Source organism: Ochlerotatus camptorhynchus, unplaced genomic scaffold (assembly GCF_037179485.1).
Source record: "Ochlerotatus camptorhynchus isolate MF236.1 unplaced genomic scaffold, CSIRO-AGI_Acam_v1.1 ptg000357l, whole genome shotgun sequence".
NCBI classification, from domain to species: domain Eukaryota; kingdom Metazoa; phylum Arthropoda; class Insecta; order Diptera; family Culicidae; genus Ochlerotatus; species Ochlerotatus camptorhynchus.
In genome coordinates this window covers 5,518,480-5,579,427 of record NW_027040845.1, presented here as the reverse complement: position 1 = coordinate 5,579,427, position 60,948 = coordinate 5,518,480, and the positions used below count along the sequence as shown (strand labels likewise).

The window sequence follows — 60,948 nt, the reverse complement described above, 5'->3', positions numbered from 1 at the left end:
CGTGCTGCATTCTTCTCCTCTACTAACAGTTTGCATTCGCCGTCAAACCAGTCATTTCTTCGGTCCGGGATTGCAGTACCTATTGCCACTGCAGCAGTACTACCTATGGCTGAACGGATGTCCCTCCAGCCATCTTCAAGAGAAGCTGCGCCAAGCTGCTCTTCCGTGGGTAGTGCAACTTCCAGCTGCTGCGCGTAGTCCTGGGCAACTCCGGCGTCCCGTAGTGCTCAATGTTGGGTCGCGGCGTTCGACTTCGACGTGTGTTATGCACCGTCGAGAGTTTTGAGCGCATGCATACTGGAACTAGGTGCAACGGAAAGTTGACTGCTCGATATAAGTAATAATATAAATAGCCGATCCTTCCTGTATAGTAAGCGAGGAATGTGGTACACTCCAACAGACACAGCTGCATACGACTTGTTGACGGGAGGAAACACCAGCTACCGGTTTCGACAAGCAAACATGAAGCTGCCGAGCGTGGAAACAATTAAGAGGCACATTGGAAAACACACAACAGAAACGCAGGAAGGAACGGTCATGGTGCAGTCCCTCCTGACGTATTTGAATGCCCATCGATACCCGTTGATTGTGGCATTGAGTGAAGACGGAACTGCGGTGTCACCAAATGCAGAGTACGACCAACGGTCTGATTCGCTGCGAGGTTTGGTAGCACCATTTGACGCTCGTGGAATGCCGATGAAGTATTTTTTTTCAAGGCAACTTCATTGCGTAAAATGGTCGATGACCTGCAAACGTACCATGTCGGTGAATATATTTATGTCGTAATGGCTTTGCCAATGGCTGTTGGTTCCTCACCCATCTGCATATTATACATGTGTAGTGACAACCGATTTACATATGCAGATGTGAGCTCCCGGTGGTCTTTTGTAGAAGCCAAGTTGAAAAAAGCTGGAATCTCGGTGGTCAGTATCTCATCGGATGGTGACCCTCGACTGCTGAAGGCAATGAAGGAAAGGTCAGCAGTACCTAGCTCTTTTTCTAGCAAAGTGTATGGGCCATATTTTGATGCTGATATCACCAGTGGACCAGTGTGCATCCAGGATACGGTGCACCTGGTGAACAAACTACGCCATGCTTTGCTGGACCCGAAGCGGCATATGCGTTTAGGTAAAAAGTTTAATGCATATGAAAAGTTATAGAATATGTATGACATCACATCACCATTAATTGTAGGGCAATTCGTCGTGTTGGTTGCCGTAGTGAACGAAATGGTTCAGCAAGGGTGCAAAAGGGTTCATAAATTGAATCTCTCTGATTTGAACCCAAATGACAAGATGAAGTTTGATTCCTCGCTGAAGCTGATGGCATCGGATTTAATCCAACATTTAAAGGAAACCGTTGTTGGAAGTAGAGGGACCGCCATCTATTTGGAGATGATGAAGAACGTATACGTTTCTTTTACCGATGAGGATATGGTGCCAGTCGACCGGGTTGTTTCGGTGTGGTATGTACCTATTTCTCTCGTTCACATATTCATGCAAACGCAAACCCTTACTTTTACACTTCCCGCAGGACTTCGTTACTGCTATTGCGCGCCTGGCGTTGGCAGAGCATGAAAGAAACTCAATCATTCCAGCACTGTCCAACCACCAACGCCTACATTTTACTGGAGCTCATTGCTCATGACCTAATACAGTTCATTGTGAATATGCGCGACAGTCCGGAGCACTTCATCGTCAACCACCTGTCTAGTTAACCATGCGAGAGTGCGTTCCGGGAACTTCGGTCCATGACCTCCGTTAACCATACGGCTGTTAACTTCACTGTGAAAGAAGTTGAAGAGAGAATGAGGAAAGTTAATATGAAGCTACTCGTCTCTCATAGGAACAAATCTCAGCTGACGTTCCCTACAAAGAAAACAAGATGCCAAAGCTGCCAACCAACCTTGAGATATTATCCGCAATCCAGCAAGCCGAAGAGAAAGCCAGAGAATGGTTAATTTCGATGGGATGTAGCGAGGAAACCATTGATTTTTCCAACAGCATCAATGGAAAGCAAATAATCCCAAAGTTTGAATTTGTGGCACTTCACTCTTTTAACGATTCCGATTATGCTGATGAAGCCGACAACACTGAAAGCTCAAGATTGAAAAACATTAAAAAACATTCAGCAGTATGCTTTTAATATTACATTTTAGATAACCTTGAACACAAATGTTACTGCACGTCTGTGCATATGTGTAGACCTGCGGAAACGAACGCGGAGTTTACTACGGTCGAAAATGTGGATGACGCATTCAGCAGAGAAGAAGCCGCAGAGCTGATGAGTCACCACGTTCCTGACGGCACTCCTTACACCTTCCCCCTACAACTATATGGGACATTGCTCAATATAAGAAAATCTTACGTCCTGTGGTTGCTGTCATCAGGTCAACTCAAACGATCTAGTGATAGGCTACAGTGGTTTCGGCAATTAAGATCAAATGATCCAACACCTCAGGCACAGAGTTCACCATTGGAGCAGGTGTCAATTGGAGATTGGGTCGTGCTTGCTGAGAAAGTGTTATGCCACGTCACAAATTTCATATACCAAACAGGTAGGCTTCAGTTATTGTGTTTGAATTCTGTGTAAATAATTTAAGATACATTTACACCAAAAAATACGAAGTTGCCCGGTGACAACCGTTCCGCTGAAATGTCCAGTAGGTGTCATGAAAAGGGGCATATGGCTGTTGGGGAATTTTTATGCTATCCAATCTACCGGTGCGGTCAATTTATGTAATTCCCAAATAGACAAGCAAGACATCGACAATAATTATGTCACGCACGTTATGGCTCCAGATAGCAATGGGTGTTTAGCGCAGGAAACCATAAGCTATCTGGATACGGTCAGTTTTTAATATCTTTCGTTTAGTTTATGATTTTGATTTGTTCAATGGTCTTCATTGATAATTTAACCGTTTAATACCATTATAAAAATTTATATATTTACAAAGAATCAAAACACACCCACGCAAAATAACAATGCCAATCTATAAAAGAGGTTTTTTTTATCAGATGCTGGTGTTAGATTGCGTGGATGTGTTTCTGTTCTCGAGAAATTTGTGTTTAAAGTAATTTTTTACGTTTTTTTGTTCCGATTATTTCTTTTTTTATTGTCGGTCTAGAATTACTTCCGAGATTCCCGCATAGTGACATTAATCACTGCTTCTGAAAAGGCAGTAATATAACTTACCTATAACAATCGGGAACGGTCTTGGACAATCGGGATGGGATAAGAAATATATTAAATCTTCTTCTTCTTCGTTACTTTATTTAACGTCGGTCTCTGTTCCGCAATCTAGTGCCAATCACCGACGGACATCGATTGTCATCCATTGACGGCAATCGAATGTTCAGGAAGGCAGCTTCCACACCTGCGTAGGATATTGCACCCATTCAACACACATGGGCCGGGACCAACGGCTTTACTTCCCTTCCGAAGGAAGACGTGACCAGAGATTTTTATGCCTCAGAAAAATCCCACCGACCTCGGCTGGGATTGAAACCAGACCCATTGGGTTGTTGGAAAGCAGTCACGCTTACCACTACACCACCGGCGCCGGCACAATACATTAAATCATCGGCAATAAACAACTACGATCACAGGGGTATCTGTCATTTTCAGCGTTGTGGGAATCATGGTTGCCAGTAAACATTGTATGTTGCACTTGACGTTTTGACAGCTTGTTTGACACAGAAACACCCTGAAAAACCCAAAAACACACAAGAAACACAATCAGCACAGTGACAAGGTGGCAGGGTGAGTTACCCCCTGCGGTTCTCTATACCCAAGTTATTAACGGAAGAGAAAGTCGATGAAGGCAATCGATCAATGTTAATTAGGACCTAATGTATTGTTCAGCTTATAAATCATTAATATTACGTGATATTAACGATTTTATGTATAAAATACGCCCTTTTCAAATGTTAATTATTTAGCATGGGGCTAATGTAGGAAAAAAAACAAATCGGCATTTGGAAGGCCAAAAGTTTGTCGGCTTAGCAGGCGGATACTGTATTTAAAAACACCAATCCGGCGATTGTCTCCTTTTCCGTTTCATCGACTTATCCAGAACGCCAACCCGCGGTACGCGTCAAATTTTTCAAGCGGCGGCCTCACCCAAGTTCCCTTTTCATTCCCTTTTTTTCGATCTTTCACCGTGAAGGTGCGGAGCAACTGTCAAAACACGCATCAGCCATCATCGCAGCGCAGCAGAGTGAAAACGAAAAAATTTCATTCGCCAGAGCAGAGAAGAGGTGTAGCAGTGCGAGTGCCACGAAATTATAACAAATTAAGAACAGTTCCATCGAATCCGATTGGAGGAAATAGTAATTACGGTGCTGAGTGTGCTGCTGCTGCTGCCCCAGTGGCCAGTGAAGTTTTGTTCCGTGTCGTCGAAATTTAGGCCACTAGTGGAAGTGTAGCGAAGTGCCGTCGTCGTCGTCGATGGTGAAGAAGTGAAGTTTTTTTTTTCTTCATTCGAAGGAGGATTCCCGAAGACACAGGAAAGGGAACGAAAAAGTCAGATAAGCTGCTACTTCAGGCATCAGGCTGGAGGCGAGTCGCAGCAGGAGGAGGGCAGGCAGAAAAAAATGTTGACAGAATGGCCCACGCAACCAGTTTACTGAGTTCCGGAATCTCGCGCCGCAATCCGGAGGACGAGTACGAGCTGATCCACAAGATTGGCTCCGGAACGTACGGGGATGTGTACAAGGTAAGGAAGGGGAAGGGTGGTGGGGGTGGGAAGGGGGTTTTCCTTTCTTCCCGTGTCTTTGTTTGGCATTCCTGCTCCTGCCTGGAAGAGGTGGTGGCCTCGGCCTCTGTTCGGGAGAATTCTCTCGGGTAGTGCCTGGCGATGATAATTTTAGAAGCAACATAAACATAGCCGAACACTCCGCTTAATCCCCGGGGAGTTTGCGTTCGGGATAGGAAGATTTGGCCGCTGGGCGAAAGAACGAGCCGAGTGGTACAATTTTAATTAGCAGCAGCTTTTAGAGGCAGGCAATATGTTTGTACTTTGTGTGGAAGAGCTGCTAGGTGTAGGTAAATAATAGCACGGGGCCTGCGGAGCGGAGTATAAACATTAAATTACTGTCGAATGGGTGGAAAAGTAGTGTGTGACTGCGTGCGTCGTGAGAGTGGCGACTGGCGATAGGCGCACTATATAAGTAATAATAGTAATAATGCGATTTGCGAAAGTGCATCTGTGTCACTCTGCCTGCTCGCACAATGCCTTCTATTGAGGCCCCTGCCTAGCGGCCGGTCGATGGCTTTCATAGGAGCAGCGAGCAGAAGCAGATATAAATTTGGCATTGATTCATATTTCTTCCTTTGGCAGCCGCTTCTTCCGTGTGCAGAGCACCACCGTTCAACCGTCCACCGCCTTATATCACATGACTGATAAGCGAAAGGGAATTTGTATTTGCTTTGCTTTGAGTACACCGAAAAAATATTTACCCGTCGACTAGAAGGTACCTTCCTTCGTTTGTAATGTTGTAAATTTGCGGCCGGTTTTGAGCTGCTATAAGTAACATGTAATGATAATGATGCCCACGAAGTTATGCCTGCGCTAGTCTGGTATAGTTGCTGTTGCATTCCACAGTCTACACTCGTTGGGGTGGACTGCAGCACGCGAGAGGTAATTTGAAATCAATTATTTTCGATTTTACCATACCATCATTTATAATACCTCTACGGTGGTACTCTGTTTCTACCAATTGTAATGTGTAGGCGTAGTGTTGTTCGTATTGGAGGAGCGAAACGGGGAAGACGTTGATGGGTTGCATTTGTGTGTAGAATGCGAGGTTTGCTCGGATTGCATATAGAGGGAAGCCGAAACAGGAGAATGTCCGTTATGCGGAAAATGCTACTGGTTTTTTATTATTATTTATGTTTGATAGCCTATGATACTGGGGAGCACGAGCGACAATGGTGTAATTTGCACCGATTCGCTAATCAATGCGACAATATGTTAAATTAGTACCACATCTGATGGCGTTGTTTGTGTCAGATTTTGTTTTTTTTTTTCTTTCTGACACGTGGGTTTTTCGATACTTTACGGGGTTTTGTGTTTGCAGAGGCTTATGTAAAAGTTTTGCCATGGGTAGACCTGCCGACAAGCAGTCTATCTCCGATGCTAGAAGTTTCCATTTTCAACTTGGTATATTTTTCTAGCGTTCTCTTGTCGCAATCAAAATCATCATGGAAATCTTGCTTTGGTCAACATAAAACCAAGGCGACCAGTAATTTGATCTATTGTAGTACATCCCGCGTCCTTAGTTTAGTACATGGCGTATTATTCCATAACTATTGAGAAATTATGAAGTATTCGGTTTTGATACAATTGTCATTCTTGCCTTCATCGCAAGGAATCGATTCTATTTGTTCATAAAAAAAAAATATCATAAGGATTGGTTTTCGGAAGATTTGCTGCCGACCAGCGCTTCCAGAAATGCTCCTTCCTCAGCTGGATGTGTTGCCAACGATTCAGTCGGCCAACTTTCACTTCGGAGTATGACGGTTCAGGAATACTCAAGGCCGATCTTCCAATAAGGAAGTGCGATGGAGTCAGTACTTCGATGTCATTTGGATCGTCTGAAACTGGAATTAGCGGTCTGCTGTTCAAGATGGCTTCACATGTCATCTCCTCAAACGTTAGCCGGGTCTCACCGATGACACGCTTCAAATGGTGCTTAGCTGATTTTACCCCATACCACCAAAGTGGGGGCTGCGCGAAGGGATACAGTGCCATTGAATTCCCTTCGAAGTACAGAAATCGTTGAGTTTTCGTTGATGGGCTTGACAAGATGCGCAACTCTGCCAGCTCATGATTTGCACCGACGAAAGTCGTCCCATTGTCGGAATACATGTTGGTTACCATACCACGTCTGCTAATGAAGCGCTGCAGCGTAGCGATAAAATTCTCGGCCGTTAAGTTGGATGCCACTTCAATATGAATTGTCCAAGGTGGCCAAACAAATAAACACAACAATATAGGCCTTGTATTCAGTTTTCTTTCTACTCGGACCAGCTTCCTTGAGATACACTGGACCAGCATAGTCGACTCCAGTATTTGAAAACACAGGCGACGGTGTAATTCGATAGTTCGGTAGGTTGCCCATGAATTGATTCACTGGCTTTGGGTTATGGCGAAAGCAGACATAGCACTTGGAGACGATCCTCTTTATCAGCAGCTTTGCGTTTATAGGCCAGTATCGTTCACGCACGATAGACAGCAAGCCTCGCTGCCCGACATGAAAATGTTCCTCGTGTAACTGACGGACAATGATTTGAGTCACATGGTGTTTCTCCGGTAGCAAGATTTGGTGTCTACCATCATAAGGTATTGACGAATACTTGAGACGACCGCCAACCCTAATGAGTCCGTCAGTGTCAATGAATGGAGCAAGACCTTGGTACTGCTTCAACTTCTTCTTTTTATCCTTCAGTGCGTCGAAAAGTTCCTGAAATTCTTCCTTCTGTACGAGCTTCACGATTACTTGTGTTGCCTCAGCGATTTCTTGTGCTTGTAAGTCGAACGTATTACAAACCTTCGTGCGTATGTTCTTGATGAACCGCAATGCATACGCCCACGCTCTTTGCAGCCGTCGAAAAATGCTCACCTTATTCAAATCGATGTACAGCAGCTACAACAGTCGTTGACTTGAGTTCTGGAAGTTCGTTGTCGTCCAAACAAATCCTGCCTTCATCGTGTGCTGGATTCTGCAGCCACAATGAAGGTGCACCTTTAAACCACTGCTCCATCGTGAGTAGTTCTGCTGGTAGTACCCCACGCGAGATTATGTCCGCAGGGTTGTCTTGAGATCTCACATAGCACCATTCGTAATCGTGGGTCAGTTCATGTACCGTTGCGACACGATTTGCACCAAACTGGTTCAAAGCACGTCGAAGTCGAACGCCGCGACCCAACATTGAGCAACTACTGGACGCCGGAGTTGCCCAGGACTACGCGCAGCAGCTGGAAGTTGCACTACCCACGGAAGAGCAGCTTGGCGCAGCTTGTCTTGAAGATGGCTGGAAGGACATCCGTTCAGCCATAGGTAGTACTGCTGCAGCGGCACTAGGTACTGCAATCCCGGACCGAAGAAATGACTGGTTTGACGGCGAATGCAAACTGTTAGTAGAGGAGAAGCATGCAGCACGGGCGAGAATGCTGTAACACCGCACGAGATTGAATGTGGAGCGATACAGACAAGCGCGGAACAGACAAAACTCGGTTTTCCGAAGGAAGACCGAGATCGCGAGGCGATGGAAAATCTGTACCGCGTAAACGACACACGGAAGTTCTACGAGAAGCTAAATAGTTCGCGCAAAGGCTACGTGCCGCAAGCCGATATGTGCAAGGACTTGGACGGTAACCTTCTCACGAACGAGTGTGAGGTGATTGAGAGGTGGAAGCAGTACTATGACGAGCACCTCAACGGTGAAGCAGCAGAAAACGAAGGTGGCACGGCAACAGACCTTGGAGCACGCGCAGAAGACGACAGGCTACCGGCCCCTGATCTTCAAGAAGTTGAGGAGGAGATCGGTCGGCTGAAGAACAACAAAGCAACTGGTGTAGATCAACTACCAAGTGAGCTATTAAAATACGGTGGTGAAGCACTGGCTAGAGCGCTGCACTGGGTAATTGACAAGATTTGGGAGGAGGAGATATTACCAGAGGAGTGGATGAAAGGTGTCGTATGCCCAATCTACAAAAAGGGCCACAAGTTGGGTTGCTGCAACTACCGCGCGATCACACTGCTGAGCGCCGCCTACAAGGTACTCTCCCAAATTCTATGCCGCCGCCTGTCACCATTTGCAAGAGAGTTCGTGGGGCAATACCAGGCGGGATTCATGGGTGCCCGCGCTACCACGGACCAAATTTTCGCGATTCGGCAGGTTCTGTAGAAATGCCGCGAATACAACGTGCCCACACATCATTTGTTCATCGATTTCAAATCCGCATACGACACAATCGATCGAGATCAGCTATGGCAGATTATGCACGAGTACGGATTTCCGGATAAACTGACGCGATTGGTCAAGGCGACGATGGATCGAGTGATGTGCGTTGTTCGAGTATCGGGGACACTCTCGAGTCCCTTTGAATCTCGAAGGGGGCTACGGCAAGGTGATGGACTTTCGTGTCTGCTGTTCAACATCGCGTTAGAAGGTGTGATCAGAAGAGCTGGGATAGACACGAGTGGCACGATATTCAGGAAGTCCATCCAGCTCCTTGGCTTCGCCGATGACATTGCCATTATGGCACGGAACTTTGAGATGATGGCGGAAACGTACATCAGACTGAAGACTGAAGCTAGACGGATTGGATTTGCCATCAACGCATCAAAAACAAAATACATGAAAGGAAGAGGTTCTAGGGAAGACAATGTAGCCTCCCACCCCGAGTTCAGATTGACGGTGACGAAATCGAGGTGGTCAATGAGTTCGTGTATTTGGGCTCACTGGTGACCGCCGAAAATGATACCATCAGAGAAATTCAAAGACGCATTATGGCTGAGAATCGTGCCTACTTTGGACTCCGGAGGACGCTCCGGTCGAATAAAATTCGCCGCCGCACGAAGTTGACTGTCTACCAGACGCTGATTAGACCGGTGGTCCTCTACGGCCACGAGACCTGGACTATGCTCGTGGAGGACTAACGCGCCCTTGGTGTTTTCGAACGGAAGGTGTTGCGTACCATCTACGGTGGAGTGCAGATGAACCACGAATTGCACCAGCTGCTGGGAGAACCATCCATCGTCCACATTGCAAAAATTGGGCGACTACGGTGGGCTGGGCACGTCGTAAGAATGCCGCACGACGACCCAGTGAAAATGGTTCTAGAAAGCGACCCAACAGGAACAAGAAGAAGAGGCGCGCAGCGGGCAAGGTGGATCGACCAAGTAGAAGGTGACCTGCGGACCCTTCGCAGACTACGAGGCTGGCGAACTGTGGCCATGGATCGAGTAGTGTGGAGACGACTTCTTCGGACAGCAGAGAACAACAAGGCCTTAGCCTGATTGGTAAGGTAAGTAAGTGGTTCAAAGCAAGCGGTGATTTTTTCATCCAGCTCAAACATACTTGCTAATCCGTGTGAAGTATCACATTCGAAAAAGAAATTTTCATTGCATCTACAGTTTTTCCACCAGACGCGCTAGAAGCAAAGTTCCACACAGTTCGAGGCGAGGAATAGTCGTTGGTTTTAAAGGAGCCACTCTCGACTTGCTACAAACCGGCTCAACATTTACCATTCTATCGGGGGAGATGCACCTCGTGTACCAGACTGCCCCGCAAGCACGCTTGGAAGCATCCGAAAATCCGTGAAGTTCTATTGCTACTGCGTCGCTTGAGATTACACACCGCTTCTATTGTAGTTTGTTGACAGATGGCAACTACTCCCGGAAAATTGTCCGGCAAATCTTCGTCCCATCCTAGCTTGATTCGCTACAAATCTTGCATCAGCAATTTTGCCCCAGTAAGAAAGTCGTCGATATAGCTGTTATCTTCAATGACTCTGGCTGCGAGGGGCAGCTCAGATGCTTCATCCTTCGCCAATGGCATCAATGTGCGTGTTGCCAGCTATGGTGCACTGGAACAACCGTACATTACAGTTGTCAACTCGAATGTTCCGACTTCGTTATTTGAATTCAGCCAGAAGTGCGTTGATACTTCCTATCATCTTTGTGGACTTACACCTGACGATACATCTTCGGAACGTCTGCTGTTATTGCCACAGGAAAGCAGCAAAATCGGAGGAGAATTGTGATAAGGTCGTTTTGCACTGTTGGTCCTGTCTCTAAAGCATCATTCAGCGAGAGACCTGACGTGGTCTTTGCCGAAGCGTCAAACACTATACGGATTTTTGTCGTCCAGCTTGACTCCTTGTAAACGGTGTGATGAGGTAGGAAGTAGCAATCATTGGGATTGTCATGGACCTCAACCATGGACCGAGGGCCAAATATTCTGTCATGAATTTAGTGTATCGGTTCTTCTTGTTTTCGTTGACGAACGATCGTAGTAGACGATTGAAACGTGTCCGTGCGGTTTCCAAGGAATTGCCAAGTTGACCCTTGTTTTCGTTGAATGGCAGTCTGACAGTGTATCGACCTGTTTCCTCACGGGAAAATGTTCGCTCGTAATGTTTCTCTACGGCTTGTTCTGCTGGTGTGTATGGTAAGGCTTCCTGGCATGTTTCCAACTCCCAGAACTTCACGAGGGTGCGATTGAGTTGTTCGTTGGTGATGTTTAATTGGCAAACTCTACGATTCGGACCGCCTTGATCCGCCTTGACGGGATCGCTGACAATCCATCCAAGACGTGTTTCAACCAACATGGGTGTTCCGCCTGCAAGCTTCATACGGCCGCCCTTCAGTAATTCGAAAAATAGTTCAGCGCCGATGATCATTTGGATTTCGTCGGGAACGTGGAACGATGTATCCGCCAAAAGTAGGCTTGCGGGAATGGTCCAGGAACGTACCTTCATGAGTGGCAGATTGGTGGTGATCGTCGGTACCACCAAAAAGTCTAGAAAGGCGTTGAACGAATTAACGCGAGAGCTGATCTTTGCACAAAGCTTATACTTAACTTGCGTTTCAGCGTTATTGACCCCGCTGATTGGGATGTTGACGTTTTCCATGACGATGTTCAATTTTCTCGCAATAGCTTCACAGATTAAGTTCGAATCAGATCCTGAGTCCAACAAGGCACGGCCTACCACAGTTTTATTTCCGGAGTCACACACAAGCACTTCTGCGGTCGAAAGGAGCACATGTTGTTTCAGCATGAACGAATTTCCACAGTTGATCACGATGATCTTCTGCAACGGCGGGAACTGAAACAGTTGATTGGCTTGCCTGTGTCTTGTGAGCTGTGGGCTTATCTTCATACAGTAGAGTATGATGTTTTCGCTTGCATGTTTTGCACGTCCTTTCAGAATTGCACTCACCCTTACAATGGCCGCGTCGTAGGCAATTGAAGCAAAGACCGACTTGCTTCACTTTGATGAACCGTTCATTGACAGTGAGTCCTTGGAACATGTCACACTTGTAGATTAGGTGATCACCACTGCAGCAGAAACATGCATCCTTGGCCTGGTTGGATGTTTGTATGAAATTCCTCCCTTGAGTAGCTTTCTGTTCCGGTTTACTTTTCAGCTTCGTTGGAGCGGGAGGTCGTGGTTCATTGTAGCCTTTCATTTTCTGCAGTATGCGACCTCGCTCGCGTAAGAAATCAACCATATCAGCATACGTAGGCAGCTCATCCCCTGGGAGCTGGGATTCCCACAGTTTCCTTGTTTCTTTATCCAGCTGTTTGGAAATTACATTGACCAGTATCATTTCCGAAAGTGCTCTCACAGGTAGCTCTCGATTCTTCAAAGCGTCAATATTTTTGGTACAGGTATCGAGTAGGTTCCGCAATTCACTCGTCATCTTGGGGAGGTTGAGTAGAGCATCTATGTGAGTGCCAATTATGAGTCGCTCGTCTTCATAGGTGTCTTCTAGCATCTTCCATGCCGAATCGTAATCGTTGTTGTTGATTACGTCTTGGTCAATCTTACCAGCAGCGTTTCCAACAAGGCAATTCTTCAAGTGGTAAAGTTGAATCGCCGGAGACTCATCAGGGTACCTGTTCATTATAGTATTGAACATATACTTAAAAGAGTACCAATTCTCAAGACTGCCGTCGAATGTTGGCAGCGGTACCTGTAGATGAGGTGTCGAATTCTTCACTACCACTGGTTGCTGCGGCACGAAAACAGGCACCAACGCATTCATTTTTCTTCGCTGTTTGTCTTCTTCTGCTACATTCTACTTTTCGATTTCCGTTTGAACTTGCACAAGCAGCTCGTTGTACAGTTCCTCGTTTCGGAAGTATTCTCTTCTAAACTCGTCACGTTGATCCCTCGAAACGAGTTCACAAATCTCCAGATATGACTTCTGCAGATCGTCGTTGCACCGGCGAAGAGTCTCGAGTTGCAATTTGAGCCAGTGAATACTGATGTTTTCCTGATCCAACCGCTCTTGAATCCGGATCATCTTTTCCTTCGCCAAATCACGCTGGTCAATTTTTTTTTTTTTTTTTTGGCTTTATTTTAGAGATTTTTAGCCTGAGGCTAGTTCATCTCTTGCTGGTCAATCAACCTATCCAGGTTCTTCGCCATATCTTTCTGCTTCTGTTCCTGTTCCTGCTGTTGCACTGATACGTAACTTGTTGATTGCACACCGAGCAAAGCGTCGACCAGATTTCTCGGTGTTATGTTTCTTGCCGGATGTGGAGTTTCCTCACTCATGAGCACAACTCTTCACTACACTATTTCACGAATACTTCCGAACGTTCGAGAAAGTTCTTTGCTGTTCTTTTTTCACTCGGATTTCGTATATCAAACACGATCGATCATGTTTCGCGCACACACACTACTGCACGACGCGTCGTTTGGCAACTTTCTGAAGTTTGGCAATCAGCGGTCCGATGACCCTACCCTTGTAGACGATGGATTTATCATCTGCGAACAGAGGCAACGATTCACCATAAGGGAGAGCCGGCATATCGGAGGTGAACAGGTTAATAATCAGTGCCAGATGATTGTAGAATCTGGAACTCAAGTGTTTGAGTTCCAGATTCAGGATGTTGTCGAAACCTGGGGCCTTCATGTTTTTAGATGATTTGATATAGGCCAACAGTTGGTCAGCCGTAATCTTGGATTCCTCGGAAAAAGTATTGGGAATCTGATGGAGGTTGGTTGCGTTTTCGATGGAACGCAGGCACCGGTCAACGTCTTCGGGCGTCTCCGGAAGGACACCGTAGTCGGTTGACTCCAATCGGTTAACGGATGAGCCCATTCCGGCCACTAGTGGATAGTGGTCCGAACTCAGCTCCTGGTGGGTCACAGCTCGTGGTTCATCCTTCGCCTTCATACACCGTTCTCACATACGATACCCCGCCATAGAAGGTCCTAAGCACTCGTCGTTCGAAAACACCCAGTGCTTGCAGTTCCTCCTCGAGCATCGTCCACGTCTCGTGCCCGTAGAGAACTACTGGTCTTATCAGCGTCTTGTACATGGTACATTTAGTACGGAGATGAAGTTTACCCGACCTCAGGGTCTTGTGGAGTCCGTAGTAAGCACGACTTCCGGCAATAATACGCCGACGAATTTCTCTGCTGCAGTTGTTTTCCGACGTCACCAATGATCCGAGGTACACAAATTCATCCACCACCTGGAACTCATCTCCGTCGATTGTCACGCTTCTGCCTATGCGAGCCCTATCCCACTCGGTTCCTCCAGCTAACAGATACTTTGTCTTCGACGTATTCACCTTTAATCCAACCTTCTCTGCTTCACGTTTCAGCCTGGTGTACTGCTCCGCCACGGCCCGAAACGTTCTTCCGACAATGTCCACGTCGTCAGCGAAGCAGATGAACTGGCTGGACTTATTGAAGATCGTGCCCCGCATGTTAAAGCCCGCACGTTTCATAACACCTTTTAGCGCAATGTTGAACAGGAGACAGGAAAGACCATCGCCTTGTCGAAGTCCTTTGCGAGTTTCAAACGAGTCCGATAACGCACCCGATATCTTCACGCAGCACTGTACACCATCCATCGTAGCCCTGATCAGTCTGGTCAGCTTCCCGGGAAAACCGTTCTCGTTCATAATCCTCCATAGCTCTTCACGGTCAATAGTATCATAAGCGGCCTTGAAATCGATGAATAGGTGGTGCGTAGAGACTTGATATTCACGACACTTTTGAAGGATCTGCCACCACGCAAAGATTTGATCCGTTGTCGATCGCCCGTCAACCGGCTTGATAACTTCGCACAAATCTGCTTGCTAGCGGCGATAAACGGCGAAAGATGATCTGGGAAAGCACTTTGTAGGCCGCGTTAAGAATAGTGATCGCTCGATAGTTCTCACATTCTAGTTTGTCGCCTTTTTTTATATACTGGGCATATTACTCCCTCTTTCCACTCCTCCGGTAGCTGTTCTGTATCCCAGATCCTGACTATCAGTCGATGCAGACAAGTGGCCAACTTATCCGGGCCCATTTTGATAAGTTCCGCTCCGCTACCATCTTTCCCAGCTGCTTTGTTGTTCTTAAGCTGTCGGATAGCATCCTTAACTTCACGTATCGTGGAAGCTGGCATGTCCCCCTCATCCTCTGTACCGACGAAGCCATTCCTCCTGCCGCCTTGGTCCTCTGCCTCTGCGCCGTTCAGATGTTCATCGTAGTGCTGCTTCCACCTTTCAATCACCTCACGTTCGTCCGTTAAGATACCCCCTTCCTTATACCGACACATTTCGGCTCGCGGCACAAAGCCTTGGCGGGATTCGTTGAGTTTCTTGTAGAACTTGCGTGTTTCTTGAGAACGATACAGCTGCTCCATTTCTTCGCACTCCAGCTCTTCCAGGCGGCGCTTCTTATACCGGAAAAGATGGGTTTGCGTCTTCGCTTCTGTTTATATCGCTCCACATTATGACGGGTTCCTTGCTGCAGCATCGCCGCCCGCGCTGCGTTCTTCTCGTCCAAAACCGTCTGACACTCTACGTCGAACCAATCGTTCCGTCGATTTCGCTCCACGAACCCAACGGCGCCTTCAGCGGTGCTGTTAATGGCTGCATTCACGTTGCTCCAGCAGTCCTCAAGAGGGGCTTCGGTGAGCTCTCCCTCATACGGCAACGCTGCGTCGAGGCATTGCACGTACTCAGTTGTGACTTCGGGCAGCTTCAGTCGCTTCAGATTGTACCGTGGCGGGCGTCGGTACCGAATGTTGTTGGCAACGGGAGTTTTTGGCGCACCTTGACCATTAGAAGGTAGTGGTTCGAATCAATATTTGCACCGCGATAATGTCCGAGAAGTGCCTTCCGTCGATCAAAACGTGGTCGATTTGCGATTCTGTCTGCTGCGGTGATCTCCAGGTGTACCGATAAGGGAGACTATGCTGGAAGTAGGTACTACGTATGGCCATGCTCTTGGAGGTGGCGTAATCGATGAGTCTAAGGCCGTTAGCGTTCGTTAGCTGGTGAGCGCTGAACTTTCCTATAACCGGTCTGAATTCCTCCTTCTGGCCGACCTGAGCGTTAAGATCTCCGATGACGATTTTGACGTCATGGCTTCGATTGGTCACTATATATAACGGTTAACGGTCGTTACTGGGTGTTGGATAGAGCCGGGATTGCTGAAATACAAGTTACCCCATTCAAGAAGTGATTACGAGCTCAAACGAAGGTTTCGTGATTACCAAAATTAACGGAATCTTCATATGCAGTTGCTACGCACTCCGTAGATAGAGCTGGATGGACTTACCGAAGAGCTGATCGGACGAAGACCGGTAGTCACCGAAGGATACTTCAATGCTTAGGCAGTGGAGTGGGAAAGCAGATGTTCCAACGCAAGAGGGCACAGTCTGCTGAAAGCTCTGGACAAAGCTGGAAGTTAGACTGTCCAACGAAGGCACTTTTAGCAGGAATCACTGGAAATCAATTATCGAAGTAACTTTTTGAAGTCCGTCGCTGGTGGCAATCATGAATTGGAGAGTGTGCGAAGGATATACCCATAGTGAGCATCAGTTGACGGAATACTTTGGCAGTACGGAGGACGAGAACTTTTGACAGGAAGTGGAAGACTAAGACTTTCGACAAGGATCTTTTCGTTGAAGCACTCCGTATGGAGAGGTGTCCCGCGGATCTGAACGCGGACGAGCTGACAGAAACGTTAGTGAGAGCATGTATCACGACGATGCCGAGGAAACTGGAGCTATATAATAGACGGCGTCCAGCTTACTGGTGGAACAAGGCACTTAGCACCCTCCGCGCTAGTTGTCTCAGAGCCAGAAGACGTGTTCATAGAGCAAGAACAGAAGCAGACAGAGAGGAACGTAGAGGAGTGTTCCGAGTGGCTAGGGCCGCACTTAAACGATAGATAAAGCAAAGCAAGTCAAACTGATTTAAGGAGCTGTTTCGAGACGCTGATGCCAACACCTCGGGCGACGCATACCGAGTCGTGATGGCGAAGATCAGAGGTCCAACGATGTCTGCTGAAATGTGCCCAGAGAAGCAGAAAGTCATCGTAGAAGGACTTTTCCCGAAGCATGACCCAACGACTTGGCCACCTACACCGTACGGAGAGGGAGAGGGAGATAACGTCGAAGTCACCACCGATGAACTCGTAGCAGTGGCGAGAGAATTGAAGGTGAAGAACGCTCCCGGGTCCAGGCGATCCAGGCGTCCACGGACATGTTCAGCATAGTGCTGCAGAAATGCGTGGACGAGGGTCACTTCCCTGACAGGTGGAAGATACAGAAGTTAGTGTTGCTGCCGAAACCAGGAAAACCGTCGAGGGATCCAGCATCGCATAGGCCTCTATGTCTGCTGGATACACTCGGAAAACTCTTGGAGAGGATCATCCTAGACAGGCTGACGAAATGCACGGAGAGTGAGCACGGATTGTCGCAGAGGCACTTCGGATTCCGGAAGGGGAGATCGACGGTGGATGCAATTCGGACAGTGGTCGAGAGAGCCGAGAAGGCGTCCAAACAGAAGTGGAGAGGAGATCGATATTGCGCCATGATACTGCTGCTTTTACGATGATTTATCTGCGAATGTATTAATTATATTCTCAGGATTCTTCTGCCCTTGGAATTGACCTCAGGTTTCCCAAAGTATTACCCTTAAGTTACCTTGGAACTCACATCAGAATTTCAAGGAACTGCTTCTCTGTATTATCTTGGAATTCTTCTCAAAAGCCCTTGAGAGAATCTCTTGGAATTCTCTTCGGAATTATTTTGAAACTCTCCTTCGAATTCATATGGAACTGTTTTGAGAATTTTCCCTTGAAATTCTTCTCGGAATTCTCTTGGAAGTTTCCTTCGAATCTCCCTGGAAATATGCTTAAAATTCCAATTTGGATTCTAGTTTTTAGATTCCAAGCGGAAATTCCCTCAAAATCTTAAGAAGTCAAGCTGAACAATGCATTAGGTCCTAAGTAACATTGCCAGATTCTCTTCGTCGAGTTCCTCTCTTTGCATCCTCACGGTCATGTTAAGATATTCCCAATTATTTTCAGCGCACAGATCGATGAAAGAAGCTATTATTTAGCTTCTAATACGACACGACACACGACAAGAAACGGTTCTGAACCCAAATTATTAACGAAAGAGAAAGTCGATGAATAGAATCGATCAATGTTATCTAGGACCTAATGCATTGTTCAGTTTGAAGTCTCCTAGGGATTCCCATGAAACCATTGTCTTCAAACTATTTAGCTTGGAATTCAGCAAATACTGGCTGAAAATAAATAGTGTAGTTTCAATGTTACAGAGTTGTTTACATTAAGAACTATGAACATCTTGTCTTTAAAGACCCAATTATAATAATTGGGTCATTAAAGACAATGTCAGAATTGTAGTCCTACCGTCATTAAGTTTATGGGAGGGTTAATTCACTTTGAATTCTTTTTCGAATTTCCTTAGAAGGCTCCCCTTTTACATTTAATTTGCACTATAAATCCCAGGAATTCTGTTCACAATCCCCGTAACAGTCTCTTCAGAACTGCTTACTGAAATACTTCTTAAAATTATTAAGTCGAATCCACTTGGAATTTTCCCAGAATTATCCCACCTAATGCTCTTCAAAACTCATTTGATATTTCAATAGCTAGTGAAGTCGTATTGCTAAAATCGGGAAGGCATCGAGAGAGCAAATCTAATGACCTTAAGTCGACACTGTGTTGATTGTCACTGCCACCAAGCTCAGTATTATACGTTAAACTTATCATGGTCTTCTAGTAACGTTCAGAATCATCACACATATTTATTACCGTATGCCACAAACCCCTTGAACGTTGCATAAAATCTCATCACATGCCATGTTTCATGCTTCAAACAGATGCGTTTGTTTCTACTACCTAATTGACTAATCGCACTCTCTGATTTCACTTCCAGGCCAAGAAACTCCAATCCAACGAACTAGCGGCCATCAAGGTGATCAAGCTCGAGCCGGGCGATGACATCCAAATTATCCAGCAGGAGATTGTGATGATGCGCGACTGTCGCCATCCGAACATCATCTCGTACTATGGGTCGTACCTGCGGCACGATAAGCTGTGGATCTGCATGGAGTACTGCGGCGGTGGCAGCCTGCAAGACATCTACCAGGTTACCGGACCGCTGACGGAGCTGCAGATTGCGTACATGTGCCGGGAAACGCTGCTGGGGCTGTCCTATCTGCATTCGATGGGTAAAATCCATCGGGACATCAAGGGAGCGAACATCCTGCTGACGGAGAAGGGTGACGTGAAGCTGGCGGATTTCGGCGTCTCGGCTCAGATAACGGCGACCATCAACAAGCGGAGGAGTTTTATTGGTGAGTTTCGGTTTTGCTTTTGTTTCAACAAGGCAATGAATCATAAGGCGGGCGGAGGTGCGCGTTCCGCTTGATCAATGTGGGTGATTTAATTAGCGGGTGCAATTAACGAGTCTGCCTTTACGTTCGAGGTAGTTCTTTGTTTGTTTTGCTGTCCGAACTAGTTGGTGGTTTACTAATTTTGATGAAATTCTCCTCAGGGACACCGTACTGGATGGCCCCCGAGGTGGCAGCTGTGGAGCGAAAAGGTGGCTACAACCACCTCTGTGATATCTGGGCCTGCGGCATTACTGCTATTGGTAACATTTCATTGATCGATCAAGGACAAGTGCAAGTGATTAAAAAACAAAATGTTTCGATTTAGAACTGGCCGAACTGCAGCCGCCGATGTTCGATCTGCACCCGATGCGGGCACTGTTCCTAATGTCCAAGAGTGGCTTCAAGCCGCCCACGCTCAAGGACAAGGAACGGTGGTGCACGAACTTTCACTCCTTCCTGAAGGTGGCCCTGACGAAGAATCCCAAGAAACGACCAACGGCCGAACGGTTACTGCAGCATGCCTTCTTCCAGTCGGAGATGTCCGTACGGTTGGCAATGGAGCTGCTGCAAAAGTACCATAGTCCTCCTCAGAGCTACTTCTACCACGACGTCGAGGAAGAAGGGGTAGGTTTTGGTGTTTCGATGGATTTTCGTGATGGTTGTTTTACTATCGTTTTACCGTTTCAGGCTGTTGCAATTGGACCACAAAGAATTACGAGCAAGATCCATTCTCCTAGTCCGGTGTACATGTGTAGTAAGTTGTGGTTGATTGCGATAATGATTACGGTTCGGGGAAAGACAAATTTGATTCTAACTTTACTTTCGCAGAACCGTTGGAGAATGATCGATCATCTAGTCCTGAAACTCTACCTAGTGATATGTAAGTGCGTGGCAATACCACCGATATCCATAATGCTTTTGTTTTAAACGTTGTCTTTTTACCGATAATCGATATTCACTAGAATTGCCGTCGAGATGTTTCTATCTAATTTTTTTTCATACTTATTTAAATGGCAGTAATATTACTAAAAAAACAAGATGACAATTTAACCGAATCCCGGTTTCACACACATGTTACGCGCTGTTGCACCGCGAATGAAGTAGTACCCAAGTGAATTCGAATCCCTAACTTACCCAAACACATAAATACTTTGATGGAAATTCACACATTGCCTGCCATGAACACTCACAACATAAACACAGCTTCTCATTGACACACTCTGACACATGCAAGTAGACAATTACTCACAAATATGGCAGTTCTGAAAGCGAAAACGTAAAGATTGCAACCTTCTCCAATCATAGCAGTAAGCATCAAAAGGCTATACCTACACATTCCTGCTAAAGTCCCCCAAATCAAACACACGTCGCTAATCCATTTCGAATCCGTTGCATTGTTCGTTCTCTCTCTCTCTCTCTTTCTTTTTCTAGGAGTCTATTGCATTATATAGACGAGGAGTTGAAGTTAAGGTAAACCATTCTCCAATCAACCACCACAGCCACCGCCATTAAAACAAAAAAAAAAACTTCATTCTTAAAGCAATTCTTCCTCCACCATATCTCCTCCCGCGCATAAGTTTGTGTCTTCTTTCACCAACTTAAAAAAAAAAACAAATGAAACACCCTATCTTTTGATCCAATGCATTTTTTTTTACATATTCTGATCACTGCAAGGAAGGATGCAAAACCAAACACGTCCCCACACTCACATTGAATGTCCAATACTAATCCGAATAACACACCCACACACACACACACACACCCTTCTGACGAATTGGTGCATATTTCTAACACCGTTTGAACTCCGTGTCACTTATTACTCATCCACTCACATCAACTCACAACAGCCATTTTTTTTTCGAATCGTCCGTCGCCGTCGCTGTCGTCAGTCCGTGTAATAACCACTAATCGCTAGTTTAAACTAAATTGCTAGAAAGCGTGATCACACTGGGCCATGAAGGAGGTAGGGTCTTCAGGGGGGCCGAAAGGACATCACAATCAACCACGATTTTTTGTCGACCATTTTTTGCGCGTTCCAGTCTTTAATCCATGCTTCGACTGAAATCTACCCAGACTAGCAAAGTTTATTTTATTTTTGTATTGTGATGCTGCCCCATCTGACATAAAAGTAATTTAAAAAAAAATCTATCGATTGTTTAATAAAATCTATCATTTTTGAGATGAACAACTGAACTGCCACTGTATCGTGGTTCATTACTTCTGATATGATAATTAAGCTAACATTTTCAAGTTTATTGTCTTTCTTAGAATAAACTTCAAATAAATGTATTGTTGCTTGAGAATTATTCCAGTGATATCCTTGAGCAGCGTTTTGGATAATAAATGAATAATTTTCTGGAAAATCATAAATTGCTAGAATTTTCCCTTCCTTTAATGATTCTTTTTGATTTCTTAGAAAAGATGACTGTTGTTTGTAAATAAAGTCATGAGTTATAAGTTTGTTAATTTTATCAACGAGATATGGAAAAATTCATCAACAGGCTTGATAATCGTTTCCAAATTACAACGATCAGTATTCAGCCACTGTTGAAACACAACATCTTGTTTGTCATTTGATTCTAATAGCAAAGTAAGTTCCTCTTCAATATGTTCATTGGAAGCACACTTTTTGCAAGCATGGAAGAAGCAATCAGTTATTCTAGTTGAAATATTACAAAGCATATTTTCTATTATTGCATCTTGTGACATTTAGTCAAAGTCTACACATCCAGAAAATTTCATTGAAATCTGAGAGGGTGTTGCCAGCTTCGATTCGATTTGGCGCGAAATGCGCCCATAGGCAAGGAGGAAACAATGGCTGCGGTCGAATGGATTCCCTACTAGGCTTTTTTTTGTCTCAGCACGTAAAATTACTACTTTTTACAAGCAACTGGCCAATATTACAAGCAACTGGCGAAAGGACTTTTGGTAATACATTCGAATCCTTACGAAATCTCCGTTGGGGACAGGAACGCCAAAACTTGAATTTCCTTATAATATTCGTACAAAGCTCCACTAGAAGAATTAAATTTCCAAAGTGAGTCCAGATCTCATTTATCCTCACTATTAACAAAACGTCTCTTCTGTGACACCCGTGGAGATGCATAGTAGGGTGGGACAAAATTCAAATTCCAGTTCCATTATGATTTCCGGGGGCCTTCTGGGTCCTAGAATAACTGTGTTAAATTTCAGGTCGGTCGGTGGAACTATATTTTAGCGCCAGCGGTTTTAATTTTACATAGGATTTTCTATGGGAAAACTTACTTTTTCAAATAAAAATCTAAATCCTCTAAAAATAAACCAACCCAACTTTTCCCTAAGAAATTTTACAAGGAAACTTTTCTTAGAAGACCGCAAAACGATCCGACGCTTGTGGAAAAAGTTATTTAGCCATTACTGATTGCTAACCAAACGAACTGCTCATTATTCTTTTTTTCTAGCGTGGGGGTTCACTCAGCATGGAGGAATGCCGATATCATGCGCAAAGAATCTTCGATTTTGATGAAACTTTACACAGGTTTCCGGTAAAGTACAACAATTATGTTTCACAGGGGTCATTTGGAAACAAGCGTGATTTTTCACAAGCGTGTATTTGCTTTGGCGCACAATTTATTCAAACCTTATCAGGCGATGTGCTGCTGCTCAGACTTCAATATTTCATCGGCTTCATTTTTCGGTGGTACTCCACAACTTGCAGTAGGTATTCATGTTGTTTGGGATTCTTGGTTACCGAGTTGTTGAGGTCGGAAACAAGCTTTACGGCCCTTTCCGCGACATCATTCACAACCCCAAGAGCTTGAACTCGCTTTCGGTTGGTAACAGTGAATACATATTCATGAACAAGATAAATAAACAAAAAATAACTTTGATCTTGATGATTTGTTATATTTACTTACCTCTCAGATAATCTTGTTCAGGGTTTTCACCGAGAAAATCGGTGGAGATGTTCATTACAGTAAAAAACTCACTTGAAGCCTCAGTAATAAAGTCCGAAAGAGTCGAATGGTACCTGATGTTAGTTGCTCTGACGGGAACTTTATCCTCGCTGAGTTTGCGTTGTTTTCCGGATTTTTCGATCGATTTTTTTGGCTCATTTAAAGCTGGTAGTTTCTTTACTCTTTCGTCTTTAATAAAGAAATCAATCAATCAGAGTCTATTTCTACTTTTGAATCGAAAAAAGCAAGGGCCGCGTTCCATTCTGATAAGTACCATAGATGATTTTGAAAGGCTTTCATGGCAATCAAAGCGTAATGTTGATCGTGAAAGTTGTGGAGATCTGCTCAAAATTCCAGATCCACTCGAGGGGCCGAAACAGAACTACTTAGACGACACCAATATCGAATGAAGCATTGTGATAGAAATAGAGCCAAAGTTGTGGTATGCTTCCAAAGAGACTGATAATCGAAGTTTTCGCTGCACATCCACGATTTCAAAATGATGATTTTTCGCCACCGATCCACCTCGCACGGCTAAAGCTACCTGATTTGTGGAATCTTAATCCTTTTGGAGGAACTCCACCTAAAAACATTACGACCAATTCGAGGAGCTCTTCGTAATCTGATTGTTGATGTTTATTCAACAGCTGGTCGTTACAAAACGCGATGATTCCGTCTCTCCATGGTTCAGTTAAGGTCCTCAGCTCCGGAATTTTCGGTTGCTCCGATTTTGGTTGAATTCTTTTTTGAATTCATTGACAGAATCGAGATTGTTCGACTTCGACTTATCGCCATATATTTCGTGTTGTAAAACGTGTTTGAATACAATTTCGGCGATGTGATGGCGGCATGCCAATGGTAGCAACACGGCAAATGAGAACGACCCAAATTTGAGTTTAGTTCACTCATAATCGCCAAAAGTGCAGAAACTCAGCGATGAGTAAAATTTGTCTCATGTTTTTCCAGGATTTTTCAGGGAAAAATTTCCGAATTTGAGAAAAGTAAAGATTGGATTCACTACTCCGAGACTGAATAAAATTTTCATCAATTTCCTCATTTTCCGGCAGATTTTTTAGGTTTTTCACAGGAAACCATACGACAAATTTACTCATCGCTGAGTTTCTGCACTTTTGGCGATTATGAGTGAACTAAACTCAAATTTTGGTCGTTCTCATTCGCCGTGAAGTCTCTTTTCAGTAGAACTGGAAGACAGGTTATAAAACCATTTTTTACGCCAGATTTAACACTAGTTGTATCAAAGCTCATTCCAGCTATTCTTTCCTGCAGACCCCACTCGTTGATTGTCTCCATTATCGCAGCTGATTCAGCATCCGCCGTTCCACTTGATAGGCAAGGTACCGAAAGAAGTTTAGACACCTCTGCTCCAGTAACAAGATTGCGAAGCCGATCAACGCGCTTTCCGTTGATGTCAGGCAGAATCTTTCCATCCCAGTGTACTAGCAAAGGTACATCAGGATCAAAGCTTCGATTCAGCTGGAAAATTTTCAATCAGAGAGTGACATATTTTCATAAACATTGTTTCGATTTTGAACACAAAAAGTGCTTCAAAATTATTGAAAGTGACGGCGGTTCTTTTCTATTTAACAGCGCAGCAGCGAGTTCAAGCCCTTGGGGTTGTGAATGATGTCGCGAAAAGGGCCGTAAAGCTTGTTTCCGACCTCAACAACTCGGTAACCAAGAATCCCAAACAACATGAATACCTACTGCAAGTTGTGGAGTACCACCGAAAAATGAAGCCGATGAAATATTGAAGTCTGAGCAGCAGCACATCGCCTGATAAGGTTTGAATAAATTGTGCGCCAAAGCAAATACACGCTTGTGAAAAATCACGCTTGTTTCCAAATGACCCCTGTGAAACATAATTGTTGTACTTTACCGGAAACCTGTGTAAAGTTTCATCAAAATCGAAGATTCTTTGCGCATGATATCGGCATTCCTCCATGCTGAGTGAACCCCCACGCTAGAAAAAAAGAATAATGAGCAGTTCGTTTGGTTAGCAATCAGTAATGGCTAAATAACTTTTTCCACAAGCGTCGGATCGTTTTGCGGTCTTCTAAGAAAAGTTTCCTTGTAAAATTTCTTAGGGAAAAGTTGGGTTGGTTTATTTTTAGAGGATTTAGATTTTTATTTGAAAAAGTAAGTTTTCCCATAGAAAATCCTATGTAAAATTAAAACCGCTGGCGCTAAAATATAGTTCCACCGACCGACCTGAAATTTAACACAGTTATTCTAGGACCCAGAAGGACCCCGTAAATCATACTGGAACAAGAATTTTTTTTTGCATATATCCCTGTCCAAGCCTAATGCATAGGTGTATTCGGTCTCTAGTAACAACGCGCGCATCTCACAACAGCAAAGCGAAATTTTTCCTCCATCTTAGATAGAGTCGCCCCCCTCAGGGCTTGAAGAGGGAACGCATTCTGCCTGTGACTGCATGAACTTGTACATTTTCCGCATTCATCATTCGCAGTGATCGGCATTCACTGAACCTGATGAAAAAACAGTCGCACTGAATGGGATCTAAAAAAAGTCAGATTTCCTTTCTACGCTGCATTGTGCTTTGTGCAGTTGCTTTGCAGATGCCGATTTTTAAATTCATTCCTTCTGCTTTGGTCAAGTTGATCGCCAACTGCGGGAGCTGTAAATTCAGACGGATTACCTATCGGCTACCGCACGGAAGCATTTCGCACACACATTATTTTCCTTTCCAGTGTGAAATAGCAGCGCTTGGAATATATACGTATGATACGATTCATCTCGATGATATCTTTTTTTATACATCGGCAGTCATATTAAGCGGGTTAAGCGTTGGAAAACAGCGATCCGCGACGCGGATTTCGCGTAAATGAAGGACTCCCGCACGATTAGGCAAACAATAAAACTTGTCAAATACCACCCAATATGAGTATTTTTGGAACCGGTGTGACATGTAGATGCAGGAAATGGAAGTTTGACGCCATTTAGGAATCCAAGATGGCGACCTATGTTTGCTATAAAACTGTGAAAACTCGTCAAATATTATGCAATATGGGTATTTCCGGAACTGGTGCGGAATGTAGATGCCAGAAATGTATGTTCGACGCCATTTTGGAATTCAAGATGGTGACTTCCGATATTCTAGAATACTGTGAATGCTGGATAAATACCGTAGAATATGGATATTTCCGGAACCGGTACGGAATGTAGATTCCAGAAATGGGTGTTTGACGGCATTGTGGAATCGCAAATCCGAGATGGAGAGAGAGAGAGAGAGAGAGAGAGAGAGAGAGAGAGAGAGAGAGAGAGAGAGAAAGAGAGAGAGAGAGAGATTATTAATTTCCATTTAATTCCACTACCTTATTTGCTTATCTTTGACATAGGTATACGCGTTTTTCGTCTACAATGTGTAGACTTCTTCAGTGTCTTGTAAGTCGAGTATTAGTACAAGTAGTAGCTGGTTCGATAATGTCTGGCATGATGATCTCATGTACACATTGCATCAATATGGTCTTTCAATATTCTTCGTGAAGATCATCCAATATTATGTATCTGGTGTCTTCAACATTGGCGCGGGCGTTCCACAAGGAAGTATATTTGATCCCATCTTATTCAACCTGTTCAGCTCCGACATTCCGAATCTCCCAGATGGTGGAACGTTGTCACTGTTTGCAAATGACACCATCGACTACAAGAGTAGGATCATTGGAGCTCTTGATGTGGTTGTTGTTTCTTTATTAAGGAGATTTTCATAGGAGACTATGCCCCGTAACGTGGGTAGATCACCTATTCGTGGTACGTTACGGGATGTAAGATCTACCACTGATTCCTAGTCCTGACTACTTTAAACTAAGGGAACAGGATTTTTCAGTAATCTAAGGAACACCTCTTAGTCCTTGTTACTTTTTATGCCTTGTTGATAGTGACAAGACTCGGCTTTGCCCACCGAGGATGATCTTGAATCAAGGAAAAATGAGTTAGTTACACACTTAGAAAAGTTGATGTAAATTTAGGTGCTCTGAGACTGACATATACGAGCGTCAATTTTGACATAAAGTTGAGTCATAATAGACGCAAAAATCAGTTCAATCAAACGTATTTTCGAGCTTTTCAGTCTCGGAGCACTTAATTTTACATGACATGTTTGTTTACGTCTCATCCTTTATGTCAAAGATGGATTCCGTCACGTGTAAAATTAGTTATTTCTAAGTGTGTAGTCTTCATCTATGTGATTCCTAATCTTCTATTCGTTTCTCCCTAGGTTGAACTGGTTAAGACTAGGGTTCTGATGCATGGTCATTATCGGTGCCATTCCTTCATTTTGTTGTTAAGGAATCCAATTTTGACTGACAAAGGGGCGCGCCTTTGGAGGGTGTTTCAACACTCCGAAGGGTATAAATAGCGGGACCTTTCAATTAGAGTCAGATCCTACCGATAAATGCAAGAATGACAACTGTAAACAAATCGAATACTTCATCATTTCTCAATAGTAATGGAGTAATACGACATGCACTAAACTAAGGACACGGGATATACTACAATAGACTTTCAGCCCAAGGCTGGTTCTTCTCCGGGAACCTAAGAAGGTGATTCTCTAAGTTTAAAAGTGTTTTTAAAAGAGGCATGAGTAGTTCAACAACTGGAAGAACCGTACCAACGCGACAAAAACCCAGGTCATAACTTTTCCACATTCTCAATCACTTGGACTTGTTCAGTCTTTTTGAATAATAAGATCTGCTTAAGGTTATACGGCACGCCATGCAACAATGGCTGTCCCCACAATCATTAAATAAACGTGTTCTGGTATGTGTTCGAATGACATGTTCCTACAAAATAGTAAATGACTAATTACATACCTTAGAAAATGGGCCAGAATTGTATGAATAAGATCTGGATACATATTTGAACACTTTTCCACCAACATATTGCCAATTAAGCATATTGTCTGTCCATTTTCCACACGCTGTTTCGCTGGTAGGAAGTGATAAAAATCCCCATATAGAATTTGACAGAAGTGGGAATAATTCGTTTTCGGTGCATATTCAGGTTAAAAAAATGAACGACCACCTAAATTAATTAGTCAGGAACTTTGTCGTTCACTTTTTTCCCGGAAATTATTGTTAAACAAGCTACAATTAAATGAAAATGATTTATCCCCATACAGTTTTACCTGCTTTACTACCAGTCTCCAAAGAGCCAAAAAATTCAAATTTGAGAGAAAAAATTCTCTCTCTCGACCTCAATCTCTCAACATGTCATGTATTTTGATGACACTCGATTTGTGATTTCTCTTTCACAGATTACAAAATAGAGTACCTGACACTACAAAACATGTCAGGTACCTCTATGTATGCATTTAGAATATCATTCGAAGTCCCTCCTTTTTTGCATATTCTGCATAAAAGATACTTTCTGCTCCGCCCCGTTCATAAAAATCGGCGGAAAATTCTGTGAGGGGTGAGCTATTTTGTGTGCAGAATGTTAAAAAAGGAGGGACGAATATTAATCTAAATGCATATATAGAGGTACCAGACATGTTCTGCACTACAGTGTCCTCTGTGAACAATTATAAGAAAACAGATAGTGACATCTGATGGAACATGAATGCAGAAGCTTGACAAAATGATTAATTCATTCGCGCATTGGTAATATTTGCATTAAAAAGTACAATCAGTCGATCTTGTTCTGCTTAGGACTGCAATTTCAATACCTATTTCACTAGCTTTCACTTCTCAGATCCACACTACCACACTAGTCACTTCACTTTCATGTAAATTCACTTTTAAAGTCGATATTTACTTAAATAATATCATTTGCATCGTTAAAATCGCACCCGAGAATAATTTTGTAAGCTGTAAATGTTTTGTTTACCTTTTTTCAACACACTGCATTACGAAGGTGTGTGTAAGAATCATCTATCATCTTAGTGTTGTTGATTTAATTTAAACAAATTGTGCTTTTATTGCTTTTCTAATAGCGAATTCGTTTATTATCGGGGTTAACACCAGTTCCAACCCAGTGCGAAACCGAACTTTTTGTCAGTGTGGACCTCAACCTGAGCTAGGTTTTAAAAACAAACGAGCAAACTGACGTTTGTCAGAAAACAAGTAGACCCAATCTTGATACCCGATCCAGGTTGGAACTGAATAATAAACGAATTCGCTATAAGTACCTGTATTCAATTTAGAAACCATCACTAATAAATGTTAAAAACAATTTCTTATTTTGTTTTTCAAAAAAAAAAAAAAAAATGGAAGTAAATGAACATGCAAATCTTATATAGAAAATATATGTGCCATTTTGGCAGCACTGGTCGAAGCTATATTCGCTATATTTATAGTCTGGCGGATAGAATTTCGATCAATCAAAAAGCGGAACCAATTCAATATATTATAGACCAACAATTGAAAAGGTACTATCAGCTTTTATAAACACAATTTTGATTATTCTTTCCTCGCCAATCGAACGCAAATTATCAGCATCATCGGATAGGGGAAACTTTCCCCAACCCAAAGATGGTGTTATTTTGCGTAGGCGAGCCTTGAGTCACGAGCTGCTGTGCTATTTTCTGTTGTTGGTCGTGACTTGCTCGATTGGTTCCGCTATTTGACAGCTCAATTGGTTCCCGAGATTCTATCCGCCAGACTATGAATATAGCTGAAGAAATCTGAAGAAAAATTCAAATGAGGTTTCAGAAGAATTCCAAAAGATAACTCCAAAATAAATCTGATCAGAAATTCATTCTCCTATATAGAGCTGAATTGTATGAATATTCTATAGAGCATTATAAAAGGAAGCCTCAGCTCTTGGGAGAATCATTTAAACTCCAAAGAGAATATTTTAAAGACAATTACAAGACAATATAAGAGCTCTTGTTAATTTTATGAAACTTAGAAACGATCTCTTTAAAGATGAATGGTTCTACGGGTAATCTTGCGTACAAAGGAGTCCTCTAAAGTGTTCTGCGTGAATTATCAAGGTAGTTAAAACCTGTTAAAACATATTACAAACGTTGAAGATTTCCGACGCAGACAGAAAATCATAAACACATTTTAAGTCATTTGTGCCTTGTCCAATATCAGATCTGAACTCGTGGCCTTTAGCGTGAGCAACATGGATACTAATCACTATGCCGGGCACGTCTTCAGGAAAATGCCAGTCAACTCTTCGATTCCAACCGGGAAAATTACGAAAATTCCGGGAAAACGGGAAATTAATAATCTTGATAATCGGCTCTTCTAGTCACCATGCCTCAGATGGTCTTGTAAATAAAGGCACGGTATTACCAAGCCATCATTACCGTTTAAAGCTCAATTCAAATTTTCTGCACCCCCCAATCTGTGGACCAGTGTGATCGCCTTACCGTAACGCTTGTGCTTAGTTCGTTGCTTGCCCTCTGTATTTGTACCACCTTGTCGCAATCAATGATCCGTCGCAATAATCGCCAAACCTGCATAAGTAATAGTACTGTAATAGTAGATCATTGTTTCCAATTTGGGTGGCTTGCTTCTGTTAGAGTTAAAATAAAACCATCACCTTTCTTCCTATCGTGTTTGTGGGTCTTGAGTTCAGCGGGATGGCTTCCATCTCTCCAACTTCGTCGTACTCCGGAGTACCGCGCGAAATGACCCGGCTCTGAACTGTTCTGTTCCGTTTTGGATTCCTACCCATTGCAGGCGGACGTTGCCGCTGTCGAACAACCCGAACGATTCGCTGCTGGTGGCAGGTGGCGGAGGAGGAGGCGGTGAGTGTTCCTGTACCGGTGACAGCTACGACAATAACGGGGCGAGGGATGATTCCACCCTGAGCTATGCGGACATCGATAACCTGAATGCCCGTTTCGAGAAGCTGAATGCGGTAAGAATAAGGGGGGGGGGGGAGGGGCTTCGTTCAAGCAACGATCCTAGTTAACATGTGTACTTTGTAGCAGCAAAACGGCACGAGTGACGAGGAAGCGCAGAACAAACGGCGATCGATGGACCAATTGACGGGACTGTTCAGCGATCTGGAGAAGTCTTCCAGGCAGCGTAGTTTGAGCGATGGAGACGGTGGTAACGAGAATGGTGAGTAACATTTCTTAGTTATTATGAAGTGTGGGACGTTGACTGCTTCTTTCCCGCCCGCTCCAGAAACCCAACCGGATCTCCTGAACAACACCCCTCCGGTGCCGCCGAAGCGAAGTCACCGCACCAGGCGGCATACACCTCCACGGCCCGTCTCGAACGGGCTGCCACCGACGCCAAAAGTTCACATGGGTGCCTGCTTTTCCAAGATCTTCAACGACTGTCCGCTACACATACACTGTACGACGTCGTGGATCCATCCGGAGACACGAGATCAGCACCTGCTGATCGGTGCCGAGGAGGGCATCTTCAACCTGAACATGAACGAACTGCACGATGCCGCCATTGAGCAGCTCTATCCCCGGCGGACCGTGTGGTTGTACGTGATCAAGGACATCCTGATGTCGCTTTCGGGGAAAACCTCGCAGCTGTACCGGCACGACCTGCTGGCGCTACATTCCAAGCAAACGCATCGTTTCTCGTTACACATGAAGAAGATCCCGGAGAAGTTGGTCCCGCGTAAGTTTGCCCTCACAACCAAGGTGCCGGACACCAAAGGTTGTACGCAGTGCTGCGTGACGCGGAATCCCTACAACGGGTACAAATACCTGTGTGGTTCGCTACCGAGCGGAATTTTCCTGATGCAGTGGTAAGATATCCGCTGACAATCAAGTTTAAGTCCTTTGAATTTATACGTGAATTTCCCCGGTCGACAGGTACGATCCACTGAACAAATTCATGCTGCTGAAACAGTGCGACTGGCCGTCCGGAAACCTGCAGTATTACGGTGTGAACTCGAACGTGTTCGAGATGATCATCACTCCGGAGCTCGAGTATCCGATCGTGTGCGTGAACGTGCGGAGAGGACCGAACGATACCCTCAAGCTAGATTTGATCAACACCAACAACAGTAAGTGCTGAGGAAGAATTGGCTAAGGAAGGCCGTAAATAATATAGGAAAACTTTATTCTCAACAGCTTCCAGTTGGTTCAATTCCAACGCGGAGGAAATGGACGGCATGGCCACGGTGATCAACCGGAGGGACACTCTACGACCAATTAAAGTGCATCAGGTGAGTTTACCTAATCTTGCCGGTCCGACCATGGTCTAAAATGCTTCCTCTATTTTTTTTTTATTTTGCAGATTGAACGGGATGCAATTCTAGTGTGTTACGATAATGTCGTACAAATAGTCGATGTTGTAGGTTTTCCCAAACAGAGCAAAAAGTATATTTCCCGTTTGGAGTTTAGTTTTAATATCGATAGTATAGGTAAGATTGGAACTGCAGTTGACAGTTATCTAGGAACAGGTTTTACAATTGTTTGCTTCGCTTGCAGTTTGTCTTACCGATAGTGTGTTGGCGTTTTACAAAAATGGCATGCAGGGCAGATCGCTGCGGAACGGTGAGATTACCCAAGAGATTACCGATACCAGTCGGATATACGAGCTGATCGGAAGCGACAAGTGAGTAGATTGCTGTAGATTGTATGCGATTTAGGGGCCCGTTTTACACGGGCGAGATTGCATATTTCACCGCGAGTTCCAAGGGGAAGGTGACTGTCAAACACGAAAAATCGTTGCCTAGCTCGCAGAACTGGTTTAACACGACAACAAGCAACGATGGTTTGTTGATGTTTTGAACCAAATTCACATATGGAAAATTCATTAGTGTAAGGACTGTTCATTAATGAAAGTAGACACCTGTTTCTCAAAGGAAAATATTTATTTTCGAACAAATTCATAAGTTCACTTTATGTAAATGATAATCAACATACATATGACCGATTTCACGTGAGTTTGAATGTTTACTTCTCATTTCGGAAGAACGCTCGGACTTTTCTCTTGATACCGCCCAAAAGATTCTGCACAACTTTCTTCTTAACTTTTCGTTGTGCTGCAGACCAAATATTCTTGAAGCAGTCAACAGAGCTTGCTTCTCTTGCATCTTTCTTAAGATTCCGTTTAATGATAACCCAGTATCTTTCGATAGGACGCAGTTCAGGGCAGTTTGGGGGATTGTGGAATTTTTCGACAAAATCGACTTTTTCCTTCTTGAGCATCTCCAACGTAGCAGAAGCATAGTGAGCAGATGCCATTTCCGGCCAAAACAATGCAAGATCCGTATGCTTTCGGTAGATGGCTAGAAGCCGTTTTTTGATGCATTCTTTTCTGTAATTTTCACCATTGATTGTGCCCGTTGTGAAATACGAAGAACTCTTCAAGCCACAGCACAGGAGCAAATGGCTTGCTACACCAAAACCTTTTATTTTCCAAATTTTTCGGTTCGGATGTATCGCACATCATCAGGCACATCTGTCCTCTGCTCAGCGTTGAAAAATTGTGGCCCGGGAAGTGTACTGGTATCTAATTTGACGTACGTCTCGTCGTCCATCAAAATGCACCGGTTTGGTTTTTGAAGGAAAACGTCATACAAGTTCCGTGACCGTATTTTCGAAGAGGCTTTCTGTGAATCCGTCCTTTTGGGTGCTTTTTGCTTCTTGTAGTTTCTGATATTGTTACGTTTTTAGATATTCTAAACAGTTCCGACGTTAATGTCCAATTTTTGTTTGGCAATTTCACGAAAGAAACACGTTTTATGCGATTTCAATAGGCGTACTGCTGCCAGCTCCTTTTCTGGTCCGATGCCTCCTTTTTGCGCCCAGATTTCGGTAAATCTTTAAGAGAACACGTTTCCCCAAACTTCTTAACAATCTTACGCTTTTTGCCAATTCTCGAAACGACAACTTTTCGGAAAACCATTTGTGCAGAATTAATCTGCGAGTTGATAAGCTGATCCAACCCATCGTACGAAATTTCTCACTTTTATTTTTTATTTTTCAGGTGTGTCGCCAAAATAAACAATGTTTTTACACACTGAGAGAAAATTCCCAATTTTTCGTTACGTTTTAACACTGAACATCGACAACGACATCTCATCCATTTGACAGGTCTTCTGCTCGATTTGAATGGCTTTTTATGACTTTGACAGATGATGGTTTGTTCCAATTTTGACATGTCGTCTCTTTATAAATTATCTTTATATTATCTTTATATATCTTTACCCTAAACCATTGATAAACAGGTGTCCACTTTCTTTAGGCTCTGAACCATTTGGTGGATTATTTTAACTTTCGGTTAAAATTTGACAGACGAAAAGTTATTGATTAACCCTGCTATCCGAGCGTGGTTAAAGGGTGATACGGTCAAAATTTGGTCAAGGGAAAACGCGTGTAAATCGGTGAAATCGTTTATTTAAAAAATCAAATTAAATTTCTTTTTCAAGTTCAATTAGTATAAAATTCAGGAAAAATATTCAGTTAGGCTTCCGCTTTTCCAAATCCGAATTGCCGGGCCTTACGCTTGACCCCTGCCATCAGATTTTGTACAGCCACCTTGTCCACCTTCTTCGCCGCAGAAAGCCAGTTTGCCTTGAACTGCTGCTCGCCCTTAGCAGTTTTTTTGGTCTTCTTTAGGTTCCGCTTGACAATAGCCCAGTATTTCTCAATTGGGCGGAGCTCTGGCGTGTTGGGAGGGTTCTTGTCCTTGGGAACCACCTGCACGTTGTTGGCGGCGTACCACTCCATGGCCTTTTTACCGTAATGGCAAGATGCCAAATCCGGCCAAAACAGTACGGAACAACCGTGTTTCTTCAGGAAAGGCAGCAGACGTTTATTCAAACACTCTTTCACGTAAATTTCTTGGTTGACAGTCCCGGAAGCTATGAAAATGCTGCTTTTCAAGCCACAGGTACAGATGGCTTGCCAAACCAGATATTTCTTTGCGAACTTTGACAGTTTCATGTGCTTGAAAACATCTGCTACCTTTCCCCTTCCTTTTGCCGTATAAAACTCCTGTCCCGGAAGCTGCTTGTAGTCGGCTTTGACGTAGGTTTCGTCGTCCATTACCACGCAGTCAAACTTCGTCAGCATCGTCGTGTACAGCCTCCGGGATCGCGCTTTGGCCGTCGTATTTTGTTTATCATCGCGATTTGGAGTCACTACCTTCTTGTAAGTCGATAGTCCGGCTCGTTTTTTGGCTCGATGCACGGTTGTAGACGATACACCCAGCTTATTTGCGGCATCTCGGAGAGAGAGGTTAGGGTTTCGCTTGAAACTACCGGCAACTCTCTTTGTCGTCTCAGCGGCTTCCGGTTTTCGATTTCCCCCCGATCCAGACTTCCTGGCTGTCGACAAACGTTCCCCAAACACTTTAATTACATTTGTAACGGTTGATTTGGCAACTTTTAGCGATTTTGCCAACTTTGCGTGCGAGTAGCTCGGATTTTCGCGATGCGCGAGCAAAATTTTGATACGCTGCTCTTCTTGCTTGGACGGCATTTTGACAACTGAAGAGTGAATTCCAAAATCAAAATAGGAGCAACATTCTACACACACACACCTTCAAAATGAGGGGTGTTCAGGTTTTTTAAATGCAAAATTGAAAGAAATACGTCAAGTTGATATTGACCAAATTTTGACCGTATCACCCTTTACTTCTGACAGACAAGAAGTTAAATTTTGACGACCGTGGCTCGAAAACCGGTCGATAGACAGCACGGGGATTTTCGAACATGTAGATAGAGCTGAAATTAGGGCCAATGTCGCAATGGGCTTGAACTGAGACAAATGAATCTGAAGTTTTGAAAAAAAAAATTATTAAATAAAATATAAACTATAAACCCATTCCTAGAAATGAACTGTTCCTAATTATTACATTATTGGTTAGCATTATGGTGAGATAAATAAAAATATTATTATTTTTATTTACAGCTCAAAAAAAAAATTAAAATGTTGCATGCGCCCTTTTGATTTATAGTATCTTGTATCGCCCTGAGGTTATTCGCCCGGCTGCGTTCACAGACGCTATTTCGCCCCTATGTTTCGCCTGCTAGTTTTTGACATTGTCTGTTTCGCCTCAATGTTTACGTTCTTTTTCCTGATGGTTTGTTACTATCGACCTATTGCAGTTTGTTGGAATCTAGATAAATAAATTCATGTGTTGGGGTGTTTTCGCTTATTTCGATCAGATTAACATTGTTTTCTTTTGATTACCAACCGGTAATTGCAAGGAGTAGTGAAAAGATTCAAATTATATCTTTCGCCTTGTATGGAGAAAATATGTCTGTTTCGCCCCATCTATTTATATGGGAGGAAGCGGCCGTAAGAGCCAACTCAATTTGTAATAAAAAAAAGTTGGTTTCGCCCTTATGTTTTTTACGTTTTTTTTAAGAAAGTACATTATTTGTCCAAACATTTTTAGTATTGTTTTGTAGCATTTTAATAGTAGTATAACGTGATGTATTAACCTCAGTTTGTTTACACTTGCGACATTCGCCCTTATTCCAGCTCTATCTAGACATAAGAAATAACTTTCGAAATGTCACTCTTAACCACGAGTTAAATTTAACTCGGCAAATGGTTCACAGCCTTAATGAACAGTCCTTAAGGGGGTAGTACATTTTGAACGTCCAAAAAGTAAGGCATTTTCGTTAATTTTTTAAGCAATAAAACACTCAGGGAGGGCAAATATGTTATAACCCAATTATTAGTCATCCTTCGAACTACAATTTGTATTTTTTTGAACTCGATTGGCGTCTCCCCGTGGCCGGTGCACCAGGTCGCGCGGGCGTCCTCGCGCGGAAGTTGAAAAACGGCGTGGGAAAATACTCCTTTCCATGTGATCCTGGAACATAAATCGAACAAAAATCCTGATTAGTAATGAAATTTGGGTTAGAAATACGTATTCCGATTTTTTTTAAATTAATTTTTTCAAAAGTTGTGGCCTTAGGAAAAAAAAGTCCATATTTTCACCCTAAAAATGCTTGCAAAATCGTGGATTAAAAATCAATTTTTGACAAAATCGAAAATGTGTATACGTATTTCTAAGCAGAATTTAATTCTGAACAAAAAATCCTAGGCGATATCCAAATTTCATGATAACTGGTTAGAGTTATTACCCACACCAGTTTGAAAAATCCCGTTTCGAGATAAACGTGTTTAAAGATAAAATAATGCTCTCTCAGCGCGCCGGTACATGTTTCAGGAAATCGCTTCGTAAAGCGGTAAGGAATATTCTGGCGGACTTGGCGTCTTTTCTAAATTAAAGTATACATCCCAAGAAACATTTTAAGCCAAAAAAAAAATGCATTTTTTGAAAAATCAAAGTGTACTCCCCCCTTAAGCAGGTGAGCCCCAGTGAATTTGTCGTCTCTTTCTTTCTCCGTCTGTTGAAATGAGTGATAGTTTGACGTAACCTCTTTCAACCATTTAAACAGAGGGAGAACGAAAAAGACGACAAATGCACTGGGCCTTACACTCAAAAAATTTCACACGTCATCAGCATGTGCCTCACACTTCATTTTGCACTTATTGTGAAACACATCCATTTCATGTGTGAATCTTATGCTTTGAACCATGTCTCAAAACTATTGGTTCGAATTGTGACGCACTTGGATTATATGTGCCTAACATGATGATATCAATAGCTTTGCACATCATAGTTCAATGTTCTACAATATTCTACTTTATCGACTTCTATATTACCGACTCAAAATTAAATCGACAAATATATAAACAAAGCTGCCAGAGGGTAGAGCATACACATGCCTTTTAATTAATGGGTCTGATTTGGGAATTGATCCTGGACTGTTGGGGTGTGCTGCTGCAGCTGTCTTCGTTCGATCTCACTGATCCATGGTTGTTCTCATATATGAGGCTGGTTGGTAAGTATGAAGAACTTATGTTTTCAATGTTTACCTTGCAGAACAAGCATTTCACATAGCATTGAAATGCAAAACACTTCAAATCCATCTGTTATGAACAGTAGTGCGATTCAAAGTGCAATACACTTGAATTGATAGAGAAAGATTATCAACATTTCAAAGTTTGAAACACAAGAAATCAACGTGTAGAACACATTGAACCATGGTGAAATACACTTAAAATAAATGTGATTGTGCATATGAAATATCAAGTGTTCAAACAGTTCGATCAGACGTGTGTGGTTTTTTTGAGTGTATACTTATTTTCATCTCATTGATGGATGATCAGTACACGCTTACTCCAGCTTACTCACCAGGTGAGTCGATCGTACTCAATTTCGTCTGATGCATTAGGTTGTCAAAATCTGAGTAAACGAGAAATCAGTGCCAACATTTCAAAGGGGCGTAATTGCTTTTGTAAACAATGACTTTAACCGTCAATTTCTCGCGAATAAAATCTTACCTCTCCAAAATTACAATGCTAGCTGGTAGAAGAAACATTCCTCTACCTGCTGGTGTCATTATTTTTCATGAGTGAGCTTTTATTCGCGAGAAATTGACGGCTAAAGCCATTGTTAACAAATGCAATTACGCCCCTTTGAAATGTTGGCACTGAAATGTCTATTTGTGTAAAAGCCACTTAGCCAGCCAAACCCGGGACATAGAAAAAAATACCAGTATAAAAAAGGTGAAATTATTGAATAACACCGGTTGAAATCTATTAAGGGGAAAGCAAATGCTTTTCCGTTGATACTGAATCCACACTAGTATTGGGCAATCTTGAGGCAATAATCGATCTAAGCGAATCGATTCATTTTTTTTGAAAATAATCGATTCACCGATTTGAGTCGATATAGATTTTGTGTGGTTTCACCAGTTTAAGACAATAGCCTCTCTGACGGAACACTTGATAAATAGTCTCGAGCAATGGGGTATACATGGGGATATTTATAATAGATTTTCTCCCATGCTTGAAAAGGATCGACAGAACTTGGGAAAACAGGCTGATGCAAGAAAATTTTGTTATTCTGCCGATATGCCCCTATGACGATTCTCGTTCTTGTCTACTGAACTGTCACACTGGTTGTTTGCAGAATTTATGTTCAAGGCAAGTGATGTGCAAAGGTGAAGACAAAAAAATCAATATTGAATTGCAAATGCAAATGCACTGAATTTTTTTTGGTCGATACAAAAATCGAATGAAAAGGATCGATCCAGTCGATTTTTGTCGTGTTTGAGATCGATTCAAAAAATCGATTAATCGAACCAAAAGAATCGATCTTTTGTGTTTCGATCCTAGATCGCCCATTGCTAATCCACACCCGTTCGAACCACACCCAAATTCAAAATGCACCAATACCAACAAGCATTGCAAATTAGGAAAATGAGAAGTATCGAAATTTTGACCGTATTCGTAAACACAATATTCTTGTATAATTATTATAATTCTACTACTGAAATGGCCTCTTCAATTCAAAGATTCCAAGTTTAGGAAAGTCCCACTAATGCTCAGGGAAGTCTTGCCGTAGTTCAGGGAAGGCCTGCCGAACTTCAGCGAAGTCCTGATGAAGTTCAGGGAAGCCCTGCCGAAAGTCCTACCGAAGTTCAGGGAAGTCTTGCTGAAGTTCAGGGAAGTCCTGCTGAAGTTCAGGGAAGTTCGGCGGAAATTCAGAGAAGTTTTGTCGAAGTTTAGGAAAGTCCTTCCGAAGTTCAGGGAAGTCTTGCTGAAGTTGAGGGAAGTCCTGCTGAAGTTCGGGGAAGTCCTGCCGAAAGTCCTACCGAAGTTCAGGGAAGTCTTGCCGAAGTTCAGGGAAGTCCTGCTGAAGTTCAGGGAAGTTCTGCCGAAGTGATTTATAAGATTTTTCGACTGGTACGTATGGAGATTTCTTTTATATGGCTTTCTCAGTCTAGGGTAATGCAAACAGAGAAATGCAAAACTGACTGTTTGGATTACCCTAGATTGAGAAAGCCATATAAAAGAAATCTCCTGCCGAAGCTCAGAGAAGTTCTACCGACGTTCAGGGAAGTCTTGTCAATGTTCAGGGAACTCCTGCTGAAGTTCAGAGAAGTGCCGAGGTTCAGGGAAGGGCTACTGAAGTTCAGGAAAGTACTTTCATTTCAATTCTTCGAAATCAGGGAAGTCCTGATAAAGTTCAGGGAACTCATGCCGAAGTTCAGGGAAGGCCTGCCGAACCTCAGGGAAGTCCTGCCGTTTTTCAGAGAAGGCCTGTCAAAGTTCAGGGAATTCCTGCTGGAGTTCAGCGAAGTCCTTCCGAAGTTCAGAGAAGTTCTGCCGAAGTTCATGGAATAATGTAATTATCTTTAAAAATATCCGGATACATCAGAATACCTTCATCAAGAAGACTGAAATTATAAAAAAAAATATACTCAAATACTTGTGAAAAAACTTGTTAAATTTGAAGATCAAATTGGTTTAATTTTTTTTTATTAATCAATAGCAAAGGTGGATGATTTCTACAATATTTGAAGATATAGTTAAATTTATCTAATTATCTTTAAAAATACCAAAATATAACACAATGCCTTCATCAAATAGGCTAAAATTTTAGCAGAATATCGTCAAATACTTGTGAAACAAAATGTGAAAATTGAGGAACTTTTTGATTTGAAAAATATTTCATTTAGCAATGGCAAAGGTGGGTGATTTCTAAAATAGGTTCCATTTACTCTGGCGTGCACAGGGTGGGGCAAGGTGGGGACAATTCCCCCCCTTTTATAAATCAGATTTTTATTTCCACATTTACAAAAATAATATAAAATAACTTGGTTTCTTGAACTTGATTTGAAGGTAAAATAACTTTATTTCATAATATAAGGGCTCTGAAAACCATTTATTGCGTCAAATCCTTTGAGATGGTGCCTGAAAATCGCGCCACAAAGGTGCATGAAGAGACAAACCTCAATGAACTTTTTTGGTCAAAAAATGTCTGGTGTAATGTTTTTTCAAGGGTGTTCATGGAGGGTTAAAAGAAGAGGGTAAATTTAAGGTTAAAAAAAATTACCTTCGTGGTGGTAAATCAATGAAAAAGTTTTCTTATTGAATATTTCTGGTGTAAAAATATCATCAAGGTGGTGCATGGAGGGACTAATCAAAATGAATAACTCGGTGGAAAAATTGAATCACGCTAAAAATTTGGAGGTGCACATTTATCTGAAAATTTCTGGTGGAAAGTTCGCAACACTGTGGTGAATGTAATAGCAAGATTTATTCATTTTTCTGGTGCATAATTTGCATCATTCTGATGAATGCAAGCTTCATTGAAAATGTATGGTGGAAAAATTGCACCATTCTGGTGCTAAAGAGGCAGAGCCTGAAGGTGCATGGTGAAACAAACTTCACTGACAATTTTTGGTGCACCGTTCTGGTGAAGGGAGGAGCATGCTTTATTGAAAATTTCTGGTGGAAAACTTGCACTGGTCTGGTAAATGAAGGTACAAGCTTTATTTAAAATTAAGCCATATTGAAAATTTCTGGTGGAAAATCTGCACCGTTATGGTGAACAGATGGGCAAGCTTTACGGAAAAATTTTGGTCTTAAATTTACATCCTTCTGCTGAATAGCGAAATTTTTTTTAAAATAACGTATGGTGTAAAATTTGCACCATTTTGATGATTTGAAGGAAGTTGCTATATGACGAAAAATATGAAAATAGGTGCAAGCTTTATTTGGTGAAAAACCTGCAACATTCTGATGATAGGAGAAGCCAACTATATTGAAAATTTCTGGTGGAAAATGGAAAAGGAAATCTGCACCAATCAGAATATTGGAGAAGCAATTTTTATTGAACATTAACGGTGGAAAATTTGCATCGTTCTGGTCAGCTTAAATTTTCAGTGCAAAATTACCTAGGGGCAAGTTTGTATTGAAAATTTCTGGTGTAAGATTTGCAACAATCTGCTCCATGAAGGAACAAGCTGAATTGAACATTTCTGGTAGAAAAACTACAACGGGCATTGAATTCTGAGGACAGTTTCAAAAGAAAATATTTCTGGGGATGATTCCATGAAAATTCTGCGAATAATTTCTAGTGAATCCTGCAGATAGTTTCAAGATAATTTCGAAAATAATACCGAGAAAATCAAATTTTGAGTAAAATTCCAAAGGGAATTTTGAGGATAATTTCTAGCTCATTCCGGGAAAAATTTCTGAAACTTTAAAGGAATTTTTGTTTCAAGGTGTTCTAAGTATAATTCCAGTGGACTTCTGAAATGAATTTCAAAAGAGCTCTTAAAGTGTTCTATAAAAATCTAAGAAGAACCTCATGCATATTGAATTCTGAGGACAGTTCCAAAGCATTTCTGGAGAGTAAATTGTCAATTCCATTGGCTGTCTGAGAGCAGTTTGCATTGAAGAAGATGAACCACCAGCGGAGCAAAAATAGATAAAATTAGCTAAATTTAACAGTAGGGAAACAGTGGTGGGTGGACAGCACCATCCACCACGCACTTTGGAGTACTCCCTATCCCCAGACTAAATGCACCATAGAAGAAAAAATTGCCCCTCTTTAACAAGATTCCTGTGTACGCTAGTGACCTTTTATTTTTAAAATTATCCAGATATATCAGAAAACCTCCATCAAATAGTCTGAAACTTCACAGCGTATCCTTCAATTAGCTTACACACACACACACACTTGAATTGTTTTAATTTTTTTCACAAATACACGCGTTTCCAACACGACTTAGAAATACTCTCAATTTAGAAATATGTTTACTATTAGAGGCACGGAATATTTTTTTTTTCGATTGAGCGTTGCGTTATTTTGTAGAAAATTGATGAAGTAAGTCATTCTGAACCGATTCACTTTCACCTTAATGACCTCTGATTGTCCTCAACATGTCGCTGTATGAAAGGCCGAAAATGGATCGATAGGCAAAGTCGCCTATACGTATGTACGGGACAGTAAAGAATTTCCTTCCAGCATCATGATCACACAATTGTTCAAAAAGACAAGCCCTCAAATAGGAAGATGCCCCAATGAGTGGGGAGAAGAGCCCGCCCATTATCCACGAAATGTTATCAACAAGGAGTTGCCATTCCCACTCTCCCCGTCCAAATCGCTTCAATCGGGTGCCCAATCCCGGCATTGTTTATACAAATTTTATGGGTATTATTGAATTGAGCAACAAGAACAATCTCGGCGTCCTACGTCAATAATTCTGTCGTGCTTTGGATCCAGTTGTTTAACATATTTCATATGATTTTTAACCTAATTCATTTCCATACCTTTCTACTCCCAACAGCCGGATTGTGATGCTGCAGGGACGCATTCTGCGGCCGGTGGAATCGATGGAGAGCTCCAGCGAGGAGGGCCACGACCTGTACTTGGTGGCCGGCCACGAGGCCAGCTATTAGGTCCTGCGCCTCTAATGCATGCGGTAGGTACGTACGGTTCGTAGGAAGAAAACATTGTAATATTTTTAGCAACAGCAAAATCAGAAGTAGTCAAAGTAAACAGAACAAGTTTGATTACAAGATGATGGAGAAATGGCAACTGGGAACAGAGCAAAAGTAAAAAGAAACACCGGGTCGTGCGGCGTGTGTGTACAGAAGAATAAAACGTTCTTACTGAAGTTTAGATATATTAAATATATCTCTTTATATAGAAATTGAAGATATGTAAAATTGAATTCTAATACTGAGGTAAGCCAAGTAGCGTGCAGTTGATAGAACGAGTTAGGTGACAATTAATCAAGTATATATATATATATATAAACAAAACTAAAGTTGGAACCATTTCACAAATGTGGTAAGATTGTAGAGTTTAAAATTTTTGTTCGGTTGGTGACGGTTGATCGTTGCTATCCGAACCGCAGGAACAGTATGATAGTCTCTTTGTTTTTAACACACTACCAGTTAAGTATGAACATTGATTTTAATCGGCCTTTCATTCGGTAGATCTAGGTGTTCTTTTGGTTGTTTTTTGATTTTGATTATGTATTTGTTCTATTTGGACTTGACTTCGGAGTTCATTTTTTTTAAATTAAATGGTTTGATGTGAACATTGTATTTTCTGTTCCTTCTGCAGCAAAACAAATAGAAAATCCGTACTGAAAGCTAATAAAATTAAACATTTGGATCCAATGCATATGTAGAAAGCAACAAACAGAAAATAGTCACAGATCTACTATTTTACTATGTCTTTTCTTGAGGTAAAATCAAGCAAACTACAAACAGATTACGTAGATAAAGATGAAACACATAAATTTACAAACACACAGCAAATGGCAGAACAAACTAACCAAAAAGAAAAGTATATTTTATATGGTTTAATGTAGACATTTCTCTCTACGTTGATAAACAAGCTGACAAATTTGATCAGAATAAAACATGCAAACATCGTTTGGTATAATACATTTTGATATAAAGCTGCCGGGCGCTGTCATGCAATTGTCTCGAAACGAAAGATTATATCAATAGGTTTTATACCAAACGAACCACCTCCACAAACAATATACATAAAAATTCCTAACTGAACAGAAACAAATGTTTCACTTTCACTAGCATCAACAGCAATACAAAAAATAAAACAGTCATCTTAAGACACTATAAATACTGTGAAAAAAAAGGATCACCCATTGCATTTATTTTTTGAGGTCAGAATGTTTACAATGATTCAGAAAACCGGGACAGGAAACTATGCGCTGGCATAAGGTGGGCCCATGTGGCACTTTTTCATTCCGAAACTATTTCATCATGCCAACCGAGTAACGTTTTTTTTTTAAAGAAACTGTGCGCCATTTGGCATAATGCAAACTGGGGTAAATTTCGTTTACTCCAAGTAGCTTTATGCTAAACCAGGTCGAGCCGACTCAGATATTTTTTATACGTAGCAAATAATAGTTTCTATACGTATTTGATTTCCTAAATAGATGTCGATCAACAGTTTTGTTACACTCCAAAGCTAACATAGACGTAAATTGCAGGAATAATTGAGCAAATGCTGTTAATGTTATATTTCGTGCTAAAATTAGTGAGGCCATCTACGTGCCAGAAAAAAAGCGACACATAGATGGCAGTACTATATTTGGATGAAACGTATCATGAAACAGTTTGTTGCTAATTTTTATTGGCCGATAAATGCATGTCGAAATATATACACAAATCTAGTTTTCTAACCTCCAAAAAGCATTCGTTTTCTCTAACACACACGCACATAATGCTACTATTTCCTACAAAAAAAAAAGATGAAAAACGTTGAAATTCCCTGTTTCAAGCATTCAGAGCTTTATTGTGAGCCCTATATTAGTAATCTAAGTGAGCATATAGCAAGCCGTTTGTTGTAATGTGTTCTTATAATTCCTGTTAACTGATATATGCTATCCGTGATTTTTAGGTTCGTTAATTTCCCTCTACACGTGTTTATCCAATTCCTGATAAAAAGAAAAACGAAACAAAAAACTGAAACAAAGAAAGCAAAGATTGATATCCAGATGTACCTTTCGCGCAACTGAACTGAAGTTGGATGACATTTTCCATACAAACTTACATTCATTCAAGACTAAAATACATGTCCACAAACACTCAAACGAGATCATTATTCCTGAACAAAATGTTTTGTCATTTTTGTAGTGACAGCTCGAAAAATCACTTTCTCCCCCGTACCCCCCAAGAGCGTTGTTTTGCCTTAAACAAAAAAACAAACAAACAAAAAAGTATGATTTCCTTTCCATTCCTAATAGTCGAAAATTGTAAAACAACAAAAACTCTTATATATTCAAGAAACTCTTGTAAATGTCGTTATAGCTATCTCGAGATACAAAGTTTAACCGTGATGCAATAATTTTTACGAAACAACAATACAAATTGTTTTCTGAACGGAAGCCGCAGCAACAAAGCGAACAAAAACAGTCAAAATAAAATTAAAAAAAAATAAAATGGGCAGCAGAGGACGCGGCGATTGATTTGTATTTATATGAACAAAACAGAAGAAGAGAAGATACCAGATATGGGTGGAAGATTGCGCGATGTAGTTAGTTTGATGAAAAGAGGGTGAAGAACAATACAAAGAGAAAGAACGAGAGAGAGCGAGCGAGCGAGCGAAAGAGAGAGAGAGATAGAGAGAACGAGAAATAAATTGTTTTTCTTTTTTTTTAAATGAGAATTAACCTAGGTACTTTGTCATTGATCCGAAATTCAACCTTTTGTGTCTGCTATTCAACATCGCGTTAGAAGGTGTGATCAGAAGAGCTGGGATAGACACGAGTGGCACGATCTTCAGGAAGTCCATCCATCCAGCTTCTTGGCTTCTTCGATGACATCGACATCATGGCACGGAACTTTGAGACGATGGCGGAAACGTACATCAGAGGCGGATTGAACTTACCATCAACGCATCGAAGACGAAATGCATGAAAGGAACAAGTTATAGCGAAGACAATGTTAGCCTGCCACCCCGAGTTAAGATTGACGGTGACGAAATTGAGGTGGTCGACGGGTTCGTGTATTTGAGCTCACTGATGGTCGCCGAAAATGATACCATCAGAGAAATTCAAAGACGCATTATGGCAAGGAATTGTGCCTACTTTGGACTACGAATAAAATTCACCGCCGCACGAAGTTGAGACGCTGATTAGACCGGTGGTCCTCTATGGCCACGAGACCTGGACTATGCTCGTGAAGGACCAACGTGCGGAAGGAGTTGCGTGCCATCTACGGTGGAGTGCGGATGGATGACGGAACGTGGAGGAAGCGAATGAACCACGAATTGCACCACCTTCTGGGAGAACCATCCATCGTCCACTTTGCAAAAATTGGGTGTCTACGGTGGGCTGGGCACGTCGTAAGAATGCCGGACGAGGACCCAGTGAAAATGGTTCTCGAAAGCGACCCAACATGAGCAAAAAGAAGAGGCGCGCAGCGGGCAAGGTGGGTCGACCAAGTAGAAGGCGACCTGCGGACGCTTCGTAGACTAAGAGGCTGCCGACGTGTGGCCATGGATCGAGTAGAGTGGAGACAACTTCTTCGGACAGTAGAGGACATCAATGCCTTAGCCTGATTGGTAAGGTTAAGGTAAGTAAGACCGTAAGTAAACGGAATCTCAATGGTTCGGGAATTTTGATAGGCTAGCAGGTATAAATATGAGATACTTAAGCTCGTTGACCGATCATCTTCGCTCTCTGCTTGACCGTCAAGCAGTTCAGTTCAGTTTTTACTCGCTCGATCGAGTTGTTCGAAAAGTTTATAGATTGTTTTCCAAACGTTCGCAGGCTTACTGCACGTTTGTTTGCATCGTCAGTAGTGTCGGTCGCATCGTGTGATGGGAAGGCAGTGCTCCTGGAACAGGCTCCGAGAGAAGGCGTAGAACAAGAACAATGGTGAGGGTAGACGGAGTGTACCTATTTCGAATGGGTGTGCTACTTTTTCCACCGATGTTGGGAATACCGGAAGCGGACATAGAAGAGAAAGAAAAAGCCGGACTTCACGCATGACATCCCCGATGAGAAGCCCTTGAAGGTACATAGTCTTCAAGGGCCTACCGATCTTCGACCCCAAGATGATCGAAGCCGAAATCAAAGACCGGTACAAGCTGACCCCAATCACTCTCCTTATCCGGAAGACGAGGAGAAACGAAAACGTGGAGACGTACCCGGATTGATTGTCTTCCCCCGTAACGTGGGTAGATCACCTTTTCGTGGTACGTTACGGGATATAAGATCTACCAACGATTCCTAGTCCTGACTACTTCAAACTAGGGGAACAGGATTTTTCAGTAATCAATGGAACAAATCTTAGTCCATTTTACTTTGTATGCCTTATTAATAGCGCTCGGCTGAGCTCACCGAGAATGATCTTTTATTCGCCGTTCTTTAGTTTGAAGCAGTTAAGGCTAGGATCCTGATGCATGGACATTATCGGTGTTTTGTTGCAAAGGAATCCGGTTTTGACTGACAAAGGGGCGCCTTTGGAGGTTGTTCCAGCACTCCGAAGTGTATAAATAGCGGGAACTTACAATGGATCAATGAAAATGCTGAGGTTTTGACAGAACTATGCTGTGGCTACCACAGTATTTTACATATGATTATCCATGTACAGTAGTGCCAAAAGCATGCAATGGTGGGTTCAAAGCTTGAGCATCTAAAGTGATCAATTAGAGTCGGATGCTTCATCATTTCATCAAAACCGAATGCTTCATCATTTCTCAACAAACGGCGCCGGTGGTGTAGTGGTAAGCGTGATTACCTCTCACCCCAGCAGGCCTGGGTTCAATACCAGTCGGCGCCGCCGGGATGTTCTGAGGCATAACATCTCTGATCACGCCTTCCTTCGGATGGGAAGTAAAGCCGTTGGTCCCCGGTTCATGAGTTGATGGGTCGATAGGTAGGGTCCAGGTTTGGGAGCTGCCTTCCTGGCACGTCGGTAGCATTGGTGCTCAGCTCGGAAAACAAGATCGACGGAAAAAACAAACCAAAGGAAAAAAAATCATTTCTCAACAGTGATGGAGTAATACCAACCAGTGGAAACTAACGATTTTGAATTGGCTCACTACTTGAATAGCCTATTGGTCCCAAGCAAATCGATTAACGTACCCCATTTTAGTCGAAATTCTAGTACTACACTATGTTTGTTTTGACTCGCTATGAAAGTTTGGCTGATAAAATGAGGGGTTCGTGAATTTTCCTATGTTTCGAGGGGTGTATCGATAAGCTTGGGGCCGAAGAGAGTACCAGAGCTGAACCGGGACCTTCTGATCTTAGAGTTACCTCTATGGTAATACGACATGCACTAAACTAAGGAGACGGGGTGTACAGTTGAAATTCGCTGGTTGGGCAACCACCTCGACATGAATCCGATCGACTTTGTTCATTTGTAAACTTGGCTTAGAACTTACGTACACATCACCGACACATTTCTGTGAGATACAACAACTAACAACTGCACTAGCAACCGGTCACTAAGATGAACATACACGGAACCGAAAAATTACCCAAAATTAAGTTCTTTTCCCTCATCTCCCATGTTGCTTTCAATAAGCTTATTTTCGGTAAACCGCTTATAGTAGTTGTTTGTACAATACGTCGTATATATGTACACCTACCCTACCGGCGATACACAAATTAACACAAGCAGATACAAATGATACCGATGATAACAATAAATATTAGACTGATGCAAAATTTGACTTTTTCGCTCCACAGTTCTTAAATGGTTTCAAATTGGGTCCTGATTAGTCTCCCAAATTTACAACTCATTTGGTTAGAAACAGACTTCGCACAAGCCATTTGAAGTTTACATGTAAATTTCTATGGGAAATCTCAACTTTTTGTTCATTGCCTTCTAGTCTTTTTCCTTGTTGAACTGCGAAACAGTTCGATAGCCATTCTTATAGAAAATTTTCTCAGCTACAACTTTGCTCAAGATCGTTTCTATGTAAAACGAGACAGGAAAAAGTTATTAATTATTTAAGAGATTGGTAAACTTATGACATGATCAAGCAGCTGCTCTGTAGGCAACACTGTATTTTGCAGTGTGACATAGTAGCCATGATTTTTGTGTCCTATTCAACGCCCCAGAAACACCAATGTTGCCTGCTGAGCAGTTGATTGAGCATGATCATAAGACATCAGCGCATTGAGCCATTGATAACTTTCGATCATTGCATTTAATCAAAAAGTGGTCTTGAGCAAAGTTGTAGCTGGAAAAATTTCCTACAAGTACAGTTGAAAGCTTTTGAAGCAGATCGATATCGTGAATTATTAGATAGACATGAACAAAAATCTTGGTTTTACCATAGTAATTCCCATACAAACTTCAAATGGTTTGTGCCATCTCAGTTTTTCATCAAATGGGTTCAAAATTTGAGAGGTTAGTCAGGATCCGATTTGGAATCGTTTTAGTATTGTGGAGCGAAAATTTCAAATTTTGCATCACTCTAATAAATATATATCAACCGTATCAACTGCCTCTGCCATGGCAGGACGGCAAAGCAATCGGTGTTGTTTTATTTTATATCCGTAACACAACGTAGGGATCCCGCCCGTGCGCGATCAGTAGTTTACATTTGACAACGGCAAAAATAATTACTTACTCGTGAGCATTCTACCCAAAATTACGTTCAATTGACTCAAATTTGAGAATATTTCATATACTAACTAGTAGCTTATTAAACGATAGTCATGAGAAAATCGAATCTCTCGTTCCGTTTTTGACGACAATAAGTGAGAGTGAGATGCAAAATTCAAAATTACCCAAAATTAAGTAAAATGAACTTAAGTGGAAACATTCTGTTTTGTGAAAAAAAAATCCACTCGAAAAATAGAGGCAAAGGGCGGTTTGTGCTTAGTAGGCCCAAAATTAGATCTAAGCCCTAGTCATCGATAGTTTACAATAATATAATTTTTGTCATTCGCGAGGTTTACACGTAGTTTAGTGTAAAAAGTATACTACCTTCAGTATATAGTTTAAACTAAACCCGATTTGTGCGAGAGTATTTTGATCAATGTTTTCTTTAGTAAACAATCATGGAGAAATACAACAGATGGCCGAAGTGTCGGAGAATTATTTTACGTGAAATAAAGTAAATTACAAAATTAAATTGTGTTATCAAAGGCCAATGGAACGGCTCTTTTAAACAATTCCCATATCAATTCTGTCAGTGTTATTATCATATTGACGATCCTTTTGACAACCAAAACAAACCTGGGGGCGTGGTAATTGTTGTGGGATAAACCAGCATTGAACTACGCATGTATATTCAAAAGATATACTATACTATACTATACTATACCTCTTATACCCCTTATATCATGTAATATAGGCTGTCTTGCAATGAGCACTCATATATAGGATTTCCAGTGAAAACTAGATGTATGGGTGCTCATTGCAAGACAGCCTATATTACATGATATAAGCCATAATCTGTACGGGGTATTATATTTCAAGTTTATACTACACACAAAAAACGAAAACTGTTACAGTAAAAATGTTAACAATTCAATTTAAAAGTATCAAAAAATTCGTTATTCTAACTTCGAAAATATTTGATACAACAAGGTTGTTTTTAATTCAAAAGTGATTGTTTTGATTTTAACTTGTAAGCGCAGATTTTCAAATTGAAAATTGTTTAACTATTAGAATTATTTTTTCATTTGTTTATTTCTACCCATTTCTGGATAGTTTTAGGACAGCGTGAGCAAAAAAAAACGTGCAAAATGGGAGCTTCAAAAAATTCAGGCACTCCACTAACGACGAGAATATGAGATGATCTAGCCAAGTGCTAAATATCTATCTCAATAATAAAATTATAAAAAAACTAACGAAGTTTATCAAGGGCATCAAGGCACATAGGTCCGGTTGCTTGACATTGGATAATAATAAATCGTATGTATTTTTTTAGATAAAATAATTTGCATAATTGAACCACCGACCCGTGATTGTTTGTTTATCGATCGTTAATTCAGCCGATGATTTAGCTGTAACTGCTTACAAAGGGAATCCCACAAATATTGATTTTATTTGTTCCAAATTCAAAATAAATTACATTTTATTTTGACCTAGGTGCTCCAGTTACTACAGTAACTTACCAGCCTTCATTGTTATGATATATATTTAAGTGTTTTTACATTGTTCCTGCCTTGGCAATTCAGTATTTTAAACAGGTTTTTTTTTGCAAATATTGATAATTTTCCAGACGATTTAATCAGGTAATTTGAAATTCTATTCCATGTAACAAATAATAATTGATCAATTTAGATGGTCAAGTTTTGATCCCACCTTGGCATGCTTTTGGCGCTACTATGGACGATCAAATGTAAAATACAGTGGTAGCCACAGCATAGTTCTGTCAAAACCTCAGCATTTTCATTGATTGATTGGTTTTGAAATTTTAGGATGACAAACACGCTTGCACCAGGCAGCGGCGAATCAATCAGCCAGTCTATCGGAGACATTTCGTTGCTCTACAGTGGTGCAAAATGTTAGAGAAGGCCCTGGCAGATTTAGCTGACGGACGCCGAGCGAAGTTCCCTCAATCAGTACTACGAGGATCTCAAGTGGAAAATGTCTAACGAATGTGCTGTCCGGAACCAGATAATAATTAAGTCAGTGAAGAGAATCGATCAATGTAGATTGGTCTATTTGAAAGGTAACACGAGAAGTGTCCAGAAAATACTCTTTAACAAATTTATGGTGAACCTGAAAAGGACAGTTTTGTCGTGATGGTTGAGTAATGCTGAGCTATTAAAGTGTTCTTGATGGTGGCGAGCTGTATGTTCTTTGGAAAGAGGTTAACGCGCTTGGCATAGTTGGCCCACAGCGACTCACGAAGAGCTACTGAAATCCGATAAGTAGCGGTACAACTTCTTCCTCCTTCTTCGGCGAATGGACTGCTCAGTGGGCTGCAGCTCGCGCTTGCTGGCAGCCTTTCATCGTGTACTGGAGAACAATCTACAACGCCACGCAGCGAAAGCACTGCTACTGCTGCTTATGATGACCACTGGACATCACCACTCACGGTGATTGAATAAACACCATTCGGTGAGACCGGGGTGAATTCGATTTTTAAATCTTTGTTAGGGAAAGCGCTTTTCGCAGTCAATCGGTGATAATTTTCATTATTATAGCAACAATTGCACATTCGTGCAATTTTCAATAGTGACCTTTTGAAAATTAATAAAGTGTTCATTATAGCACATGATCGTAGATGACATTCCAATCGATTGACTTGTTTAGAATTAATGTACATCCGCTATTGACAGAGTTATAAGTGGTTAAAACCTGACCACTTTTCGTAACGCGGTCGATCTTGGTTTTTTGAAATTGCACCCCCAATATGTTGTCGAAAGACGTAATCCTACGTCAAAAACAAATTGTATCATTATGGACGACGAAACAAACGGGTTTGGCTTTTTATGCTGCAATGTAAAGGAATGCCGTTGCCGAGTGTTTCCGGACAAAGAAGCTTTCCAAATTTCTCAAAAAGTATTTGGTTTGGCAGGCCATATGTAGTTGCGTTCGGAAATCCAAAAGTTTCATCTCTACCGGCACTATCAACCATCCATCAGAAGCCACAGCATTCCAGCTATGTTTCGGCCTGATTTGGCCGCTTGTCACTATGCAAAATTCGTCCTGGAATGGACGTGGAGGTCAAATAATTTGGTCGTGCCAAAAACAACCAATCCGCCAAACTGCCCAGAACTTCGTCCAATAGAAAGGTACTGCCCTAATACAAATAATCATAAAAGAGAGCTTAACAACGTGTTCATCATCATCAACATCTCATCATCCAAACCATTTGTGGGATAGTTTACCCATCCGGGGTATAGTTCGTTTATGGTATTTGTTTATTATGGTGGAAACTAATCGAAACAAAGAGGAAAGCAAATGGCATTAATGATTTCAAGAGAAGTTGGAGGCACGCCGCCACTAAGGTATCTGAGGATACTGTACGGAACCTTATGGCGGGTATCTAATAGAAAATTCAAGAATTTTACAGACAAAAGGATTAACATTCAAATAAGGCCTGTACTCGAAAAAAATGCACCAGACAAAAGTGTTCGCCAAAAATTTATTTTAAGTCGGATTTTCTTGAAACTTTCAGGGAATAAACTAATACATATGGATTATGTTTCGGCATAATTACTTTATTCAATTTCCTTTCCGTCGCTGAAAGCCCGCACCTTTCTCTTAAGACCCCTCATTCGAGGGGGGCGACACATCTAAATCTCAAGTTTAGATGCTCACACACTAGCGAATCAATCTTCGAAAAATCTTCTTTCATTTGTCGCATCTACTTGCATCGCGCATCATATTTTTGCAGGAAATCTTCAGAATCGTCATCAATCTTCTTTCTATCTACTCAGCGTGCGTGCAGCTAGCCACAGCAAAACACAATCTTTTCTGCATCTTAGATAGAGTCGTTCCCCTCGCTCTCATTACATTTTGTGCAATGGTGGAGCCGACCTTTTTGGTCACTTTCATCCATTCTTTCTTCAACTCCAGCTCGTTCTTAAACACCTTGGACGATTTTCGAACTTTGGCCTTCATCATGGCCCAAAATCTTTCCACCGTACGAATCTCTGGTGAATTTGGAGGGTTGGCGGTTTTTGGTACAAAAACAACGTTATTGTCTCTGTACCAATCCAACGTCGATCGCGCGTAATGGCATGATGCCAGGTCCGGCTAAAATAATGTCTCGCCTCCGTGGGACCGCAGGAAGGGCAACAGACGCTTCTGGAGGCACTCGGTGCGGTAAATTTCGCTGTTGATGGTACCCATTGTGATGTACGGTTTACTCAGTTTACCGCATTTGCATATGGCCTGCCAGAGCAAGTATTATTTGGCGAATTTGTCCACTTTCTTCTTCCTTATGTCTTCCGGAACATCAAACCAAGATTTGACAACGTAGAACTCCAGCCCCGGTATCTGCTTTGCGTCTGCCTTGATGTACGTTTCGTCATCCATAACCACACACATCGGTTTCGTTAACCACTTTCGATACAGCTTCTTTGCGCGGGATTTGGCCGCCGTGTTTTGTTGATCACGCCGGTTCGGTGCCTTCCGGACCTTGAATACACGAAGCTCGTTTCATGGTTTGCTGAACGAACCAGGCGGAACACTTTGCCTTCAGAGCCGCGTCGCGAATCGAAAGGTTCGGATTACGCTTGAAATAATCCAACACCTTCTGGGCCTTCACAGGGTCAGCTGTCTTCGATTTTCTTCCACTTCCAACCCGCCGCTCGGTCGTCTGGGATTCCTTAAACGATTTTACCACCCGAGACACAGTTGTATGGGTGATTGCCAGTTGTCTTCCGATCCATCTCATGGTCGCAGTCGGATTTTCCATGACGGCGCGCAAAATTCTCCGGCAATTTTCTTCTTGTTTCGATGACATCTCAATAACCACTGAACCGATTGTTATGAATGTTTTGCACATGTAATCAATTCACTCCAAACTAGTTATACCCAGATTTTCATCAATTTTTACCCATGGATAAAAATGGTACATTTTTTTTTCGAGTACAAGCCTTAAGCTACGTTTGCTATCGATATATGTAAGTCTACTTTACTGAAATAAACAATCGGTTTTGTTGTATTAGGTGTAGATTTTTTTCTCGACATTATCTTATAGTAGTGTCCAAAATTTTACGTGGACAGGCTTTATATTACGTTCAGACTATGGTTGATATCATGTAATATAGGCTGTCTTGCAATGAGCGTTTTACTAAGCTAAGCAAAACGCACGTGTAAGAGCGTTAAACCAAAAGTAAAAAAATACTCCAGGGTTTAGGATACAAACACCTAAACATTTTGACACAATCTCACACCCCCAAGGTGTGCCAAATTGATTGCAATCAACGATTAATCGAGCGATACAATAAAATTCAACAATCATGCCCCCAAAATTAACTTCCAATAGGTACTAGCCCCATTTCGGGAAAGGTGGCATTTCCCTCCGACCGGCTGGTCCCCGTGAAATTGAATTCCAAATTGATTGCTTTTCGCGGTTTGATTAGGTAAGCCAGCTGCTGCTGGCTGACACAGTTTTGCGCAAAGTAATCGCACGTGCCGAAGTTTGTCCACCATCATCGTTGTCGATTAGGCGGGGTGGGCAAAAATTCCACTACTTTATTTTTGCCCCCGAAAAAGGAGCACTCGGAAGGACCAACCACCAACAGATCCAATAAATAGCTGGAATCTATTAACACACTTCTTTGCCTCGGCCGACGGGTGGCTACGGTCCATTTAGTATGCTAAATAGTGGAGAAGTTAAGTTTTCACTGTTTTCACCATATTCGCCAGACATGTGCAGGTGGGTGGGTGGTTGGTGAGCGTGCAGTAACGGGCAGAACTGTGAACACAAGACGAAACCTCGAATGAGGTCTCCAAGGAGTGTGACTGACCGAAAAATTTCATTCTACGCTGCTTTTCCAGTGCAAAAACAGGAGGAAAAGGGGTGGTTGAGGTTCGGTTGAATGGAGCATGAAAAGTGTAACATTAGTGTTCCACATATTGGGAAAAATTCGCCATCATCGAGTGACTGAGTGGGAACTTAGGAATGGAAAGTATGCTTCGTTGGCACTTCAGAGCGCTCAAGTGGTTCGGGGATTAGACTGATTCGGTTTGTGTGGGCTTAATCAGGGTTTCCAATTTCAGCAGTTCCACGCCAAATGACGAATCGGTAAAACTCGACCTTCTCCGATTTGCATAAAACTTTGCATAATGCAGTGCTAACATTTCAAATGGCTTTATACGTTGATCTCTCGCAAATAAAAGCACGCCTCTCCAAATGAAACATTCCTCTACCTGTTGGTGTTGTTAATTTTGATGAAAATGTTGACTCTATGGACAACATTCACATTTTTGCAAAAAAAAATTAGCAATTTTGGAGATATTTTTTTTTTCAAAATGGTGTATGTTATTTTTCAATAAATTGAAGCTCGAAACCATAACAATCAATTATGCAAAGTTTCATGCAAATCGAAAAAGGACGAGTCAAAAAATATTTACTGTTTTTGGTTTTTGACTTGGAACTGTTCAATTGTCAACCAGTCTACAGAATGAACATTCAACAGCACAGTTGAGTCAAGTTCCAGGTGTCACCTCAGCACAATTGAAGCTAATGGAAAGTAAAATTGCCCGAAAGGAAATTCTGAGGCACTCTAGGTATGTAGGAGGCAACGTACTATCACAGACAAACAGACTTAACGATTTGAATAAGTGTTTCTTGAAAACATTGTACCTCAAAAAATATGACCTCAGTAACGACATCTCTCGAGCTTTTCTCTAAGTCGCAAACAATGTTGCATGCAAAGATAAACAAAATGCATAGAAACGTCAAAGTGATCCGATGCCAGGCGCTGCGCGGTGTTGAGTAGTTCGCGGAAATGAAGATTTACGTCTGTTTGTTCGTGGTACTATGCTGCCGTACTCGACCAACAGGCAACATTAAACTGCTCCCTTCTACCACCCTTTCGAAACTCCTTACAAACATAAAGAAACTTTCAGGAGTGACGAATGCCTGGTAAAGGACCAGGATAGCAAAAGAAGGCATGTACATGGGTACAAACAGAACACAGGGAATCGAACGCGTCATGCTAGAAAATCGTTTGTTTTTTCGCGTTTCATTTGCATCGGAAGGTAGGTACTCACCTACCTGTTTCGGTTTCAAACTTTCTTTTATCAATCTCTGACCTAGATCCACCCGGGTGGTTAATATGTTTAAAGGAACGCGTTCTGTGCCTAGGGTGGAGGGTGGGGATGTACCGTAAACATGTAACAACCATATAGAATGCGACGCACACGCGAGAAAAAGGGAAATCTAGTTCAACAGCGAAGCAGTGTGCTTCCAAATGTGTAGAGCTTTAATTTTGGGCACGACACAAGATGAAGTAATGTCGTCATTTGCCACGGGTAATTAGAACGTTTCAGATTTTGGCATAGCTGACACACGAATGGTATTGGAATGGGATTATTGAGATAACTATGGCACACAAACTTAAAAAAATATACTCCAGTCGGAAGCATTTAACCTATTTTTTTATCGGATCTTAATGACTGCGAGCAACACATTGTTCTTCTGTGAAATGTTCATGTCCTTTGTTTAGTGCATGTCGTAATGTCTCATTACTACGGAAAAGAAATGAGTTATTCTTTTTCGGTACAGTTATGATTTAGAAGAATCCTCATTTAATTGATGTTGAATCTAGTTTCCCTTAGCTTCCCTCAGTCGGTAAAGGCGCAGCTACAAAGCAAGACCATGCTGGAGAGGTGGGTGGGTTCGAATCCCGGTCCGGTGTAGGAATTTTTCGGGTTCGAAAATTTCTCGTCTTCTCTGGGCAATAGCGTATGATTATATGTACTTGCCTTACCACACAATTATACTGATGCAAAAATGGTACAAGCATCAAAAGCTCTCAATTAATAACTGTGGAAATGCATCTAGAAGCTTAGAGCACGCAATAAGCCAACATGCGATAAGCAATAAGCTTGAAATGCGAGGAAGAAACGGAAATCTATGAAAGACAGTTTGATCCGTTATTGGAAGGATTAAATTTTCCTGCCAAATAACAAACCAGACGGTTTTAAGCTACAATTAACTAATTAGTTACATATGAAGATTTGCTAAAATTTCACATTAACCATTATAGCATCAAGTTTAGTTGTCATTAAAGATGTGTAAAATGGGTCACTTAAGTGAACGGTTTAGAACTAATTCATTGCGATCCGGATCTTTCCAACGGCTCACTTGAACCAAGTCAAATTTTAGTAACTTGGAGCGGTTGTACCAACCAACTGATCAGCACCCGTGTTTATTTCAGTTATCGTGGGAACGTAATTTGTGATTGACCCCGGTTCCTTTGGAATTGTCTTATTATTTATAAATGGCCCTTATATTTGAATAGAGATGAACTAGCCTAAGGCTTTAATAAAGCTTTAAAAAAAACCTTATATTTGAAATCAAAAGCAAATTTTCATTATGTCGAAAGTAACATTCACACCGATCCGAGAAAAATAAAGTTTTGTATTGATGACCGAAAAGTTATTCCTATTGCCAATTAAACAATGTTTAACATATTAGGCAGGTTTTTTTTTTAACTTTATTAGAGAGATTTTTAGCTGTTGGCTAGTTCATCTCTATAAAATAAGACTAAAATAAATAAAGGGCGAACACGAAATTATTGCGACACCGAAAATGTCATGCCAATTTTCTTATGTTTAGAATCAAACCAAAATTTTAGGGTAGTTTTATACATATATTTACTTCAAAAATCAAAAGAAAAGCTAATCGATGGAGCCTTGAGTGTAAAATTGAACGCATTTTCGCTTGATGCCCTCCATCAAAGTCTGTACAGTGTCATCCGGTACCAGTTTCTCAGTTTTTTTTTCCATTTTCTTAACATGTCCTTCTCGTCTTTGACTGTCTTCTTGCTCTTCCGAAGTTCCCGCTTCATTATTGCCCAGTACTGCTCCACCGGGCGCAGCTCCGGACAGTTTGGCGGATTCATGTCCTTTGGAACAAAATGGACAGAATTGGCCTCATACCACTCCAGGACACTTTTAGAATAGTGGCATGATGCCAAATCTGGCCAAAATAGCGGAGCTTCGTCGTGCTGCTGCAAGAACGGCAAAAGGCGCTTCTCGAGGCACTCAGATTTGTAGATCTCGCCATTTACTGTGCCCTTTGTCACGAAAGGCTCACTCCTCAGTCCGCAAGAGCAGATGGCCTGCCAAATGAGATATTTGGAGGCGAACTTCGACATTTTCTTCTTCTTAAATTTGTCGTCCACATCGAACTTGCTCTTGCCGGTGAAAAACTCCAACCCCGGAATTTGCTTAAAATCGGCTTTTATATACGTTTCGTCGTCCATCACACAGCAGCCATATTTTGTCAGCATCTTCTCGTAGAGCTTCCGTGCCCGAGTTTTAGCCGTCGATTGTTGCCGCTCATCGCGGTTTGGGAAGTTCTGTACCTTGTATGTATGTAGTCCAGCTCTCTTCTTTGCATTCTGGACGTAGCTCTGCGACATGCCGATCTTTTTAGCCAAATCACGGCTTGAGACGTTGGGATTTGCTTTAATCATCCGCTTCACCTTTCCCTCCGTCTTTTTGTTCTCCGGTCCCGGTTTTCTTCCAGCTCCTTTGCCGTGGTCCAACGTCAACCGCTCCTGGAACCGCTTCAACACTCTGGAGACGGTTGAATGGTGAATGTTCAACATTTTTCCCAACTGCCGGTGCGACAGGTCAGGAAATTCCAGGTGTTTGGAAAGAATTTGTTCTCTCAACTCACGTTGGTTCACCTCCATTTTCGTTGAATCGAAAAACACGACTTCGAGTTTGACAGCATGTACACAATACACATCAATGAGAAAGTGTGCAAAATTTGGTTGATTTTTACCCAATGGTAAAAAAGTTATGCCCTGTTGAATGTGTCGCAATAATTTCGTGTTCGCCCTTTACGTACCCTAATTAACAAAGCACAAGTAATAAAAATCTCAAATTGGCCACTAAATACTAAAGGGGTGCACCAATAAACAACAACAAAAGTTGCAATAGAAATGAAGAAAAAGGCAATTAACTGGAAACAGAATCATTAAAAACAGTCCGTTGAGTTCTGTCAGACAAATAGCGTTCAAACCATTTAAATGCAGTACTTGTAATTCCAAAACGCTTGATTGATCTCAACAATAAGGGCCTAGAAATTATTTCAAAAGCGCGTTTAAGCTAAAAAAACAGCAACAATCGTATCTTTACAGATAAGATACGATTGTTGCTGTTTTTTGGATCTTAAACGCGCTTTTGAAACAATTTCTAGGTCCTTATTGTTAAGATCAATCACGCGCTTTGGAATTACGAGTACTGCATATAAATGGTTTGAAAGCTATTTGACTGACAGAACTTAACGGACTGTTTTTAATGATTTTGTTTCCAGTCTCGTGGGGAATAACCTTGGAGTGCCTCAGGGAAGTGTATTAGGGCCCCTGTTATTTATTATGTATACTGTATAATGTATATTTGCAACATTAATCTTTTTGCAGATGATACTGTGTTATTCATTGCAGCTAAGGATTTAGATGATGCCGTTTTACACTTGAATGAAGATTTGCGTTCTCTAAGTAGATGGTTGAAGTGTAAGCAGTTAAAATTGAATACAAGTAAAACTAAATTTATGGTGATTTCGCGGAATCGAGTAAATGAGAACGTCTCTGTTGTAATTGATGATGAGACTATTGATCGCGTTCAGGAGATTAAATATCTTGGCGTGATTATTGATGACACACTTAAGTTCAACTCTCACATTGACAATGTCATCAAGAAAATTGCCAAGAA

At 42.0% G+C, this 60,948-nt stretch overlaps 1 protein-coding gene and 1 pseudogene across 3 annotated transcripts; both read left to right on the top strand.

Annotated features, from left to right (window-relative positions):
• The first annotated feature begins 336 nt into the window (after nucleotides 1-336).
• On the top strand, nucleotides 337-1,717 carry LOC135709346 (uncharacterized; annotated as a pseudogene).
• Nucleotides 1,718-4,182: 2,465 nt separating this feature from the next.
• On the top strand, nucleotides 4,183-46,010 carry hppy (MAP4K3-like protein hppy). Of its 3 annotated transcripts, none has more exons than XM_065231488.1 (15): nucleotides 4,183-4,717; nucleotides 18,945-19,365; nucleotides 19,566-19,664; nucleotides 19,730-20,028; nucleotides 20,092-20,158; nucleotides 20,233-20,284; nucleotides 20,836-20,874; nucleotides 31,013-31,193; nucleotides 31,267-31,399; nucleotides 31,466-32,048; nucleotides 32,116-32,309; nucleotides 32,377-32,471; nucleotides 32,543-32,669; nucleotides 32,737-32,863; nucleotides 43,425-46,010. In XM_065231488.1, the coding sequence occupies exons 1-15, from the start codon at nucleotides 4,607-4,609 to the stop codon at nucleotides 43,534-43,536; spliced, it is 2,640 nt and encodes an 879-aa protein (XP_065087560.1). In that variant the 5' UTR covers nucleotides 4,183-4,606; the 3' UTR covers nucleotides 43,537-46,010. The 3 variants fall into 3 exon arrangements, with proteins under 3 accessions (XP_065087560.1, XP_065087559.1, XP_065087561.1); XM_065231487.1 differs by having other exon boundaries at nucleotides 31,264-31,399; XM_065231489.1 differs by lacking the exon at nucleotides 20,836-20,874 and having other exon boundaries at nucleotides 31,264-31,399.
• The last annotated feature ends 14,938 nt before the right edge of the window (nucleotides 46,011-60,948 follow it).

Bases quoted from the DNA above. Each gene is read 5' to 3' on its own strand.
- hppy (XM_065231487.1), top strand. From the start codon at position 4,607: ATGGCCCACGCAACCAGTTTACTGAGTTCCGGAATCTCGCGCCGCAAT. The intron at 20,285-20,835 runs GTAAGTGCGTGG...TTCTTTTTCTAG, and splicing joins GAAACTCTACCTAGTGATAT to GAGTCTATTGCATTATATAG. The intron at 32,310-32,376 runs GTAAGTGCTGAG...TATTCTCAACAG, and splicing joins TTTGATCAACACCAACAACA to CTTCCAGTTGGTTCAATTCC.